We start from the raw sequence: 64630 nt of genomic DNA, 5'->3' as shown, positions 1-64630 counted from the left end.
GATAATCACCTGGTGACTGGCTGACAAACTCCACCAGCTCCAAAGAATAGTGGGTTATTTTTTTGTAGACCAGGTATGATAATGTGCTTTGCTTTTTATTTTTAAAAAATTAATTAATTAATCCTGCTGTGCAGCTGGCAGGATTTTTGTTCCCCAACCAGGGATTGAATTATACATTGCTTTGAAAAAACTAAGACTATATGCAAAGAGATAAAAGCAAAGCTTGAAAACTTTGACAGGGATCAGGAAACTAAATAATATAATGTAGCCGATTTCTAAAAGAGCCAAATAGAAATTCTGGAACTAACAATGTAAATAAAATTAAGAGAACCAATGGATCAGTATAGCAGCAGGTTAGATACAGCTGGAGAAAGAACTCATGAACTCATAGGTCCAAAGTTTAGAATGTAAGATGACTGTAAACATCCTTAGCAATATGTATTGGCATCCAAGAAGTTGCAGTCAAACACTGAAGATGCAATTTGCAACATAAGTATGTCCACAACGCCAGTGGACTCTACCTGGGTGGTAGTAGGAGGGCAATGTGTTTATCTGCACAAAAGTGGTCATACATGTGCTATTTTCTTTCCAGGACTTCTAGTCTATGACTTCTCAAATTGTTCTATTTTCAGTTACATAGGGACACTGAAATAAAATGGTAGGATCTTTGGATTCTAAAAATATTTAGTAGATAGTATAAGGGATATAAGTATACTACTTGTTGAGATGTTCTTATATGTAATGTCTTCTTGCAGTTTAAAGGTAAAGGAAGTTTAATTCAAATTAGTTGTTCTTTTAAATTTTACTCTAAAGTGAAAAATTGTTGCAATTATTTGGTCTATATATTCATCTAAAATCTATTGGAACCTATTTCATGTTGAGTATATAATTACCTGTTTTAGTGTAACAAATGTGAAGTTTTAATTATATTAATAATTAAAAATTCTGTTTGTTTTTGCTTAGTCTCCTTGAGTTTCCTGAATGTGGCTTCTTACCTCTTTGATTAGATGTCTTTTGGTCTGGTCTGCCAATATTTTCGGCGAAGGCAATGGCACCCCACTCCAGTACTCTTGCTTGGAAAATCTCGTGGGCGGAGGAGCCTGGTAGGCTGCAGTCCATGGGGTCTCTAAGAGTCGGACACGACTGAGTGACTTCACTTTCACTTTTCACTTTGATGCATTGAAGGAAATGGCAACCCACTCCAGTGTTCTTGCCTGGAGAATCCCAGGGACGGGGGAGCCTGGTGGGCTACCATCTATGGGGTCACACAGAGTCAGACACAAGCGACTTAGCAGCAGCAGCAGCAGCCAGTATTTTACTAGCAGGATAGGGCTGCATTAAAAAAATAATTTTATTTTTTAAATTAGTTAATTTTTCGGCTGTGCTTGGTCTTTGTTGCTGCAAGGGCTAGTTGTAGTGAGTAGGGGCTACCCTCTAGTTCCGCGCATGCCTCTCGTTGCCAGCGCTTCTCTTGTGGAGCACAGGCTCCAGGGCATGCGTTCTTCAGTGATTGCGGCTTCAGGGCTCTAGAGCAGTGGCTCAAAAGTTGTGGCACAAGGGCTTAGTTGTTTCGCAGGCATGCATTTTTATGGCCCTTTTAGTATGACATTCTTCCCGGTCTGCAGAGGTTTTCCAACCCTAGGGATACTTGGCCAGTTGAAGGATTTATTGAATTTGGTTTCCTTCCTTCCGAGTCACTCCCGTGGTATTACAAGGCATCAATCCCTTATATATTTACTCACTGTCTGATTTTTCTTAAATTGTCCTTAGTCACCCTTCTTCCTGACTACTTGAGCTATTACTTGGATTTATGGATGGCCATCATATTTGAGACTTAATTTGTTTTTAGAACTACCTTCTCCCACGAAAGGGGCTGTTGCTGACTTTTCCTTAGCTCTGCTGCTGCTGCTGCTAAGTCGCTGCAGTCGTGTCTGACTCTGTGTGACCCCATAGACGACGGCAGCCCATCAGGCTCCCCCGTCCCTGGGATTCTCCAGGCAAGAACACTGGAGTGGGTTGCCATTTCCTTCTCCAATGCATGAAAGTGAAAAGTGAAAGTGAAGTCGCTGAGTCGTGCGACCCCATGGACTGCAGCCTACCAGGCTCCTCCATCCATGGGATTTTCCAGGCAAGGGTACTAGCTGGTTCATTACAGTTGTAGTTTTTCTTTCTCAGAGCCACTAGAGGGCGATATTTTCTATCTCAGTCATTTCTAGCAAACTGCCAATTTGCAAATATTGTGGGCTAATATTTTAAAATACTATCCAGTAATTTTGGAGATATATTTAAAAATTAATAGACTTAAAATATAAGGTTTAGGTTTACAGAAAAATTGAGCATAAAAGTACAGAAAGTTCCCTTTTATTCCCTTTTCTCTCCCCCACAATTAATTTTATTGTTAACAGCTTGTACTAGTGTGGTTTATTTGTTACAATTGATGATCCAATAATGAAACATTTTTGTTAACTAAATCTCATAGTTACATTAGGGTTTATCCTTTATGTTGTGTATAATATCGGTCTTGACAAATGATGATGTGTATCCACCCTCAGTTTCATACACAATAGTTTCATTGCCCTAAAAACCTCCCCTGCTTCATCTGCTCCTCCCTCCTTCCAAAAATGTGGCAGTCACTGATCATGTTATTGTCGCCACAGTTTTGCCTTTTCAGAAATGTCGTCCAGCTGGAATCGTACAGTGCATATCCTCTGCAGACTGGCTCCTTTTGCTTAGCAGTATGTGTTTAAGACTACTTCCTGACTTTCTATGACTTGATGGCAGAATATTAATTATTTTGTTGTATGTTGTACCACAGTTTGGTTATCCATTCATGTATTGAAGAACATCTTGTTTGCTTCCAACTTTGGTAATTACGAGTAAAACTGCTGTAGACACTTGTATGCAGATTCTTATGTGAATGTATACGTTTTCAACTCATTTGGGTAAATACTACGGAGTGCAACTGCCGGATCACATGGCTGAAGTATTTTAAGTTTTGTAAGAAACTGTCTTCCAAAGTGGATATGCCATTTTGCACTTCTACCAGCAATGGGTGAGAATTCCTGTTGCTCCACATTCTTAGCAGCGATTAGTTTTACCAATGTGCAGGTTTTAACCTTTCTAATAGGTGTTCAGCATTTCATTGTTTCTGAGTTTGCAATTTCATGCTGGCATAAGGGGTTGAGTATTTTTGCCCATATTCCAAATAACTGCCATCTTTATGCCTTTTTTTTTGGTGGGGGGAGGATGTCAGTTTAGATCTTCTGACTTATCAAAAAAAAAGGGTTATTTTCTTATTGTTGAATTTTATGAATTCTTTGTACATTTTGGAGACCAGTCCTTTATCAGATATACATTTTGCTGAGATTTTCTCCCAGTCTGTGTCTTGTCATTTTACTCTCTTAACTCTAGCTTTGATAGAGCAGAAAAATTTAATTTTAATGAAAGTCTATCTTACTGCTTTTTCTTTCAAGGAGAGTACTTTTGATATTATATTTAGTTATCACCAAATCTAAAGTCATCTAGGTGGTATTCTTTTGTATATTCTAGGAATCTTTACTTTTGCATTTTACATTTAGGTCTGTGAGCCATTTTGATTTAACTTTTGTGAAAAGTCAGTGTCTAGATTCTTTTCTCTCTCTTCATATGACCATGATTTTATATTATTATTTTATGATCTTATCTTTTCTGTAACACTTTTGATTAAATTTGATTTTTATTTTTGGTAATTTAGAAGGGTTTCTTTTAACTTTATAACTTGTAATGCAAACCCATGTTCCAATCTTATCTCCACCAAATGGTAGCTCCTAGGTGACATTGGAAATGTTACTTATACCAAGCTTTAGATTCTCTGTTTTTCAACAGCGGTGTTACTTTTAACTCTGTGCTTCTTCTTCCATTATATTTAGACCTGCACTGTTCGATATGGTAGCCACTAGCCAAATGTGGTTTTTAAGCACTTGAAAAGTGGCTAGTTAAAACTGAGATGCAAATGGAAATACATATCTAATCCCAAAGATTTAGTAACCAAAGAAAAAGCAAGATACATCATTAATTTTTTGATTGTATGTATGTTAGGCTATAATACATACATATTAGGTTAAATAAAATATATTATTAAAATTAACTTCACCTTCTTATTTTAATCTTTTTCATGCAGCTACCAGAAAATTTTAAATTACATATGTGAATCATGTTGTATTTCTATTGGAGGGCCCTTCTCTCTGGATTTTGGTATCCATTTACCTTACCATGAGTAAATTAGAGTTCAATTTTCCAAAAATATTTTGCACTTCTTACATAGAATGCTCAGTATATAATGTTTCCCTTTGCTTTGTACTCCAAGCAGAACTTGTCACCTAGAACAAGGGAGGTGATATTATGAACTTTTTGCTTTCTAGTAAGGACATAAATAGGATTATTGCAAAAAATAATACACAATATAGGGGAAGGAAGGGCAAACACAACTGAGAAAAGTAGTGAGGCAAAGACAGATTAATTATAAAGTTAATAAAATTTAAGTTTAAGCTACAGTGCCTTTCACTTGCAGGCTCCTTTCAGGGGCCTAAGAGGATGCTAGCAGTGTGTTCACAGGGCCTCATGTTTGTAGCTCTTGCAAATGTAACATATTTAAGCCATAACCAGTGAAGACATCTGTTTCTCTCCACGTTGACTTTTCTTTCGCCATACATATGTTGTGTCAGTGATGTTGGGATAATCACACGCATTTTTGAGATCTGCTTCAGAAAGGTTTAAATGTGGAGACACTGAATTTGGATTCAGTAGGGTACATGTATGTAGCTTGTGAAAAAGTTGCTTCGGTTGTTTCATTTGAAAAATGTCTTCGGGAATACTCCTGCCCACCACTGTCTCAATGTACCAAGTGTAGGGACACCAAAGTGAAAGGTGAAAGTTGGCATTGCTATATGAACGTGTCTTGTGCTTGGCAGCAGAAGTAGGAGTGATGAAAGAGGAAAAAGATCTGTAATGTTTGAAGCCAGAAGCTAGTCTGTGTAAAATTCTACCAACCAGATAGTAAAATCAGAAGCAGAGGTTTCAGTTTTCACCAATGCCTCCTTTAAAAAGGGAAGCTCTTTTCTGCTAGGAATATATTTGATATTATAGCACATAAAACTATACATGTATCATAGCTTTTTTCTATTTTGGTGGAAATTGAACAAAATTGATTTTTTTAGCAAAGTTATTATTTTTGTAGGGCACAAACTATCAGTAAAATAAGCAATGAGAATGTTTGTGTGTAAAGTCATCCACACATGGCACCATTTTCAATATGTAACCAGGGAGACGATTAAAACTATGAATGCAACATCATCCACAGTTATTCTCAGAATTTGGTGAGGATTCTCGGGGGTTCCTGAGATGGTTCTGACAGGTCAGTGAGGTAAAATTATTTTTATAATAATATAAAGATTTTATTTTCCTTTTTCATTCTCATCCTGTGAAGAGTATGTAGTAGAATTTTCCAGCAGCTATATATGTAATATTGTGACAGGTGAGGATTGAATGCAGAAGCAGGTAAGAGAATCTTAATATCTCTTATTAAGTCAGACATGAAAGAGAGTTCAAAGATAAAACCATTCTTCTCAGAGGGTGTGGAGAAAAGGGAACCCTCTTACACTGTTGGTGGGAATGCAAGCTAGTACAGCCACTATGGAGAACAGTGCGGAGATTCCTTAAAAACTGGAAATAGAACTGCCTTATGACCCAGCAATCCCACTGCTGGGCATATGCACCGAGGAAACCAAAATTGAAAGAGATGCGTGTACCCCAATGTTCATCGCAGCACTGTTTATAATAGCCAGGACATGGAAGCAACCTAGATGTCCATCAGCAGACAAATGGAGAAGAAAGCTGTGGTACATATACACAATGGAATAGTACTCAGATGTATTAGAAAGAATACATTTGAATCAGTTTTAATGAGGTGGATGAAACTGGAGCCTATTATACAGAGTGAAATAAGTCAGAAAGAAAAACACCAATACAGTATACTAATGCATATATATGGAATTTAGAAAGATGGTAACGATAACCCTGTATGCGAGACAGCAAAAGAGACACAGATGTATAAAACAGTCTTTTGGACTCTGTGGGAGAAAGTGAGGGTGGGATGATTTGAGAGAATAGCATTGAAACATGTAAAATATCATATGTGAAACAGATTTCCAGTCCAGGTTCAGTGCATGAGACAGGTGCTCAGGGCTGGTGCACTGGGATGACCCAAGGGATGGGATGGGGAGGGAGGTGGGAGGGGGGCTCATGATAGGGAACACATGTACACCCATGGCTGATTCACGTCAATGTATGGCAAAACCACTACAATACTGTAAAATAATTAGCCTCCAATTAAAATAAATAGAGAAAAAAAGAAGCTGATAAGAGAATCCTAATATTTCTTATTAAGTCAGACATGAGAGTTCAAAGATAAAACCATTCTTCTCACTAAATGTTGTTAATTAAATTGAGCATTCTCATCAAATTAAAAAGTTATTTTTAATTTAAAAAGGATGTTATTTGTATTAACACGTAATTTACATGTTAATGATATTTTAAAATGAATTAATAACTAAGCACTTAAACTTTTGTAGTTTTAATTTCTACCATCAAAAACATTTTCATGATCAAAGTCATGTCCCAATAGGTCCTTATTTAATTTTATTGAAAGCTAAGAATAGGAAACTACCTGAATTGTAAAAGGCCACTGTCATTCTCAGCACCAGCTCCAGTATTTGAAATTCTTTGTTTTGTGTCTTGGAGGTTTTCTATAACAGAGCAGTTTTCCACAGTGAGATCAGTGATAGATGAGACATGGGTTTTCTTCTGAAATGTGGAAAAGGAGTGACCATGAAAGGAGAGGAAGAAAAGAACATGTTCTCAGGCAGATCTGTTTTAGTCAAGTCCACACGTCGGAGGTCAAAGTGGAAACTGAGCCCTTAAGTTCATCTGTTTACCTATAGCCTTGGGAAGTTTTCAGGTTTCCCCAAGAGTAGCATGCCCAGAAGGACATCTGATCTTGATGGTTTAGCTGGCAATCATATACCTACACTAATAATTAAAGTACACTGAAGAAGAATAGGGAGAAGATGTGGGGCTGAAAGGACAGGTAATCTAATGGGTTTGAAGCATACTGAATGTAAACAAAATTAATTTCTACAGTAGTTTGGAGTTCACAGAGCACTTTTATGTACTTTAATCATCATATTAACATATTTTACTGATAGCAAAAATGAAGCTCAGAGAGAATTTTTCTTGACAGAGAATTATCTAGGAAATCTTTGATACACATTTTTAATTAGTACCATATGAGACTAATGACAAAATATTCACTTTCGGAAAGTTGAATCCTAATTTACTTTCATTTGGCTATGAAAACCATAACAATTCATAGTATATTATTCAGCTCTGCAAATCTGAAATGTTGTGGCTAATAAATCTTTAGCCACCATAAAATTTTAACCACTTGGAAAACATAACATGGAATATATTTTGTGGTTGTATATTTAGGTTTTTTTTTTCATACTGATGGGGCTGATGCAAATATAAGGAAAACTTTTGTTGAACCTATTCATAGCATTCCTATGTGGGGGCTCTACTGTGGTTCATATTAATCCTTCCTGCTCATCCCACTCTAAATGAACTGCAGTAATCTGGGTTATAAATTTAAATCTGATTAAATTTTGCCTTTTAGGTGTGTGGAGCAAAAGTTTAAAGAGTAAGTACTTTAAAGCTTTTTATTTTATTAATTAAAAAAATTGAAGTATAGTTAATTTACAGTGTTATATTAGTTTCATGTGTACAGCAAAGTGATTCAGCTATTTATATATATCCATATATTTTTATCTATAGATCCATACATTCTTTTTCAGATTCTTTTCCATTATAAGTTATTACAAGCTTTTGAGTATAGTTCCTTGTGCTATACAGTAGGTCCTTGTTTATCTATTTTATATACAGTAGTATATATATGTTAATCCAAAACTCCTAATTTGTTCCCCCTCATTATCCCCTTTAGTAACCATGTTTTTTTTTTTTAATGTGAGTCTATTTCTGTCTAGTAAATAAGTTCATTTGTATCTTAAAAATTTTTTTAATTTATTTTTTAATTGAAGGGTAATTGCTTTATGGAATTTTGTTGTTTTCTGTCAAACATTTGTATCATTTTTTAAAAAGGTTCCACATGTAAGTGATATCATATATTTGTCTTTCTGTCTGACTTCACTTAATATGATAATTTCTAGGTCTGTCCATGTTGTTGCAAATGGCATTATTTCATTCTTCTTATGGCTGAGTAGTATTCCATTATTTATATATACCACATCTCTTTTATCTGTTTATGGACATTTGAATTGCTCCCATGTCTTGCTATTGTAAATAGTGCTGCAGTGAGTACTGGGTGCATGCATCTTTTAGGATTATGGTCTTTTCCAGATATATGCCCAGGAATAGGATTGCCAGATGATATGGTAGTTCTAGTTTTAGTTTTTTAAGCAACCTCCATACTGTTCTCCATGGTGGCTGTACCAATTTGCATTCCCACCAACAACGTAAGAGGGTTCCCTTTTCTCCACATCCTTTCCAGCACTTTATTATTTGTAGACTTTTTGATGGATATTCTGACTGGTGTGAGGTGATACCTCATTGTAATTTTGATTTGCATTTATCTAATGATTAGCAATGCTGAGAATCTTTTCACATGCTGTTTGAACATCTGTATGTCTTTGGAGAAATGTCTACTTAGATCTTCTACCTGTTTTTTGATTGGGTAGCTTGTTTTTTGATACTGAGCTGTTTGTGTATTTTGGAGATTAATCTCTTTTTGGTTGCTTTGTTTGCAATATTTTCTCTCTTTTTGTGGAATGTCTTTTCATTTTTTTTATGAGTTCTTTTGCTTTGTAAAACTTTTTAATTTAATTAGGTTCCATTTGTTTATTTTTATTTTTATTTTCATTACTCTAGGAGGTGGATAAAAAAGATATGCTGCAATTTATGTCAAAGAGTATTCTGCCTATGTTTTCCTCTAAAAGTTTTATAGTATCTGGTTTTACACGTAGGTCTTTAATTCATTTTGAGTTTATATTTGTATATGGTGTTAGAGAATGTTCTAATTTCATTCTTCTACATGTAGCTGTCCAGTTTTTCCAGTACCGCTTGTTGAAGAGATGTTTCTTCATTGTATATTCCTGCCTCCTTTGTTTTAGATTAATTGACCATAAGTGTATGGGTTATTTCTGGCCTTTCTATCCATTCTATGGATCTATGTATCTGTTTTTGTGCCAATGTCATACTGCTTTTATTACTGTAGCCTTGTAGTATCATCTGAAGTCAGGAAGCATGATTCCTCCAGCTCTTTAGCAGATATGTTATCAGTGTCATTCCTCAATATCAGACATAACAAATTAAACATTAAATGCCATAATCACTAGCTCTGTATTCTAAGCAACTTGAGGACTGACAATATGACTTATAATTCTTGGCTTCCACTGCGTATTTTAGATGCACATGTAGTTTGCTTTGCTTTGTAATTAACTTGCTTATTGAAAATTAAATCTGTGGCTCCTATGGGAAAGAGTGGGTCATAAGGTGATTTTAAGATTAGAACTTGTCCTTACATGGCTTGGTGTCCACTCCCGTGACTGCTGCGTTTCCTGCTTCCAAAGACAGTCTATACCAAGAATATCATCTAAGTGTCCTGAGGTAATGCAGTTTCTGAAATAGTCTGACTTTCTTTCACTCCCACAAAGAAGACAAAGAGTCAGTTTAAAAGTATATTTTTAATATACATATCTTCCGGGTCCAAGGTGGCATAATATTATATTTGAAAGACAAATTTATGCATTTCATTAGTATTTTTTTCAGAAGTCAGTATTCTCCAGGAAGTATATATTTTCTGAAATTTCAAGAAAAAATTTTAAATAAGCTAAGAATTAATTTCTTCTGATACTGTCCAGTATGTCTTAATCTATTCAATAATATGACCAATGAAAAAGATTCTCATGTGTCACCACATCTGAGGTGGTTCAGTTGAAAAAAAATTGAGACAGCTTACTGAATTCCTGGAAGAAAAAAAACCTCTTTTTAAATGTAGTTATAAGCATGTTACACTTAAATATTTTTACTTGAGATGAAAATTTCTTGGGGTGAGAGTATCAGTAACAAATCATTCTTTTTTTCTCTTTGGCTATTTGGAACATTTGGGTCTGGACATCCTCACAGATTAAATGATTATCTGTTTGTTAATGCTACGAGAGCTTATTTCTTAAGTTTCGTCTGAGGGGAATGGCACATGAGTTCATCTATTGTGCTAAGAGCAGCTTGCCACCTTACGTTAGGAAGGTCCTGAGTCTCACCCGTGATGAGTGTGTGGGAAAGAGTATCTTGATTGATTAACTGTGTCCTGTGTGTGTTTGAGGGGGTGTATGGGGGATGGGAAAGGGAGCGCACCATCTGGTTTCAAATATTTTCAGCCCTGACCTGACATGGAAAGTATATTATGTCAGCAATTAAATGTTTTCTTTTGGGGTAGATTCAATAGGAAGCCCAAGAATAATGGAGTCGGTAGTCTATACCTTCTCCAATGTATCTTCCCAACCCAGGAATCGAACCAGGGTCTCCTGCATTGCAGGTGGATTCTTTATCAACTGAGCTATCAGGGAAGCCCCAGTAGGGATAGTAACCCTGGAAAAATAATCCCTTATTGCTGGAATCAAATGCGAGTGAGTAAAGGGGCTCCCTGATATTATTAGGATCTGTATTTGTCAAGGCAAGACAAAGAACCCTTCTCTCTCACTCCACAGATGACTCTCATGGCCCTGGGGTGTCTTCCTGGCTTGGAGAACCTACCTTTGGGTGACCCTGTGGGGGCTTCCTCTGTGGTTTGCCTGCCCCTCTGGATGCCAGCAGGTGTGGTTGCTGCAAAGTCATCATCTGTGCCACTAGGGGTTGAGAAGGGGTCCTCTGGGGTTCCCTGGGTGGCAGGATTTGCTCCTGCTTGTCCTGCAGGAAGGATTCCATTCTGGGCATCTGGATTAGCCTGACTGGTGGGCAGGATGGCTCCAGGGAACAAGGGATGGAAGATAAGACCTGTTAAGATTTGAGAGGTCCCTTGCTGGAATGAGAGAAGGAAATAGAAAAAAAAAGTCAAAAAAACACATTTTAAGGCTGGTCAACTAGCATTTTCTTCTTTGAGAGCAGCAAGTTTGAGTAGGATTCGCAGATGAAGAGGGTAGAGTCAGCAAAAACAGTAAAGATTGGGCATTCCTTAGAGAAAATGGCCCCCTAGCCTGAGCCAAGCCTGATGCTGATTTCATTACTAAGGATCCTTGCTGTGCTCCATTTTTCTCAGAACAGGAAAGCAAGAATCAAGTCAGTCACAGGAAAAGGAACAATGCATCACTTGTTCATATCAGTTGTATCTGGAAGTAGAACTAAGACAGAAACTCCATACAATTTCAGCAGGCTAGATTTCTGTTATTGACTTCAATCACAGTCTCTCCTTTGCTCAGAATTTTAAAAAAGTAAGAGATTCAAAATTAATGGAAAAATGAAGTCAAGTAGATTAATCAATTTTTATCTCATGACTTTTATGCTTTCTTTTGATATATATTTTTCAAGGGCATTGGAATATTCAGTCAAGAACATTTCTTTTGGCAACTCAGCCACTGGTGTATTCTTTGAGGTTACTCAATGGATCTCTTTTCTATTGGACTGTCAGTGATTTGCACACTGGTACTGAATGTTGTTGGTACTTAGACTTGTTGTTTTTCCCCTGGGAAAACATTACCATGAAAAATTCTTCCTAAGACAAAATACCTGGAAATCAGCTGGTTTTGGAGAGAGTTCAGGCAGAAACCAGTTTCTGGGACCTCCCAGTTCTGATAGCATTTGCATAGAATAAAAAGTGTTGAAAACTGATAATTAAGATACAGGTCTGTTTCTATGAGCATGGTTCTCAATTGTTAGTATACATAAATACCACCTGGAAGGCAGAAATATGCATTTTTAACCAGCACTCCAAATTGTCGTGGTTTGATGGTCCGGGACTGACATTTGGAAAACACTGTCTTAGATTTATGAGGTACTGAAACCAGAATTAGGCTTATGCTGGATGAGAGACAGGAGTAGAGTACAGAAGTTTTCAAACTGGGGGTTGTGGCATCCATGCGTTTGAAATAAAGAAGATGGTGCATCATTAAAAAACAAGGCAAAAATAGTAGGCTATAAATTACCGTGTACTCTCTATAATAAGGGTAAATATTGTTTCATAAAATGTGTATATTTTAGCAACATGAAAAATATAACTGTTACTGTGCATTCACTAAAACAACTTGAAAACCATTGGAATAGTGGATAGAAAAATGCTTTTTAATCTAGATGTACTGTTTTATTGACCTTGGCTCCTATGTTGCTTAAGTTTTTCTAGCCTCTGTGTCTTTTTCTGTTAAAATGTGCTAAAAATCTCTAATTTGTAATCTGGTGAGTATTAAAGTCAATATATGTAAAAAGAAAAATCCACCGAGGTGCTTGTTTTATAGGATCAGGTCCATAACTGGTAGAAATGGGTGTTCATGTCTCAGTGTTGGCAAAACAGCCCCATTATTTGATTTTATTTATGAAAAATTAAGTAAATCTCTACCTTCCTTATAATATAAAAATTTAAAAACTATCTTCCCAGATATTTCCGCAACTCTTCACTTTAGTGTCAAGTTTAGATACCGTTAATTCAAATTATTTTTCTCTGAAAATGACTCTGGAGAAATGCGTAGAAGTGCCTAGGCATAGTACTATGAGTTTTGGGGTTTAGCCCTTTAGTTATTCATATGTCTAGAGCAGATTTCATTTATCATCATAAGATGCTAGAATAAAAATATATTTTTCTACAAGCATTAAACATTTAAGTGAAAAAAGAATCTTTCCTGAGATAGAGATCAATATGTATATGATTCTAAATCTACATGTACTTCAATAACTTATAACACTAGATTTTAATCATCTTTAAATAAAATTTAAAAATATGCAATATCTTTCTGGATAGACCTGAATCTGACATCAATATGTGGAAAACAAAAGCTAAGTCAAATCAGTGGAGAAGTAGCTGGAGAAGGATGATGGAATCCCTAGCTGGAGAAAAAATAACCTAATGAGAAGGCCTACAAAAGTGTTCAGTGTATGATAGCATGTACCAGGTTTAGGGGCTGAGGTCAAAAGTTATATGAGGACAGAAAACAGCATTGTGGGAGCAGTGAAAAGAACTTGAAATACTAGGAATTAATTTTTTTTGTTTACCAGTTCCTCTGAGCTTAGGATAGTACCCTAAAAGGAAAATAATAGCACATATTATTAGACAGATTTTAATATATTTGAGGCAATATATATATATCATAATTTAAAAGCTTATGGTTTTAAAAAGATATATATATTTTAATTTTCAGCAATAATTTAAACTGGCTTTGAGACTTTTATTACAAAACTCAAGTCAGCACATGGTATTGGACTGCTAACATTTTTTATCTGAGTGATGGGAGGTTTTATGCATTTCAAAAATTACCTATTTTCTATTATTAGGTAATATATACACATTAGAGGAAACTTGGAAAATGCAGACAGCCATAAAGAAAAAAAATATAACCCCATCATGCAGAGTTGATGTATTTTCTTCCAGATGTTTTTCAAACATTTCTTTTTTACATACTAGAAGTCACATCATTTACACAATTTGTGTCTTACCTTTTCTTTTAATACTACACAGCAATTCTTTAACCATGTTGCCAACAAATTTTAATAAATGTACTTTTGAATGGTCACAAGTATTTGCTTTTATGCTGTATAGTTTACATAATGATTTTCCTTCTGTTTAAATTTAAGTTGCACCTAATATACTTCTCTGGGGGCTTCCCAAATGTGCAATGGTAAAAAGTCTGCCTGCCAAAGCAGGAGACCCTAGAGATGTGGGTTCTTTCCCTGGGTCAGGAAGACCACCTGGAGTAAGAAACGGCAACCCACTCCAGTATTCTTGCCTGGAAAATTCCATGAATAGAGGAGCCTGGCGGGCTATAATCCATGGGGTTGCGAAGAGTTGGAAGCAACTGAGTGACGGACTGCACACACAATATTCGTCTTTACTATAAAAATATTTTGATGAATATATTTGTAAGTAAACCTTTGCTGTTCCTTGGAATGTGTTCCTTAATGTGGAATTAAGAGTTAGTGTGAATTTTATATTTGATTCTGCTTTTAGAAGTAAAAACTCAAGCTATATGTAAACTTATAGCTGATTCACGCTGTTGTACAGCAGAAACCAACATAGCATTGTAAAGCAATTATCCTCCAATTAAAAGGAAGAAGTAAAACCTGCCATCTGATGCTCATACTTGATCTTAGCTTTTGGTAATTGTATGAGTGATCTCAAGAATTACCTTTCATAAAGGAAAAATAGAGAGGAAAGCTTATCATTTTTAGGGAAAAGACATATAGTTAATAAATACATTTGAGATTAAAAAAATCCCCCACATCATCAATTTTTAGATCACCTAATTAATTAATTCATTCATTTTTTTGCTTGACAGTGTGGTTTAAAGGATTGACTGGTTGCTTCATCTGTGATGTTTACTGTGTGATATAACTGAACAACTAACTGTAAGTGTCGCTAGTTACTCGTCTTCAAATTGGAAATAAAACGTTGACTACAGAAGATTATTTGAAGCTTAGATGAAATAGTACATAATAAACAAAAAGTGTTTAGGACAGTGCCTGGCACATAGTGAGTGCCCAGTAAGTGTTCTTGTTATTATCCTATTTGTAGTGTTCATACAGTGCAAAGTAAATAGGAAGCTTGGCAGCTATCTGGTGAATTGATACAGAATTAAATATTTCACACTAAGATGATCTAAAATAAAATCATATTGTAAAATAATCTTACCTGGGCTCCAAAGTGTGCTACAATAACTGGTAACATCTGAAAAAAGAGTGAAAAATTTAGTAAAAATATACTAAAAGTTAAATTCTGGCAAATGATGTAAATATTGAGACTTTCAAAATAAGTACACAATATTTATTAAATAGATATTCCATTTAATGTATCATCTAAAATCATAGATATTGACTCATGAGAAGGATGGCAACTGGAACTGATTCAGTTCGTGAAAAGAAGATTAGGCCCAGAGAGATTTAGAAACCAGCTTAAGGCAGTACATTTAAAAGGCAGAAGTTAGTAAATTGGATGAAAATAATTTTGTTCTCAGTTCAGTTCAGTTCAGTTCAGTCACTTAGTCGTGTCTGACCCTTTGTGACCCCATGAATTGCAGGACGCCCGGCCTCCCTGTTATCACCATCTCCTGGAGTTCACCCAAACTCATGTCCATCGAGTCGGTGATGCCATCCAGCCATCTCATCCTCTGTCATTCCCTTTTCCTCCTGCCCACAATCCCTCCCAGCATCAGAGTCTTTTCCAATGAGTCAACTCTTCACATGAGGTGGCCAAAGTATTGTAGTTTCAGCTTTAGCATCATTCTTTCCAAAGAACACCCAGGACTGAACTCCTTTAGAATGGACGGTATCTGCAAACTTAAAATTATTCCAAGTAATCATGATGATAAAATGCATGTTTCTTTTCCATGGGATGTCAGAAGATACATGAAATCATGTAGTGGATATTTTAAAATAGTCTCACAATGGTTGCCTGGATATTTTGCTATTAAGAGAGGCACAAGTAGGAAATTATGGATGATATTGTTCAACATCCCTGGTCCTAACAGTTCTTAGCGCTAAGTGAGAAACACTCTACTGGTCACTGATGACTATGTGAATGGAATGAATTTGTAGTTGGAAAGATCTGGGTGAGGTGTTGGTGTGCTCTAGCACTCTAAGAACTAACTTTAGGATTTGTTAGAAAGAATTAGGATTTTAAGGTTTATTTTTATTTCTATAGAAATCCAGTGTCATAAAAGTTATCAAAATGGGACTTTTAATGCAACCCAACCTAAAAGATTTGAAAGTCTTATAAAAAGACCTTTATTATTTCTCAAGAAGTTTGTACAGTAATACCCATAATGCTCAAAGATTAAAAATACACACATTTAGGAAAAAGCCTTACTCTCAGTTAGATCCTTGGCTACTGACCATAAAACAAATAGTCTTCAGGGTGGCAATGAAGAAATGGATCAAAGGAAAGGAACAAAGGATTTTTGAGAAAACAAAATGGAAAGTTCTTCTTTAAAGGCAAATTAGAAAGAACAAAAAGATACAAAGAGGAAACCACAGATGTCTAAGTAAAAACTATAATGAAAGATACTTAACTAATGTAATACCGATGTAACAGTAAGGAGAGAAGTTGTTAGTTTTTCATAGAGAATTTGTTTGAAATAATAGCTAAATGTATTGAATGATTACCATGTGATAGGTACTGTTCTAAGTGTTTTATGTAGATTTACTCCCTTAATCCTTCTAACAGCTCTAGTGGTAAGGTTCTAATTAATTCCTATTTTAAATGATGAAGAAAGTGAGTCACAGAGGGTTAAGTAACTTAACCACATAGGTAGTAAGTGGAGAGCCAGGATTTGGCCAGAAGTTGTGTGGTTCTAGAGTTCATTCTTAGCTGCACTGGACTTGCTTCGCTAATGAGAACTGTGGACATGTGCCCGGGTTTCCTGCAGGGGGTATAAGGTACTCTGCGTAGGGAGAGACAAGGTCAGAGCAGCTGCGCCTGCACAGGAGAAGGCATGTATGAGGACCCTTGGTGGTGGTATAGCCTAGAGACACTGAAGAAGCCCCAGAGAATGAGGATTGATTTATATTATTGGTTGATGGGGCCATGCATGTCAAACGTCTCTACCGAATCTTTAATGCCATCTACAGTGCCCACTACTGCCTTGGACTCCAGTGAATCTACTCTTTGGGGAATATGAAGATGTACTAAGTCTGACTTTGAGGTTAGAACAGGGCAGCAATTGAAACTGAACCTGGGGGCAGTTGGCAGGTGGACTCTGCCAAGGTCATGCAATAAACAACTCTCTCTAGTCTTTTTCAGAGGATCACCCTTATTATTAAGACATAAATAAAAGAAAATACTTGGAGTGAAGGCTCTAATGTATCTGTAAGAAATAATATACATCAGTATTAAAAAAGAAATGTAAAAGTTAGTTACATAGTCTTTTGTGTTGTTATCTTGGACAAAAGAAGGTACAGGGAAAAGTATTGGTTGAATACGATGTAGAATTTAAATTGAGCAGCTTAAAATAATTTTGTCAATTAAACTCAGCTTTGATTGTAATTACTAATTAATGCAAGCTTGCTACTATAAGTTGGGTATCATAGTGGTAGGAAGATAGGATATAGTTATGCTTCATTTTTTGGGAATGTGTATTAAAAGTCTTACATTTTTTAATATCTTTGGACTCACAAATTCTATTCCGGGTCTTAAGGAAATAATCACCAATATGGTCAAAGTCTTAGTTAAAGGATGTTCTGCTGCTGCTGCTATTGCTGCCAAGTCACTTCAGTCGTTCACTGTGGTATTATTTATGGAAGTAAAAATTTTGGAAAAAACACAAACTTTTCCAGTATGGTGGAATACTAAGCAATCATTGAAAACAATATTATGCTATTCACAATACTATAAGTGAATATTCAAAATATAGGAAAGTATTTTCAAAATGTATTATGTGAAAAAGTTATAGAACATTAGGTATAGTAAGAACATATTTTCTTTAGAAAACATACTTATATGCATAGCAAAAAGACTGAAAGGTCATACTCTAGAATGCTGACAGTGTTTAATTCTGACTGATAGGCTTATGAGTGAATTTTAGTTTTTCCTTTGCTCTTGAGAGTCCCTTGGACTACAAGGAGATCCAACCAGTCCATTCTAAAGGAGATCAGCCCTGGGTGTTCTTTTGGAAGGACTGATGCTAAAGCTGAAACTCCAATACTTTGGCCACCTCATGTGAAGAGTTGACTCATTGGAAAAGACCCTGATGCTGGGAGGGATTGAGGGCAGGAGGAGAAGGGAACGATAGAGGATGAGATGGCTGGATGGCATCACCGACTCGATGGACATGAGTTTGGGTGAACTCCGGGAGGTGGTGATGGACAGGGAGGCCTGGGGTGCTGCGATTCATGGGGTCGCAAAGGGTCAGACACGACTGAGCGACTGAACTGAACTATCTTTTTTTCTAAATTCTCTATAATTAACATATAGCATATATGTAATAATCAAGAAAGCTTCTACAAAAAATCAGATTATGTGGGAATGATAGGGACTGAGCTTATGTGTTAGGGAGAATAAGTTAACGATAACCAATTAGTCATAAAGGATCCCTCTATTTTTCTCCAGAGTCATTTAACAATTTAGAGAAATTCCAAGAGGAAAAGTTTGGGCTTGGCAGTTAAAATGCAAGCATTTCTAAAAAGAGGTGGTGTTCTAAGTATGTCATTATATCTTTGTGTGAGAAAGTTTTGGGTTTTTTTTTTTTTTTCGTAAAAGCAAATAATTATGGGAGGAGAAAAAGAACTAGAGGATTCTCAGGAGCTTGAAAGGAGGCATGGCAAAAGGGCACGAAAAGGAGATTAGATTTGCTGGAAATAAGCTTTGTCCATCCCTTATCTTTTCTTTGGAATGATTCTGGTCACTCAGAAGTCTTTCACAGAAACAGAGCAAGCTGGAGAAGAATCCTGATGCCTCTCAATCCCCAGCTTTATTCTTTACTTCTCAATTTTCTCTAGCTCTTCATGTTTCCTGTTACCTGTTACAAGTGTACTCTTGAGAGGCAATGGGGCAGCATGCTCAGTTTTCTGGGTGTGTTTTCATGGAGTTTCAGCAAGAACCAAATTGCCAAAGATGGTCATAAGTTTAATAGGACATCCCTCTGCAAAGTGTCTGGGTAAAACTTTCAAGAACCTTGAAAATATTTTTTCCTCTCCTTAGGCTTTCACCTGAGGGAAAACGCCAGCGTTAAACTGAGTAGGGCTTTGAACTTACTTGTGGTTGCAGCTGCTGCTGTACCTTCAGTCCCCCCAGGGCCAGTGGGAGGGTCTGTGTACCAGACGGCATCCCTGCAGCAGGATTTAGCTGTAGGGCAATGAGGAAGATTGTGTTGTTTCAATTTGAACATCCAGGATATGAAACTGTATTTACTACATGTAAAAGGGAGGATTTGCTTTGCAAATCTATAGTAGATGACATTGCATTTGGAATTAGGTATACAAACGAAGCTTAGAGACCTGTTTAGTCTGCTGGTACAACCATGAAGTCCAGGACTAACTTTCACACTCAATTTTCCTTTGGCATTTAACCCATTCTCCTGAGGATTACTTAGGTGATCTCATACTTGCCTTCCCCTTTTGGCTATGACAGCAATGGTTCCAGGAATTTTCCTGATACTTTCTTATGAAGAAAATGAGTTCCTTCATAGGTATCCCCATGAAAATTGTGAGGGTCCAGATAAAGTAGCTTGAATATGATCTAGTACTACATTTAAATCTGACTGCTGGGGGAAAAACCCATGTTAAGCAGGGAAGAAACTTATTAATTATTTTATCCCCCAGACAGATTAAACTATGCAGACATTCTATGAGAAGAATGTCGATTTTCCTATCCGTTCTCATTTGCTCTTGTTGTTGGGGTGATAATAGCAGTCATAGTGTTTGTATGTCGTATAGGCTGTGAGGAAGATGTGAAAAAGTGAAAGTGTGAGTCGCTCAGTTGTGTCTGACTGTTTGAGATCCCATGGACTGTGGCCTGCCAGGCACCTCTGTCCATGGGATTCTCCAGACAAGAATACTGCAGTGGGTAGCCATTCCCTTCTCCAGAGGATCTTCCTCAGGAATCAAACCCAGGTCTCCTGCATTGCAGGCAGATTCTGTCTGAGCCACCAGGAAAGCCCCATGAGGAAGATATGTTGGAGGAATGAGAAGGGGAGCTCAGAGAGGAGGTAAGAACTAAAGAAGTAACGACTTGAGAATTAGATTAATTCCTTTAGAGATAATCTTAAAGATAAGAAAATTTTTAATGTATTGAATAGTATTCAGCTCTCTTTGACTTTTCTCTGTCACCTCTCTTTCCGTTTATCTCATGTGAAATGTATGTACGTGTATATGGGTGGATACCCACCCCATATATACACTCAACATGAGGTGTTATTTTTATTTAACAATGAACATTAAAATGATATAAAAGGTACTTACCAGTTGCAAGTCTGACCCCAGTGTGAGCATATGTGTCAAAGGAATTAGACTTAAAGAAGAGAAGACCTGCAGGGCATTGAAATTAACATGTGAGACAAAAAGTTGTCTGGTTTTACAATTCAGTGGTTTATATTCTCAAGTAACATATACTTCTATCACAGGTGGATTTACCATGAAGCTAAAGCTTCAGGGCCTCTCACTAGCATTGCCCCTTCTATGGCCCTTGGAGGTACCCAAGCAATGTGTCAAGTTTAAAGTATTTATCAGCTTAAAAGTGTGTAATTTACTCATTTCTTATCTCACCGTGAATTTTTCACTTTAGTAAAATTTTGCATATCTAATTTTGTATTCTTTTTTAAGGAAAGTCCTCTAAGCTTCAAGTTCCTTAAGGCAGAAGGTTGGCTAGTGTCTTGAGTATTGTGTAATATCCATAGATCAAAATGAAAACTTTATTCTGGTGTTACTGTACCATTTTCACAAAGTCTAGATGTAGGTAAGGTGAGGTCTTTTTGAACAGAGGGAGGATGGGAAGAAGGGGGAGAGTAGCTAGGAGACCATTCAGTTTTCAAAAGTATTTAAATATGCTTCAATGACAGATTTTACAGTAACACATCAGTTCATCAACAATAAATGTTAAAATCACTAGTAAATCTGCAACTATTTTTATGGATTACCTCTTAATCCCTGTAGGTTCTGGCAATTACTGTATTTGCTTAAGTCGCAGTTTTTCAAAAGCATAGATGATCAAGCTTTTTCAATAGGTGTAACTATTGCTTTTCAGAGTTGACTAGATTTGGTTGCTGAACCAAATTATTACTCAGACAAAAGGAATAGGAATGAATATGTGTTGAAATAATAAGAATGAAATAAGAAATATGAATTAAAAAAGTATGTTTCTTGTTTTCATTTCCCCCCCAAATAAGGCTTTTCTCTCTCTTGCTCAGTCATGAAACTTTGGGCGAATCTTGACTTTAAATCCACTAGCTTTAGCATGTTCGCTTTGATGGTCTCCAGATTTTCAGCATTGTAGGACTCTTACCTGACTTGGCTGCTGTGGATTTAGCAGTGTTGCCTGATCTGGAACAAGCTTAGTAGGAGGAAGCACCAGGGCAGGGTTGAGCTGCATCTGTGATAACAAATATTTGAAGAAGCAGCATCTACCATTTCTCATGTGTGTTCGCAAGCCTTTTTGAGTTGGCCTTGAGTCTGAACTTAAAGAAAGCTAGCAGAATACCAAGTGAAGGGACCTTATATACACACACTGGAGCTGTCATGACCAGCTCTCCCTCCCCAACATTGACTAGGAACAAGACAAAGAATTATTAAGCTATTTGGCAGGATGAAGTTATCCAGTAGGGAGCATTCTTCCAGCTCAGGCTTGAGACACCAGACCTCAGAGTAAAGAAACTTATGTCAAAGTGAAAGGAAAGTGAAGTCACTCAGTCGTGTCCAACTCTGCGACCCCGTGGACTGTAGCCCGCCAGACTCCTCTGTCCATGGGATTCTCCAGGCAAGAATACTGGAGTGGGTTGCCATTTCCTTCTCCAGGGGATCTTCCCGACCCAGGGATCTTCCTGACCCAGGGATCAAACCCAGGTCTCCCGCATTGCAGGCAGACACTTTAACCTCTGAGCCACCTGGGAAACCCCCTAACTTATGTCAGGTGATCTGTAAAAACGGAAAGAAGACTAAGGTTTAGAAAGAGAATGAACAAGGAGACTTTTAAAATTCTCTTCTCCTGGATGACCTGTTTTAAGACAGAAACAATATAACTTCCAGCTTTACCCATTCCTGATGGAAAGTCATGCCAATGTTGCATCTTAAAAGAAAACTAAATTTAAACCTCTTATAGAATATTTCACCCCCACCTAGGGGTAGGAGCAAGGAAAAAGCAAATTTAATGAATATTGTAGAGGTATAATTTCAAACTTAAAAATGGTTTGAGTTCTTGTATCCATTTATTTCCAGGAGGTAATAAGTTTAGCCAAAATGCAAAAATGTCTGCCTTTAGCCCATGTGTGTTTTGGAGGTTTTAACTCCCTGGAATATTTTGTGCATGACAGGAGATGCAACTGTAGAAAGGGAAAGTGCCAGACCAGGAAGGGTGCTGTGGGGAGGGACAGAGGGTGAGTAGGGCACGTGGTTTTCTGGTGGTAGTCATTTCTTTTCCTCCTCTGGATATAAAACATATAGTCCACACCTCAGCTCTGTACACATTTGCTTTTTCCTAATGCCTGAAGATAAATTGCCATGATTTCTACTGCATTTTCATGAAGCTGTCAGCCTTGAGCCTGACAAGTCACTCCTGTAATAGAAATTCAGTCCCCTGCTTGGTCAGAGTATTTTCTTAGTGTATTAGGAATAACTGAATTTTAGGGGTAAAAGTCTTTTTGAGTCCATATGACCTAGTTGTATTATTCTAGTTTATCAGTGAAACTGAGAAGCACTGTGACCTGCCCATGGTGATTTTATGAGTTGTAGAGCCTGTACTAGGAATTCCTGCAAGGACTTTTAGTCCTTGAAGAAATGAGTCCTTCTATTTGTTTCTCTTAGCCTTCCAGCTGCATTGAGGTGGAAGCTTCCTGTCCAGGCTGACTCTAGTTGGCCTTTGCTCCTCGCTGTGTCCCCAAGGATAGTGTCCTGTGGCTCCCCCAGCACTGCACTGACTCTTGGGCCACTCGGATATATCCTGGAGCTGACAATGCCTCTTGACTTCACTTTGGTCTTTTCTCTCAGTCATAAGAGAGAAAATTGGCACTATCTGCCCTTAGGGGTCCCTTTAAGCCTTAAGATTATGTAAGTACAAATCCTGCAAAGGTGTTTTCATCTCCAGTGATTCATTGTCAGCATGGTAATCACAGGGATCCTTTGAAAACTGCAGTCTGGTCTGTTCATGTCTTTGTTCAACCCCTGCCTTAACCTCTGTTTTCACTCAGAGTAAAAGTCAGGGACACTACAATGGCCCAAAAGGTCCTCAAACCCTGGCCCCCCAGCACCTCTCCGAACTCCCACTCTACCTCATTTCTTCTCATTCACTCCATTACTGCTATTTAGGTTCCTTGCTGTCTCTGGGACACCGGGGGCCCATTCTTAGCTCAGAACCTCACCGCCACCTGCAGAGGGAATGCTCTTTTCCCAGATGTTGGCTCACTCCCTCACCTGCTTGAGTTCACCTTCTTTTTGAGGCTTACCTTGACCACTCTCCCAAACATCCAAGTGTCCCAGTTCCAATGTACACCCATATTCCCAAACTTTTGATCTACTGAAACAATTGCTAGGCTACATTAAGTGTTCACATTTGCAAATCTATTCATTTCATATACCTTTATGATTATTCAACAAATTCATTTACAAGTAATTAAAAAAAACCTTGCCCATGTGTTCCGAGTTTTTATTTGATAAATCCTACTATGATACCTAATAGATATTTTAATGTTGCTTCTCACACTTCCTACACCACTGATTCTTGCTGCTCTCCCAGTCTGCATGCATCTGTACACGACTCCTTGGTCCACCTTGAATAATAGCTATGCTTCTAGAAAGTTTTGTCTTGAGTTTTCACAAACTATATGGTAATTTAAATTCACAAGAGATACCCAACTTAGAACAACCTTTTGGCAAATTTATTCAGTGAAGTGCAAAAATCCACATTAAAAAATTAACTTCCTAATTTACCTTGTTTAAAGATTAAATTTTTACAGGAGACTTCTTTAAAGAATGACGAATGTGTGTTTGGAATGAAATAAGAAGGAGGTTGGTTTTTCATGTTTGTTTCATCCCTTCCACGAAGATCACCCAGTTCATCTCCTTCATAGAACTAATCATGGTTGCAATTTATAATTTATCATTAAAAATAGTCCTCATAAACACCATGAAGGATTATGTCTTTTTTTTCTCTCACCATTCTATCTTTATCAACTAGCATATTATTTGGTATATAGAGAGTTTTCAATAAATATTTGTTGATTGTATGGATGAATAAGCAAGTGTTAAGTGAGCTTGAAGCCTAATTGAGAATGTTATTTTTGTTCTGCTAATTCATAGTAAATATCTTTATTTTTTTTCTCATTGTCTTCACTGAAGCATCTCAAACAACGGGAAATTTACTTAGAGATACAAACCACTCATGTCCATAAAATATTGGAGGATAGTTGGAATACATGTTTGAATACTAGGCTCTTTTTTTGTTAAACCTGTTATATATGAACTTATTTTGTGATGAAATATTCTAAGTAAAAAATATTATTTGCTTCTAATATCCTCTTGTTATTGCACAATTTGGTAGACTTTTTAGAGTTTTTATAATTTAGATGTTTTGTGTTTCCAATTAGAAAACTCAGAAAATGTAGTTTACATCTTTAATAATGAAAAAATAATTAGTTGGCAAGAAAATCTTAACTTCTTTTTGGAAGTAAAATAATTATCCACTTTGAGCAGACATAATCCACAGCATCCCTTTTTCTCTTAATTTCTGCCCTATTGCTCTGTCAAAAATAATCAAAATTCTACCATGATAAAGTGGATACAATGTAAGTACATTGGAATATACACTAATACTTCATTAACTTATCATCTTTCAGCTTGGGAAATAAAAACAGGAAACTAAGGGAATGGGTCACAAACAGAAGTTTTGGCAGAGAGGGAGAGAGAGGTCTACCGTTAGAGATGCAGTTAAGGCTGGGTTACATAAAATAAACATGCTGTACTTACCGGTAATGACAGAGTTGATCCTAGAAGACAAAACAGTAGAATCGCAGCCTTCATGTTCAAATTGCTACCTGGAACAACAAAGCAATGTTATTCTTTCACTCTATTTTTTGAGACAAAGTGGTACGTGAAAAAAATGAGTGGTCTCTTGGAAACGGGATCAGTTCTGTTACCTTTCTCTTCACTAGGCAAAATGTACAGGTGAGGTGATTTCTCTAGTCTGTATGCTGAAAATTTTTACCCTTAGGTGAGCTATGAGTGGGTAGAAGGAATTTAAATTTGACTCCAGGAGGCTGGCAACTGAGGGGCCAATCAGGACTTAGCTGTCTGTGAAGTCATTTGGTTTCTTTCATTTCCCAACACTTCATTAGCTGCGTTATTAGCTGCAGACATCATATTACCCAATGTCTACCATTTGAATAGAGGGTATTTCAGGAAGACATGCCTTGTATAATTAAAAGTGCAGACAATAAAAAGTTACAATCTTTCTTCACCTCCATCTCCTTCCCAAATGACTTCCCAGAGTACCTGTTTTATCATGCGTACATGGGCGCATAAATCAAACATCAAAATATAGCTGCCTATGTTAAAAAATGAGAACTATTATATATATTTCTCTGTAATTTACTTTGTTTTACTTTATAAATAATCAGCAACCTATTTGTCAGTAGGTATAGATTTATTTCATTTATTTAACGGCTGCATTATATTTCATTTCCTTTTGGTGGACAGTTAGTTAATCCATTTTCATTTTAGTTTGTAATTATAAAAGTGGCACAGTGAACATCCTTATACATATTTTTCACACAAGTGGGAGTATTTTTGTAAATATTTTTCTTAAAAGTACTGTACTAAAGGATATGTATGTTTAAAATTTCAATAATGGGGGAAATGGCCAGATTGCCTCCAGAAGTGTTGAATGGTACACTTTATTTTAAATGGGGGAAAACTACAGTAATCTAAGAAATGCAGGGGTCCACTGAGGTTTCTTTCACAAACAGAACAATGAAGTGCTCACCATAGGCTTTCAGGGCCCTGGGCTTTACTGGGAGTTTTCTTATGTATAAGGAGGGAGGTATGCAAATTCTCAGTCCAAATCAAAGGTACATCTGTGTCATGCTAGGATTTCACTTGGAAGGCCATCTTAGAGTTGGCTAGTTTTAGGGTATAGAATGGGCTTCCCAGGTGGCACTAGTGGTAAAGTGGTAACGCACATTGGTAAAGTGTTTGCCAGTGCAGGAGACATAAGAGATGTGGGTTCAATCCCTGGGTTGGGAAGATCCCTTGGAGGAGGGTATGCGACCGATTCCAATATTGCCTGCAGAATCCCATGGACAGAGGAGCCTGGCAGGCCTCAGACCATCGGGTCGCAGAGTTGGATATGACTGAAGCGACTTAGCACACATGCTCACAAACTATAGAATGTCTGAGACAATGAGTTGTTCTCCAAAGCTTTTCTATAACTATCCATTGCACAGTCAACTTTCATTACAGTCAGGTAAGAATAGGGGACACACAAAGGTTAACCAGTATACCCTTGGTAAGTGTAATAATGTATGTGTGTGTGCTCACTTGTGTCTGAGACTCTTTGTGACCCCATGGACTGTAGCCCACCAGGTTTCTCTTTCCATGGAATTTTTCAAATATGAATACTAGAATGGGTTGTCATTTCTTACTGCAAGGGATCTTCCCAACCAAGGGATCAAACTTGCATTTCTTGGGTCTCTGGGCATTGGCAGATGGATTCTTTACCACTGCACCACCTGAGAAGCAGTAAGTGTAATCCTAGGAGTATTCACAGGTATGGAGGGGAGCTTGGTTAATTTTGTTGGGTCCAGGAGGGCAGAGAGGGCTTATTAGAGGAGGTGACCTCTGAGCTGGTTTTGAAGAGTAAAAAGGATTCATTCATTATGAATGCAAGAAGAGCATCCAGGCAGAACAAGTTTTTATAGATGGAGGCAAGATGTTATTGCTCCTTATCACAGGAACAAAATGAGGTGAGGGCAGCGGTGAAAGACAGGGTTGGAGAGATACCTAATTTTAATCACCTGTAGTATTTTTGTTTGTCTGTTTCTCTTAATATTACTTCTTTTGGCTCTCCATTGACACTATCTCCTTCATCTCAATCAGATAGAGCTCCTTCCTTATCTCCTGATTGTATGTTTCTCTTGAGCTAGATGGAAAGTTCCGGAGCCATGTCTTGTGATTATTCAGTGTCTTCTATGTTAATGTCTTTGCAGAGCACCGTATGGGTCACTGCATGTTGACAGATAAATTGCAGAGGTATATACTGTAGGGCGCTGGAATGAGGTAGAGTTCAGAGAAGAGATGGGGCTTTAAGTGGATTTGAAGGATAGATATGATTGATGGGACAGTGAAGAGCATGGTCAGTGGGGTGATCTTAAGAGGGGCAATGACACACAAGGGCTGAAGGATGTACAAGGGAAGCAACTATGTGTTCTCACAGGCTTTCATAGGCACATTCATTCATTCTTTTATTCTGTCAGTTTGTTCTTCTAACTCGTCAGCTAGCATGTGTTCTGCTCAAATTGTTTCAGTTTCTGGGAATAAAACAGTGGTAAAAATCCCTGCCTTAAGGAGCTTACCTTTTGTTGCTGCTGCTGCTGCTGCGTCGCTTCAGGCGTGTCCGACTCTGTGCGACGCCAGAGAAGGCAGCCCACCAGGCTCCCCTGGGATTCTCCAGGCAAGAACACTGGAGTGGGTTGCCATTTCCTTCTCCAATGCAGGAAAGTGAAAGTGAAAGTGAAGTCGCTCAGTTGTGTCCGACTCTTAGCGACCCCATGGACTGCAGCCTACTAGGCTCTTCCGTCCATGGGATTTTCTAGGTGGGGGGACATTAAATATTTGAGCCTCAATGAGTGGGAGGGAGGCTGTGACACTGTGGAATCCACTCTTTCCTGAGCATTATTTTCAATGAATGTGTAGGGGGAGGGGCTTCCTTAATTGTTTTTTCTTTTTGGAAGAAGTAGAGTTGAATTTTATGCCACTGTTGTTCCTGGGATTAGGTGAGGAGACTTGGGTTCTGTTGCCAGCCTAGAGTTTGGTGCCAGTGGTTAGCTGATTCAGTTGAATCACTGTGTGACTGTCTGGACATCAGGTGATTCAGGGAACTGACAGTGCATCAAATGCCTGATGTGGACGTCTCCAACCCCAAGCTATAATGGGACATGCCCTAGCTCGGAAACTGAGCAGTACATAGGTTTTGGCCAAAATAAATGTGGGAAACAAAGAAAGTGGAGTACTTTCTTAGACAAGGAATTTTAGCTTTGAAAGCTGATAACTTGCAATAATATAATTATGGAGGTGGGAGTCAAGAAATATGTAATATAAAAGGGGAAAATTACTAATCTTTTGAAAACTGAGAGACATCAGCAAAAACAGAGGTAAACCGAGCAGTCCATAGGTTTTGACCAAAATAAACGTGGGAAATAAAGAAAGCAAAGTACTTTCTTAGACAAGGAATTTTAACTTTGAAAGCTGATAACTTGCAGAGGCGGAGGCCGGCGCGGGGCTTTTGATCAGCAGGCCCGCCTGGCTGTCGGCCCCAGGCCTCTCTGCCTAGGACTCTGCGCCTGCGCTCGCCCGGCCGCTGCCTGCTCCCCCGGCGCGGTCGCGGTCCAGGCTGCACCACCCTGCCTGGGTACCTGGGCGATCCATGGGCTGCAGCGAGGGCCGCGATGAGAGATTATGGCGAGGAGCGGCGCAACGAGCTGGAGGCTCTGGAGGCCATCTACCCTGACTCCTTCACAGTATTATCAGAAAATCCACCCCACTTCACCATTACTGTGACATCTGAGGCTGGAGAAAATGATGAAACTGTCCAGACAACCCTCAAGTTTACATACAGTGAAAAATACCCAGATGAAGCTCCCCTTTATGAAATATTCACCCAGTTAAATCTGGAAGATAATAATGTAGCCGATATTTTAAAATTATTAGCATTACAGGCAGAAGAAAACCTTGGTATGGTAATGATCTTCACCTTAGTGACAGCTGTGCAAGAAAAATTAAATGAAATAGTAGATCAAATAAAAACTAGATGAGAAGAAGAAAAGAAACAAAAAGAAAAAGAAGCAGAAGAAGCCGAAAAGCAATTATTCCATGGTACTCCTGTTATAATTGAGAATTTCTTAAATTGGAAGGCCAAGTTTGATGCAGAACTCTTGGAAATTAAAAAGAAATGGATGAATGAAGAAGAGCAAGCAGGAAAAAGTAAATTAAGTGGGTAACTATTTGAAACAGATCGTAATCTCGACACATCTAATATCCAGTTCTTGGAAGATGCTGGAAACAACGTGGAGGTAGATGAGTCTTTGTTTCAGGAAATGGATGACTTGGAGCTGGAGGACAATGACGATGATCCAGACTACAATCCTGCTGACCGGGAGAGGGACTTGACCGACTGATGGACTATTCCCGTCTGCAGAGAGGCTTGACTGCCGCTATGCTGAGAGGGTGTTGATTTTCCTTTCTTTTTTCTAAGAAAAAAAAAAAATTCAGGAGAATATTCTTCTGATGGCTTTCATCATTGAACTTAATAAATTCATCTTAAAAATTTCAAAAAAAAAGAAAGCTGATAACTTGCAATAATATAATTATGGAGGTAGGAGTCAAGAAATAGGTAATAAAAAAGGGGAAAATTCCTAAATCTTTTGAAAACCGAGAGACATCAGCAAAAACAGAGAGGTAATTTATTTTTCTTAAATGACTTAGGCTATCAGGATTCATTACAGTATTTTGTGAACTACAGGCAACACCTAGCCCTGTAGGTCTAGACATTTCTTAGTATTTCTTATTGGCTTTAGTTTAAGTTTCTTTGATTTATGGACACTGTCTCCTCAGGAAAAATGCATATATGCCCATGAACACAATGTGTACCCACCAACCTCAGGGGTTTCATGGATCTCCTGAGAGCCCCACTGTGCACAACCACCCTTTTGTTGTGTTCAGTCGCTCAGTTGTGTCTGGCTCTTTGTAACCCCATGGACTGTAGCCCACCCAGCTCCCATCTGTCCATGGGATTTCCTAGGCAAGAAAACTGGAGTGGGTTGCCATTTCCTTCTCCAGGGGATCTTTCCAATCCAGGAATCAAACCTGCATCTCCTATATTGACCAGGGTTGGGGGGCTGGTGGTGGTTCTTCACCACTGAGCCACCTGGGAAGCATCCATTCTATCGTGGTAGAATTTCAATTATTTTTGGCAGAACAACAGGGCAGAAATTAAGAGAAAAAGAGATGCCTTCGATTATGTCTGTTCAAAGTGGGTAATTAGTTTACTTCCAAAAAGAAGTTAAGATTTTCTTGCCAACTTTATCACCTGTGACCAATGGCCAAATCATTCTGCCAAGAATTCTGGACATATTTTCCCAATACCCAATCTGAAAAAACTTCACGAGATTAGTAATAAACCTATATAGTTTTTTTTTTCCTATCTAATAGAATTCTTTGTGTTTAGTTGCTCACTCATGGATTGTAGCCCACCAGGCTCCTCTGCCCATGGAATTTTCCAGGCAAGAATACTGGAGTGGGTTGCCTTTTCTTACTCCAGGGGATCTTCCCAACCCAGGGATCAAACTCACTTCTCTTGCATCTCCTGCAATGGCAGGAGATGTTCTTTACCACTAGTGCTACCTGGGAAGTAGAATTTTAGACACACTTAATTCATTGGCTGTCCTTCTGGCATTCATTCATCAAACCACTCCAAAGAAAAGTGGCTCTACAGAAGGTATTTGAGCATATATCCTAATTTTCTGTGGGTAGTACAGGTTTGTGTTTGAGGGTGAGAGCTTGAAAATGAAAATGTTAGATCTGGATGTGGGTTTTGGTAGAGGAGCAGGTGAGGAGATATTTCATTTTGATAAGATTGAGTTTGTCCAGGTCTTTTGTTGATTTGTGGACTTGGGTAAAATTTGGTGTGATCAGCTTTTTTTTTTTTTTTTTTTTTGGTATAATCAGTTTTGAGGTGGTTTTCAGCAAGGTTAATGTTTTAAAGTGTTTCATGAATACCAGATTTTAGAAAATACTTTGATAGGTCAGAGTTTGATTGACTATAGAGTTTTATATGAATTTTTGGAGAGCAAGTGCCTGACTGAATAGCTTTTTTAGGAAGTGCTTTGGTCAGGACAATTCTTTGCCTAACAAACCACTCTTGGATGACTGTATGGTAAGATAACACCTAATTAAACAGCCATTTTGGGGTGCATTTTAGATGGGTTGGTTCCTTGCTTATTAGTTATTCTTGAATAGTGTTTTTTGTACATACAGGTCTTAGCTGATCACTGTTTTCCAACCAGCTGTGGAAAGGGAAACGCTTTTTTGATGTTTTTTATAGTTTTTGGAGAGTTTGTTTAGAGGCAGCTGTTTTGGATGAGTACTGATTTGTTTTGGGTGAGTCTGTTTGGGGTAGCTCCTTGCTGAACAGCTTCTTTGGATAAAAGAATTCTCTGCAGATCAGCTTGTCTTGGGTAAATTTGTGTAGAACCAGGTCCTCGCTAAACAGCTGCCTTTTGATGAGCTTTGGATGAGGAAGTGCTTTTCTGATAAGTTGATTTCATAAAACTTGAATAAACATTTGGGGATGAGTTTGTGAACGGTAAACTTTGTTGATTAGCTGATCTCCGGTGAATTTGTTTAGAGCCAACTCTTGGCTGACTGGTTATTTCTGGATGAGTTTAGATTGGGACTATTTTTTTTTAAAACTCATCAGCTGGTTTTAGAATAAGTTGAATTTGATCAGAGTTTTATTGAGATGAAGCTGGCCTGAAAGCAGGAGAATCAGACTGTGCTGTTTTCTTGGTTCTACTTTTCCTTTGCTGACTTACGAGATTGATCAGTTCAGTTCAGTTCAGTCGCTCAGTCATGTCCGACTCTGCGACTCCATGAACTGCAGCACGCCAGGCCTCCCTGTCCATTACCAGCTCCCAGAGTTTATCCAAACTCATGTCCATAGAGTTGGTGATGCCATCCAACCATTTCATCCTCTGTCGTCCCCTTCTCCTCCTGCCCTCAATCTTTCCCAGCATCAGGGTCTTTTCAAATGAGTCAGCTCTTTGCATCAGACAGGTAAACAAAAAAAAAACTATCACTGTATCTTAGAAGAGAAATAAGCAAGTAAATTGGTGGTAGTGTCTTTATTTGACACTCATTTTACTGGGTGTTCGAATATAGCTTTTATTTGGCTGTATAGTTAAGCTGTACGATTTTCTCGATTGTAGACCCCAGGCTAAATACTCCAGACAACCTCCTGATCATATTTTAAAATCACCAGATGTCAACGATATCCTTAAGTGTCTATTGTTGGACAATTGTTATCAATCAGTCTAGGTAATTTATGTTAACTATTAGGAGAGACTGTTGATTGGGGTGGGGAGGAATTTCTTGTCTTGGGGCTCACTTTAGTGTCTAGTTTCACCTTGTGTCCTCTTCCCCTTACCCTAAACCCAACTGAGTTCTGGTCTTATAACTAATTCAAACACATAGCTGTTGGATATTTACTATTTTTCATACAGTGGTGATGAGCTGGAAGGTTGCCAATTTGTTATCTCTGATGTAAAATAAGAATAGACAACGCCAAATACACAGTCATGCCCAAGGCCAACATCTTGAAGTTTGGATGGAGGTGGAGAAGTCTGTACAAGAGACAGCAAAGGAGCAGCTCCACAGGAGTAAAACTTGGAGGGGACACTTTTAGACAGGGCAAAGTAAGAGAATTTTTGAAGAATGACAAAGTGTGGGGAGTTGATAAGAGATCAAGTGTAATAGCTACTGAAATAAGTCCATTTAAATTAGCAGCAAGTAAATCGTTGGTGAGGGCTTCTTTGGTGGCTCAGTGGTAAAGAATCTTCCCGCCAATTCAGAAGATGTGGGTTCAGTCCCTGGGTGCGGAAGACCCCCTAGAGGAGGCAGTGGCAACCCACTCCAGTATTCTTGCCTGGGAAATCCCATGAACAGAGGAGCCTGGTGGGCTGCAGCCCAGGGGTTCACAAAGAGTCGGACACGACTGAGCTACTGAACAACAGCAACGAAGTCATTGGTGAACTGAGGAATTGAAATCCTGGAATGAAAGCTGAATCAGAGGACATTGAGAGGTGAGTGAAAGGTAAAGATGTGAACACAGGATGATAGGATATCTGTAGACAACTTGGCCTTTTGAAGACTTTAGCTGTGACTTGGTGGAGAAATAAAGGAATAAAGGTGCTGGGAAGGCAGGGTGTTTTGTATCTAGAGCACAAATAGAGGGTTTGATCTTGGGCTGAGCCACTGTAACAGGAATAAAGACAAGTAGGATGGAAACAATTGCAGGCAGATTTGTAGATGTGGTGGCAATACATGGAGGGAATTGTTAAATGTTAGGTAAGTTCATTTACTAAGAGCTGAGGGAGAAGGGAAAGAGACTGAGATTTTAGGCTGAAGAATATATAACACAATCCTTTTAAAACCCAACTGGGCCCTGTGGAGTTCCCCCAGGGTCAGAAGTCTTTCTGTGTCTCTCATTTCTTGTTTATACAAAAAGGCTTTAATCTCCTAGACCTTCCCTGAGTTCCAAAGAGCAGATTCAAAGTTACTACCTGGGAAAGTGAGAGAATGCAAAACAAGGGAAAGCAAGCCCAACATAATCTCTTCCATGACTGCTAGCTTAAACCAATGCCTTGATTTATGACCCGACGCTGTTGAGATAATGTCCTGTGGCTTCAACCAGCTGGCCCCAAACGGACTTAAAACTGATGACACAGGGAGGGCCAATTAAGAACTGAAACGCCCGAACCATCACCAAGGCTCCAAGTAAATGTAAAATGCCACAACCATCACCTTTTTCTCTCTCCTGGAAAGAAGTTAAGGGATCACAAGACCATGATTTAATGGTCTGCTTTACAGAAATACATAGTTCAATCACAATCACCACAGTGACATATCAAGCGAAAAAAAGCAGCTCCAGGAAGTCTGCGTCTGTATCTTATCAGGAAGCTGAAATCATGAAGAATCCTGCCCACCCACCTCTATCTTTTTTGGCTTTATAAACCTTGCAACCCGGCCAGGAAACAGGGTGTTTTTGAGACAGTCGACATCTCCCATCTTCTGGGTTGGTGCCTCCTTGACTACTACGCCTTTCTTTGCTCCAGACTTTGATGTTTTTGCTTGTTTGGATTCACTGTCCATACAGCACATGACTTGGGTTTGACAACAACACTTTGCAGTGTGAGTGAGCATGCCTGACTAGAGACTCGTGGTCTGGGGCAAGCTTGTCTAGTAATTCCAGTTGTTCTGCTGTGAGATCAGTTCCAATAATCCTCAACGACTTGGTTAAGTGGTGTGGGTTCAGATAGCTGTGTTTTCAGTGAGAAGTCTTTATTATTATGGTCACTTAGCCATGGTGCTGAGGATAGTCAAAACTTCAGGTCAAGGATGGATCTAACCAAGGATCCTCACTTGGGATTATCCCTCTTCAAATCTCTTCCTCCTCCCTACTCTTTCCAGCCGTTCACTTCTCCTTCTTTAACTGAAACAACATGGAAAAAATAAAAGCCATTATAGGGAAACTCTCTTATCTTCTCAACCTACCTGCATGTGGGCTTATCTTTCTTACTACAGTGGCAGAAGTATCCTTACTCCTACTGATGGACAACTCCTCTGCTCAGGTGGCAAAGAATCCACCTGCAATGCAGGAGACCTGGGTTTGATTCCTGGGTCAGGAAGAACCCCCTGGAGAAGGAAATGGCAACTTTTCCATAAGGAAATTGCCTGGAGAATCCCATGGACAGAGGAGCCTGATGAGCTACAGTCCATGGGGTTGCAAAGAGTCAGACAACTCAGTGACTAACGCTTTCATTTACTTTCTACTTTTGTTCTGGATCCCATTCTTTTCTACTTTCTTAAGAACTTCACCTTTTCAGTTCCCTTCCCATCTCATTTTCCTTGGATCATTTCTATCAGCAATCTCCACATTAAGAAATACAAAACCAAACTCACTTGACCCTACAGTCTGCCTTATTTTTGACTCCAATTCCCAAAATAGGAATTGTTTGCATTTTCTCTCTCTGTTTCTTCACCTCCCTCATTTCACAGAAGCTTCCATTCCCACGACTCCATTAAAAACACCCTGGTGGCTCAGTGGTAAAGAATCCACTTGCCAATGCAAGAGACTTGAGTTCGATCCCTGGGTCAGGAAGATCCCCTGGAGGAGGAAATGCCAGCTCATTTCAGTATTCTTGTCTGGGAAATCCCATGGATAGAGGGCTACAGTCCTTGGGGTTGCAAAAGAGTCAGACATGACTTAGCAACTTGAGCAGCAATGATCTCCAAGATGCCAGAGCTAAGGGATGCTATTTGGTTTCCATTCTATTCAGCCTTTTGGTGGCATTTGTACCATAAACCACTGCCTCCTTCTTGAAATACTTTTCTTTCCCCTCCTAGATTCCATGATACCACTCTCCTGGTTTTGCTGTTACTTCCCTGATTGTTCCTTATAGTTTTCTGAACTGTCTAGAAAAGTGAGAGTGCCTCAGGTGTAAACCTGAGCTTTCTTCCCTTGCCTTCTCGTTCATTCTCTTCCCTTCCCTTTTCAGCTCCTTTCCCACCTATCTCCCTATATGATCTCATTCAATTCCATGTCTTTAAGTAAAATTTCAAATGCTTATAACTCTCATATTTATATTTTTTGCCCAGAGTTTTCCTATAGAGTTCAACCTCTATATTTATTAAACTGCTTGGGGTCTCAGTCTGAATAATAGTCATTTTGAACACAGTGTACTTCAGACTGAATACTTGATTAAACTCTCAATCTCATTTTTCCTCTGGTCTTCATTATCTTGGTAACTGGCACCTTTGCCCTCCCACTTATACAGATCAAACATTGAGACTTTATACTTTATTTAACACTTTTTGATGCATCCTGTCTGTACTTACTAAAATATATCTCAAACTTCTCTTTCTCCAATTTTGGTATTTTCCCCCAATTTTGTGGGTCTTTTGGCCTTGGTACCATTGACATTATGGACCAGATGTCTGTTTTTTTCAGTGAGACAATCTTCTGTATTGTAGCATGTCTAGCAGCATCCTTGGTCTCTGCCCACTAGATGTCAGTATTGTCTCTCCAGTTTTGGAAAAAAAAAAAAAAAAAAAAGTCTCCAGATGTTGCTAGTCTCCGGATAGACCCAGTTTTGTACCCAGTGAAGAACCACCGACCTAGTCTAGGACAGGATGATCTCTAGCATGAATTGCTGCAGTAAACTCCAAACTAATCTCTTGCCTCTTACCCTCTGGTTCCTGGTACCATGGTTCTTGGTTCCTTGGTTCTTACCCTCTGGGTACCATGACATCGATGGCTGTGATGGCTTTTTCATTAATCCCCTGCTTCCATGCTGATTCTCCTTCAGCTCGTTTTCTAGATCATTTTCTATGTTATTCAGATGATGTCCTGCTCTATTTAGCATCCTTACTGGCTTTTCACTGAATCTTGAGTAAAATACAAGCTTATTACCATGGTTTACAAAATGTTTTAAAAAACTTGTTACATTTTAAATTTGAAAAAACCTTAAAATAATTTGGTTTCTGTTCACCTCATCTGGTACCACCAGTTCCTTCACTGTGTTCCTGCACTTTGGATTCCTTCCTATTCTCCTCAAACATGTCAGAGGCTTTGTTTTTGCTTTTCCATTCATCTGAAATCCTTGGTCCCTAGATGTTTGCCTCAGTGGTTTCTTTTTCATCTTTAAGACTTGACTTAAATGTTTTATTTTCAGAGAGAACTTTTCTGGAATACTCTAGTGCCAAGGAAGTGCTTTCCATCACTTCAGAACATCACACTGCATGCTTTCCTCACAGTTCTAACTGCCACCTTGTTTATGTACTATTAGTGACCTTGTTAATGTGCTATTTACTTGCATGTTGTATGTTCTCCTGTCTAGAAAATGTTTCATGGAAGTGAGGACATTGTCTTTTCTATAGAGATCTTGCAGCAGGTACATAATAAACACTTGATAAATATTTATTAAACAAATGAATGACCCAATTTGTAATAGTGGAAAGAGCAGTGGCATGTTAAAATCAGACTTGTCTGCGTCTGAATAGTGTCTTTGTTTCTTGAGGTAGGGCTGTATTGCTATAAACTTCCCTCTTAGAACTACTTTGCTGCATCCCATAGGTTTTGCATTGTTGTGTTTTCCTTGTCATTTGTTTCTAGAAATTTTTTGATTTTCCTTTTGATTTCTTCAGTAACCTGTTGGTTCCTTAGAAATGTATTGTTTAATCTCCAAGTGTTTGTGTTTCTTACAGTTTTTTTTCCTTGTAATTGATATCTAGTATCATAGTGTTGTGTTTGGAGAAGACGCTTGATACAATGTTCAATTTTCTTAAATTTACTGAGATTTGATTTGTGACCCAAGATGTGGTCTATCCTGGAGAATGTTCCGTGTACACTTTAGAAGAAGGTGTATTCTTCTGCATCTGGTTGGAATGTCCTGAAGATATCAATGAGATCCATCTCATCTAATGTATCATTTAAGACTTGTGTTTCCTTATTCATTTTCTGTTTTGATGATCTGTCCATTGGTGTGAGTGGGGTGTTAAAGTCTCCCACTACTATTGTGTTACTGGTAATTTCTCCTTTTATGTCTGTTAGTGTTTGTCTTATGTATTGAGGGGCTCCTATGTTGGGTGCATCAGTCAGTCAGTTCAGTTGCTCAGTTGTGTCCAGCTCTTTGCGACCCCATGAATCGCAGCACGTCAGCCCTCCCTATCCATCACCAACTCCTGGAGTTCACTCAGACTCACATCCATCACATCAGTGATGCCATCCAGTCATCTCATCCTCTGTCATCCCCTTCTCCTCCTGCCCCCAATCCCTCCCAGCATCACAGTCTTTTCCAATGAGTCAACTCTTCGCATGAGGTGGCCAAAGTACTGGAGTTTCAGCTTTAGCATCATTCCTTCCAAAGAAATCCCAGGGTTGATCTCCTTCAGAATGGACTGGTTGGATCTCCTTGCAGTCCAAGGGACTCTCAAGAGTCTTCTCCAACACCACAGTTCAAAAGCATCAATTCTTCAGCACTCAACTTTCTTCACCGTCCAACTCTCACATCCATACATGACCACTGGAAAAACCAGAGCCTTGCCTAGATGGACCTCTGTTGGCAAAGTAATATCTCTGCTCTACAATATGCTATCTAGGTTGGTCATAACTTTTCTTCCAAGGAGTAAATGTCTTTTAATTTCATGGCTACAGTCACCATCCGCAGTGATTTTGGAGCCCAAAACAGTAAAGTCTGACACTGTTTCCACTGTTTCCCCATCTATTTCCCATGAAGTGATGGGAACAGATGCCATGATCTTCGTTTTCTGAAAGTTGAGCTTTAAGCCAACTTTTTCACTCTCCTCTTTCACTTTCATCAAGAGGCTTTTTAGCTCCTCTTCACTTTCTGCCATAAGGGTGGTACCATTGCATATCTGAGGTTATTGATATTTCTCCCAGCAATCTTGATTCCAGCTTGTGCTTCTTCCAGCCCAGTGTTTCTCATGATGTACTCTGCATATAAATTAAATAAGCAGGGTGACAATATACAGCCTTGATGTACTCCCTTCCTTTTCTTATTTGGAACCAGTCTGTTGTTCCATGTCCATTTCTAACTGTTGCTTCCTGACCTGCCTATAGGTTTCTCAAGAGGCAGATCAGGTGGTCTGATGTTCCCATCTCTTTCAGAATTTTCCACAGTTTATTGTGATCCACACAGTCAAAGGCTTTGGCATAGTCAAAAAAGCAGAAATAGATGTTTTTCTGGAACTCTCTTGCTTTTTTGATGATCCAGCGGATGTTGGCAATTTGATCTCTAGGTATCCTTAGGCAAATTAAATAATATTGCTAATCTTTAAACCTTCATTTATAAAATAGGAGTTTTTGTCCTCGCCTTATAGAATTGAAGGTTTGTGTGGCTATGAACATCAAGCAGTATGCTGGGTAGTAGATACTTATATTTATTTTCATTTGGAATCTGAGAGCCAAGATTTAAATTGACAGCAGATTGGTGATGATGGGAAGGATGTGTTGTTGAGTCCTTTTGCTTCTGGCTTTGAGCAATAATAGATGACCTCTTCATAAAAGGTGAAAGGCTTCTCTCTCTCCACCATCACTGCTGGTTCCCTCCTTGATAAGATGTGTGTGTTTTCTAAGCACATGTGGGATATGGACTGTCAGTATCACTGGGGATCAGTTTTTCTGAGGATGCTCTTGTTGCCTGAGGCTCAGATATTCACTTCCTAGGTGGTACTAGCAGTAAAGAACTTTGCCAGTGCAGGAGACCTAAAAGACAGGGTTTGATCCTTGGGTTGGGAAGATCCTATAAAGAAGGAAATGGCAACCCACTCCCATATTCTTGTCTGGAGAATCCCATGGACAGAGGAGTCTGGTGGCTATAGTCCATGGGGGTTGCAACGAGTCAGACACAACTCAGCAACAAACACACACACAGATGTTCACTAGAGACCATTCACTGATTAGAAGAGTTACAGGGAGCAGTTTAAATAACCTGATTCTAAGATCTTACCCTCTGTCACTTTCCGACTACTAGCAGAATATTCTCATGCTTCTGACATATTAATATTCAGAGCTATTTTGTCCTTTCTTTGCTTACATCCATCTGTGTGTGTGTTCAGTCATGTCTGACTCTGTGACCCCATGGACTATAGCCCACTAGACACCTCTGTCCCTGGGATTATCCCAGCAAGAATACTGGAGTCGGTTGCCATTTACTCCTTCAGGGGATCTTTCTGACCCAGGGATTGAACCCATGTCCTGCGGCTTCTGCAGGCGGATTCTTTACCACTGAGCCACCTGGAAAGCCCACATTCCACTCTTGTAGCCCTTAATTCTATCTTTGCAAATTCAAAAGACAGTTAAAAGGAGGAACAGTTTTATCTCTAAAAGGAATGCTACTTCCTCTAAGACTCAAACTGCAGCCGGTTCTAAAAGTAACATATCTTTCCCCTTCTACATTTGCAACTCAGTGGAGAAATAAAGTTACCCAACACTGACATAGAGTGGAGAAAACAAGAAGGAACCCAGTAAAATATCCAAGTGTTCTTTGAGGACTATTTTAGAAATATCTGACAGAGCTCCAAATTATTCTGACTACGTGAGAATGCTTCTTGCTGTCCTTGCTCAGAGCAGTGAGGTAAAGGACCATATACCTCTAGGTGGCTTCTAGGCAGATCTGCTCATTTTGGAAGACAGTGTTCTGCAACCCACTGGTTTCACTTTAGAGAAGAGAACCTTGCTTCTAAGGTAGTTGGTCTTCAGAAACCAAGTCCGCATAATGTGTCTTTGCTGAAACCTCTTGCTGATGATTTCCACACTTTTAAAAAGTATATCCACATTCCTATATTCTTTGTATATGCTGCTGAGTATAAGTAATATAGTTAACAAATTAAAGACTGAGATTAAATTACATCCTGCATTCAGTTCAGTTCAGTTCAGTTCAGTTGCTCAGTCGTGTCCGACTCTTTGCGACCCCATGAATCGCAGCACGCCAGGCCTCCCTGTCCATCACCAACTCCCGGAGTTTACCCAAACTCATGTCCATTGAGTCAGTGGTGCCATCCAGCCAACTCATCCTCTGTTGTCCCCTTCTCCTCCTGCCCTCAATCTTTCCCAGCATTGGGATCTTTTCAAATGAGTCAGTTCTTCGCATCAGGTGGCCAAAGTATTGGAATTTTAGCTTCAACATCAGTCCTTCTAATGAACATCCAGGACTGATTTCCTTTAGGATGGACTGGCTGGATCTCCTTGCAGTCCAAAGGACTCTCAAGAGTCTTCTCCGGCACCACAGTTCAAAAGCATCAATTCTTCAGCGCTCAACTTTCTTCACAGTTCAACTCTCAGATCCATACATGACTAACATCCTGCATTACAGTTACTTAAAACATGATGCAGTATGCCATTTACTGTCACTTTTTAACTTCCAGATTTTTAGACTGTACCTTTTAAAGAAGCCTAGTCATCCCCTACAGAAACAAGTAAACAAAGTCAGTGAGCAAACAAGCAAGCAAACAAAACCCAGCACTGACACTGGAACCTGTACTTGAGGAAAGCTGCTACCCGAGAGTGCAGCTGTTAAGGCCAGGATGTGAGATTTATGAGAACAGTTTTTCTAAAGACACAAACACCTGTTCCCTTCCTGTCAATAGTCAGAATTAAAATTCATTTAAAAAAGTGAAAGGACAACATACTTATAAATAGAAATGATGCTGAAGAGCAATAGCTTTTAAAGATATACTTTGGTCATTTAAAAACCAGTATTCTGTAATATTTCTGACTCCAAATTAAAATTCCTAGAATCTCTTGATTAGAAATTTACTTTATTATTTTAAATGCATCATTCTACTATTTTCAGTCCCAGTAGTGGACAACTATAGCCCTAAAAGCCTAAACTAGACAACTTACTTAAAAATTATGAGAATGGGTTACTCAGGTGGTCCCGACTATGAAGAATCTGCCTGCAATGCAGGAGACCTAGGTTTGATCCCTGGGTCAGGAAGATCCTCTGGAAAATGAATGGCAACCCACTCCAGTATTCTTGCTTGGGGAATTCCATGGACAGAGAAGCCTGATGGGCTACTATCCATGGGGTTGCAAAGAGTTGGAAAGGACTGAGCAACTAACACTTACTCAGACACATCTTAGGATTCTTGGTTTTAGAGATTTTCAACTATTGCTTACTCTTTGCTTTGAAAGCTTGAAAGTCTTGTATTTTTAATGAATCACATTTAAAAAATTTTAAGCTCATAACTCTTTTACATGTATTTATACCATCTGGAGCCTCATAACTGGAGCAAAATGTGCAGAAGATTGTATATTGGTGAGTGAGAATCATATCAACCTTTGGAAGCTTAATCCTATCTCTCTAGATCTGGATTTATGTCCATATTCATAATATTAAACTCATCCTTCATGTAGCCAGCATAGATAAGTGTTGGGGTCCATCTTACCCAGACCAAGTACAGACCATCTTACTCTGCATTATATAGTACTCAATATGGCTGCTAAAACATGACACATAGATCCCCAGTAATAAGGGAACTTTTCATCCATTCATTCATCATCCTCCTCAGAACTCTACAGCCTGGTCCAAGTATATATTTCAAGTTGCTTGCTATTGAACCAAAACAAGGGTTAATCTCCAGATGTATCCAGAAGTTGCAGACAAAAAGTCCATTGAATAAGGAGCTTACCCAGCAAAAGAGTGAAATGGTAAAAATGGTAATATTTATAGCTATTTCCTGATTTTAATCATCATCATTTTCCTCACCATTTTCCTTATTACCATCCATATACATACTGACAATTCATAGCACATAGAAATTGCTTCATGCACAGGACAGACAAAAAATATAAGAGAACCTAGAGCTTCTAGGACTGTGGTTCAAGGATGTGTGTGTGTGTGTGTGTGTGCGTGCACTAAGTTGCTTCAGTCGTGTCCAACTATTTGCAACCCTGTTGGCTGTAGCCTGCCAGGCTCCTCTGTTGCTGGGATTCTGCAGACAAGAATACTGGAGTGCATTGCTTTGCCCTCCTCCAGTGGATCTCTCCAACCCAGAGATTGAACCCACCTCTCTTAGGTCTCCTGAACTGGCAGGTGGGTTCTTTACCACTGGAGCCATGTGAGAAGCCCCACTTCAAGGACAGAAGCATTCATTTTATCTGCTTTTCCTACCATAAAAATTCCAGATCAGAGAAATTAAGTAATTTGTCCAGAGCAATTAAACAACGAGTGGCAATTTCAACCTATAGAATCAAAAAGACCTTAATTTACTGTTACATATTTCAAAGTGGTTTGAAATATGTTGGGCTGGTTAAAATGTAAAGACAAGTACTAGAAAGAAGTAACCATCAAAAGTACAAGCAACTTATTATAATTGTGGTTTGTTTAAACAGTCACTTAATGATAGTCATGATCTACTCAAAGCTGTTTAAAGTTCTGTTAGAGAGTCTATTATTTTGTGAAACCCTATCATGTTGCTCCCTAGGGTTTAAGTGGACTATCAGTGGGGAGAGGTACACAGCTGAGGCCAGGGTCCACCATACATGTTCATTAAATGGATTTCATTTCTAACACACTTCTTCCACCCAGTTAAAGTGCTCAGAATTGAAGGAAAGCTTCCTCACTAGATATAGGAGTTTTTAAATTTAACAGCTCCTTTAAGAATTTTTGAACTTTTCTACTTGAAGACATATTTTAAATAGCTTAATTAAGAAGTTTAAGAATGTGTGCTGGCAATCCCTATGCAAGAAAGATTTATGGTGACTAATCTGATAGGATGACAAAGTAATTTGATGTCCCCTTAGTGTACCTTGGACTTCCCTGTGGCTCAGATGGTAAAGCATCAGGCTACTATGCAGGAGACCCAGGTTCGATCCCTGGGTTGGGAAGATCTGCTGGAGAAGGAAATGGCAACCCACTTGGTTCCTGTACAATTCCATGGACGGAGGAACCTGGTAGGCTAGAGTCCATGGGATCGCAGGAGTCGGACACGACTGAGTGACTTCACTCACTAGTGCATCTTAACTATTTAATAGAGAGAACCTTCCAAATTGTAATGGAAATTGAAAGCTAAAAAGATATATACAGATACTAGCTTCCATGATGTGTAAAGCAAGACCGATCCTTATCTTCAATAAAGCAGGGCTAGTGGAGTGACTAAACAATGCTAGCATTTTTAGTTTGTGAGATCGTTAATAAAAGGTTAGACAAGCACCCCATACTTTATATTAAATGGATCATTTATGATTTTCAATCTTTTCAGTCTGTTAACCTTTCAACTGACACTAGTCTGCTTTAGTGTCAGGAAGGAGACAGAAGTTTTATTTGCCCATGGCAGATTTCTTTGGGATAAGGTGGTGAAGGTCAAAGACAAAGTGCTCTTGATTTAAACCTTTAAGTGCATCATTTCCTTCTTGCTTTTACAACAGTGTCTTAATTGTAAAGTGGTTTCTAATATCACATAGGCTATTAGAGTCAACAACAAATTGGGGTCATCTTAAATATGTATGTTCTATTATCCTGGAATGCTGTGATGCTATGAAATCCATTGATCTAAGGTCACATAGGAAGTTCGTTAACATGAGGCTCTGGGCTTTTTGTCTTACTTATTTCTGGTGGGCCTGTTACTTTGGAACTGTATCCAAACCGGACAGGGTTCCAGGTGTCTGGGTTGAGGATAGAACTGTGGAGAGGATAGAGCAGCTGAAGAAGAGAGAGATTGGGCTTTTGGCAGGGAAATGTAGTATTTGGGGAAATAATCGAAGAGGATGGTGACTCCGAGAGTAGGGGAATAAAGGAGTCACTGTGCACATCATTTTTTCCTAGTTGGTGCCCAGGGTATCCTATTTCAGTGTTTTCTCATGAGAGGAAGGGATGGTAGGATTAGGTATTATTTGCTTGATAGCTGATTTTTCGTTGCAAAATTTAAACCTTAAATGTGTGTGTGTGTTTTTTTTTTTTTTGGAAATGGTTGCCCACAGAATTCATTTTGCTCATTTACCTATCAGTGTATCAAGTCATCCACCAACCCTTCCATCCATCCACAGAAATTTGTTGAAATTCTGATCTGATTCAGGCTCTTCATATAGTCACTGGTGGGGGGTGGGGGGGGGTGGGTATTTCTAAAGAGCAAAATAATCATGTTTCCTGTCCTCTTGGAAATCATAGACAGGTGGAGGAGACAGACATGAACAAATAAAGATAACAAGAAAATTTAAAACTACATTTGTATTCTATTAAGAAAGTTTATAATAATGACAAATACTGGTAGAGAAATAACAAGTACTATGAGATAGTACTTGAAAAAAGAAATAATTTCTGTTTTGCTCTGTAAATAATATTCAAGAAGTTAACTTATCCTCATGATTTGGTAAACTTTACACATATCAAATCTCCATTTTCATTTCTAAAATCTTAACTCTTTTCCCAAATTCAGTTCTCCAACTTCCTGTGAACATTTTTGTGTGGATATACTGTCAATACTAAAAGTATTTTTGTAAACTCTCCTATGTGTAAGCACTTGTATCAGTCAAGGAACTACCATGTATTTGGTTAACTCAAAGTTGTAGGTTTCTTTTTTCCCTCCTCTCTATCCTTAATTTTGACTTCAGATTTGCTCATTTCCTCTGATATTTCTCTTGTTCTCAACTTTGTTTTGTGCTTTGATTCTCCTGACTTTTGCTTCACTTTTGATCTTATTTGGTTACTATTTTAATCTCTTTGCATCCTAAGTATAGAATGTACTCAGAAGGCACAATTATTAATCCCAAGCTCTATTTTCTTCACCTCAGTTCAGTTCAGTTCAGTCGCTCAGTCGTGTCCGACTCTTTGCAGTCCCATGAATCGCAGCACACCAGGCCTCCCTGTCCATCACCAACTCCTGGAGTTCATTCAGACTCACGTCCATCAAGTCAGTGATGCCATCCAGCCATCTCATTCTCTGTCGTCCCCTTCTCCTCCTGCCCCCAATCCCTCCCAGCATCACAGTCTTTTCCAATGAGTCAACGCTTCGCATGAGGTGGCCAGAGTACTGGAGTTTCAGCTTCATCATCATTCCTTCCAAAGAAATCCCAGGGCTGATCTCCTTCAGAAAGGACTGGTTGGATCTCCTTGCAGTCCAAGGGACTCTCAAGAGTCTTCTCCAACACCAGAGCTCAAAAGCATCAATTCTTCGACACTCAGCTTTCTTCACAGTCCAACTCTCACGTCCATATATGACCACTGGAAAAACCATAGCCTTGACTAGACGGAACTTTGTTGGCAAACCGATGTCTCTGCTTTTGAATATGCTATCTAGGTTGGTCATAACTTTTCTTCCAAGGAGTAAGCATCTTTTAATTTCACTATTGCAAGGTAATAATAGGCTATAAAAATGAAAATTAAAGAAGTAATAAAGAACTTAAAAATAAAAAATTAAAAAATGATAATAGTAAAAATATATCTAGGATTTTCTCTGGAGCTATTGAGGGCAGTGTGGGGTCAGTTCAGTTTCCGATGGTTCCTTGTTCCAGCTTATACTTCTCAAGTTCTGTAGGCCCCTTCCAATGATTAGTCAATGATAACTACAGGGTTTTAATCTGTTGCACCTGTCACTTCCAGAACCATTCCCTCTTCTTTGTTTATTTTGGCTTCCTCTGTTTGCAAGTCTCTTCAGTGTATCAATAGTTTTGACCTATGGTTCCCTTTCATTATACCTCACTTCCTCTATCCCATTCCATTTCACCTAATCTTTTTAAGAAGTACTTTCAAAAATTGTGTGTATGTGTATGTGTTTTACTGAAAGCAACCTTAAAGTTACCAATTTTGTCTGAGAATCAGGAAATTTGCTGAATGATCCCCCCAAAATTTGTTTTAACAAAATCACTGGATTTAATTGTTGTATTAATAGATAGTAAAGAAATTTTCACCTGTGAATATTAGCTCTGTTCAGTTGTAAGAGAGTTAGTGTAATTGGATCAGCAAAAGATATAGGAGAGGGTCTGTGGTCCTCTCTACTGTTGGTGATATTGTTAAGAGCATGGATATAGGTGAATATGGATTGTATGTAAGTATGGTGAGCTAGGTGGTGACTGTGGCAGGTGAGAGAGGGTACAGTTTGTTTAAGGAGATGAGATACTATCGATAGCCAAGTAAAGGCTGTCCTGTAGGAATGTTGCTCCAGTGTTGTCAGATCTTATCATGAAGCCAGAGATCTGAATGTTTATATATTATTATGTCAGATCTTATCATGAGGCCAGAAATCTGAATGTTTATATATTATTATGAATGAAATATTCACTATGAATGAAATATAATGATATTTATACTGTTTAAATGTTGACTACCAATTGAAAATCCAATTTAAAATACTGTGTAGGCTGAGGCACATGAAAAGATGATCAATATTGTTAATTATTAGAGAAATGACAATTAAATCTGCAATGAGGTATCATTTCACATCAATCAGAATACCAGCATTAGAAAGTCCACAAATAGTAAATGCTAGAAAGGGTGTGAAGAAAAAGGAGCCCTCCTACACCTTGGTGGAAATGTGAATTGGTACAGCCACAATGGAAAACAGTATGGCGGTTCTTTAAAAAACTAAAAATAGAGTTTTCATAGAAAATTATATTTTGAAAAGATACATGCATTCCAATGTTCTTAGTAGCACTGTTTACAATAGCCAAGACATGAAAGCAACCTAAAGCCCATCAACAGATGAACAGATAAAGAAAATGTGGTATATGTACACAACTGAGTGTTACTGAGCCATGAGAAGAATGAAATAATGCCATTTTCAGCAACATGGGTGAATCTAGTGATTATCATATTAAGCGAAGTAAGTCAGAGAGAGATAAACATATGATATCACTTACATGTGGAATCTAAAAAAAATGATGCAAATGAATTTATTTACAAGACAGAAATAGATTCACAGACGTATAAAAGAAACTTATGGTGACCAAAGTGAACATAGAATTATCCACTTTGTATTTTTTATGATGATACATTTTCTCTTGTTTATATCATATAAACAGAGTCATCTGTGATCGTACTTAGCAGAGACCCCATATGGATTTAATATATACTTAAAAACTTGAAAATCACAATTCAAAAATGATTTTTAATGAGCTGTGTCTTTTTCAAGTTTTCTCTTTCCCTATATCGACCTCAAAAGACAATCTAATTATTTTACGAAAAATATATAGAAGCAATGGAATAGATTAGTGTGTGAGGAGTTCGATTTGCCGATAAGGGGATTTCACGGATATTCTCCTCTGAGTTATGGGAGGTATGGAGAATATAAAAATGCTTTAAAAATTCTTAATTAGTAAGGTTCTTCTGGACTAAGAAAAATATTTTTGAGAAAGCCTAAACAAATTTTTTAAAAAGTTCTTATATTACCCTAAAAAGAGGGTAATGATTTTCTTCTATTCATGTATAAGTTCCTAGGAAAGACTGTGATTTAAGTGCATTATCTAAGAAATAAAAAATTTCTAATCACAAATTTACTAAACTTCTTATTATATTTTTCAAAGAAATGATGCCAGTAACTATTTGTACAGTGGCTTTGTTACTTTCTTTTTTAAAAAATATTCCATTTCTCTATATAATAGTCCTGAACATTTCCTCATCATCACTATTCAGAAGGCTAGTGTCTTGAATATTACACATAAAAATGTAAACTACACATTAATTCAATTAAATAACTTGAGTCTAGTCAATGTACCCATAAATGTGGCTAAGAGGGGGACCATCTGACCATTTTCAGGGCATAGCAGAAAAGGATGAAAACACTATCCCTGATTTTGGGGCTTTGGGTGCTGACTGCCAGCTTCTTGATAAGTCCCATCAATTGAAATCTTCATCCATTTAATTTTATTCAGACCATCTTTGCAAATCCATGGTGATAATTCTGAACCTTGTTTATATTCTCTTAGTTTTCCAAATGCTAGAATTTTTGGTAGCACACTTAACAAAATTGAATTATATCCACCCATTGGACCATTCATTTGTCACTCTTCAGTGTTGTTGTTTGGGTAAAATTTCTATATACCTGACCACTCTCTTTCTACAATAAGCAAGGATATTAATGTTCAAGAAAAAAATGTCATCTTACTTTGATGCCAGTCTGACACTATGCCATGTCTCCTGTCTTACTGGAATCAAACTGCATCCAGTTCTATATGATACAGTGTGACAAAAATGTCAGGTTGTTCATAGTTCTCTCGAATGTTTATATTATGCCAAAGTGCCTCTAGCAAAGAACTGCTAACCTACAGTCTGAATCTTCTTTGAAATAAAATAATTTGGCTGGAGTTTTTATTTTCTTTGCTCCTCTTTGCTTAAGTATTTGATTCAATAATTTGAGTATAAGCTTTTTTTCTGGTTTTCAAGTCTGAAAAGTCCTCTCTGTAAAGATTCATGAACAATTTGTGTTGATTTGTATGGAATCTAAAAAAAGTTTCCACCATTTATAATACTGAATGGGTTAGTGACATCATGTCCTTTGCATCTCAATGTCTAGTCCTTGTGGTGGGTGTGTTGTCATAAATTCATAAAGTTATCTTGTATCATTTGATTTTGGAAAGCTTTCTTTTTCTACCAAACAACCACCTGAGAAGTCAGCTTTCCATATCTGCAAGGGGCTAATGTTTTAGTGTTTTAGTTAAGCTGTCACTAGTATATTATACTAACATATTAATAAATGTTATCCAGTTTCATAAAAAAATAACATTTTTAGAGTTTAAGGAGGGAACTAAAACAAAATAATTGACCTCTTCATCTTTATGACATAAAAAGTCTCCAATCTTTGGATGAGGCCAAGAGGATCAGGAAAAGTTCTAACTGTTTTAAATAGAGAAATCTAGGCTTGTGAATTCTGTAAATTAACCAACCAAAGCTCTCTTCTAGAACAAAGAAGTCCTACACTTAAGAGAAATTGTTGGGAGTAGTACCAAAATTAAGCAGAAAGGAGACAAGCAGTGAATGTTCTGATGAAAAGAGGGGAGGAGAGCAAAGAAAGTAGAGTTCAAAAATTTTAAGACCATAATTTGTTAACATTTCATGATAATGCTAGACAGGGAAATCCTAGAACCAATGGGAAATGAATAATTTTTTACATTCTTCTTTATAGAACAAGAGAGTCTATCCTGCCCCAAAGTTAGTTATAAAAAACGATTATGGCAGGACCTACTCAAAATAATTTTAATAGAGATAAAAAGAACAATGATCAGAATAATGATCCTATGGGTAAGGAAGCCATGTCAGAAACTCATGCCCAAAAAGAAATGGAATATTTGTTCCTATTCATCAAAACAAAATTTAAAATTTGGAGGAAAAAAGAAGCTATGAAAGAACTGCATTAAGACTCAGCCATACATATACATGTATTCATTCTCCTTCAAATCCTCCTCTCATCCAGGCTGGCACGTAACATTGAATAGAGTTCCATGTGCTATACAGTAGGTCCTTGTTGGTTATTCATTTTGAATCTAGCAGTGTGTATACAACCTTCCCAAAATGATACAAATGAATTTACAAAACTGGAAGAGATTCACAGATATCGAAAATGAACTTATGATATGCATCTTTACCATGACATGGACTATGATTCCAAGACCTAAGGCTGGTGGAGTCATAGTCATATACAATTTTTTAAATAGCCATTTTGTATTGAAGCCTAGTTTTTAACTATCTTTTTTTAATTATAGTTAATTCACAATGTTGTGTTAGTTTCAGGTGTATAGCAAAGTGACACAGTTATGCAATATATATTCTTTTCTAGATTCTTTTCCATTATAGGTCATTACAAAATACTGACTATAGTTTCCTGTGCTGTAGCTGTAGCAGGTCTTTCTAACTGAAGTGGACATTCTGAGAGGATCTGTTACTTGAGTCGGTAGAGTGTGGTTTCTCATGGCAGCACTGGAGGACAATCTATTCCCCAGGGTGGGAGTCACATGAGGATTAAACTGTTTCCTTATTTGTAGGAGGGAAAAATGACACCTTTCTCATGGTCTTAGCACAGGAGTCAAGGATCTAATAATGTGGAAATATTTTGAGAGGTGTAAGTGACGTAAAGTTGTATGGTGCTTATATGATTATGATCACTGCAGATAGCTCAAGTCCCAAATACTCAGTTTCTTAGACTATTTTAGAGACTTTTGTTATGTGACTCCTCTATGCCAGTCTCTGTGCTAGGCACAGTTGGGGATGCAGAAATATCTAAGGCAAGTTTTCTGTAGTGAGAAGCTCCGTGTCTAAAATAGGAGTCAAGTGTAAGATTATCTGTGGTGAAAACAGAAGGAAATATGCTTATCACGGAGGTGTAACAGAGGTATGTTTATCACTGTCCTGTCTTAGGGCAGCCTCAATTCTTTCCATCTGCTGAGGCTTTCCTGTTCAGGCAACCCTGCTAAGGGACTAGGTCCTTCCTTAACCCCTTCAGTTTTCAGGTCTCCTTCTCAGAATTCTTTGTATCCCTGCAAAGACAAAGCACTTTAATGTCAATGCTCTTTATAAAAATTGAAAACCAGGTTTCTGTTTCAAGTCTTTTTCTTGAGGATAAAGCTTCCAGTTTTTTTTTTTAATAAATGACACACTATAATGCTTCAGGATTTGTATGCAAAGGATCTGGGTAAAAGATCTGGCTAAAAGATACTGGATCAAAGATGTGGGTCAAAGACACTGGGTCAAAGATACTGGGTCAAAGATCTGGGTAAAACGATCTGGGAACTCAAAAGATACAAATTCAGAGTTCTCAGTATCTACCTGATGCTCATAACCTAGCCAGATGCTTCTCAACGATGGGTCAAAATTGAAATTTTATGGTAGCCAATTACCATCTTATGGCTTTCTCAGGATAGACCGCAGCTGAATCAAGTGAGAGAGCTTTTTCATGGATATACTACTTTTCATAACCTTCGGTATTTATTGGAGATAGGAGAAACTTTGGTTGAAAGGGAAAATTACTTCTTGATTGATAAATTTTTTCACATAGAGAAATGGTGGTTGTGATGTTTGGCAACAGATCTTTTCGTAAGTCTATTCGTTACTGAGAAACACTATTTTTCTTTGAGTCACATTCTGCAGTAAATTTTGTATCCTGGGCTTAAGCTTTGTAAATGTTTTGAGTCATTGTATTTTCATTGCTATTAGTATTAAATACTCAGTTGTTTATGGTAGCTTTGTACCCATGAGATTTAGTTTACCTTCCAGACAATCAGGGACTCTGGCAAATATTTACTAAAGCTTTTAAAAGCACACAGAATTGTCCCATGTGCTGTCCTATTGCACAGAAAAGGCATGAAAGACATTGCCTAGAAGATTATCAAACTCATTTTTATTTTTAAATTTTAATATTCTTTATTTTTTTGCTGCATGAAGTATGGAAGCTTAGGGTCCCAGATCAGGGATTGAACCTGGGCCCCTGCAATGAAAATGCTGAATCCTAACTCCTGAATCTCCAGGGAATTCAATTTTCATTTCTAGAAACACAACTAAATGTAGTTTTTCTCATCATACATGTATCTAGGGGCCTTGCATCTAGTTCTGGTCAGTGGAACACAAGCAGAAGAAATGTATGTCACTTCTAAGCTTGAACACTAAAATATGCCATAATTTCTTTTTCATTGTTTTCATGTAAAATATGAAGGAAGGGAAGGATTCAACTATGCAGTATATGGGTAGGGGAGTTCCAGGCAAAGAGAACAGTTGTGCATACACCCTGAAGTTAGAGAACAACAGGAGACCACTATGGTAGATGTTTCCTTCTTTTTTTGTTTTAATTAATTTTTCTTGGAGTAACTAATGTTATGTTAGTTTCTGCTGTACAGCAAAGTGAATCAGTTACACATATCCTTGTATCCACTCTTTTTTAGATTTTTTTTCCCGTATGGGCTATTATGGGAATATTGAGTACACAGTATTGAGTACAGTTCCCTGTGCTATACAGTAAGTTCTTAGTGGTTATCTACTTTATATATAATAGGATGTATGTGTCAGTCCAAGTTTCCCAATTTATCCCTCTCTCCCTGCCTTTCCTCTTTGGTAATCATGTTTATTTTCTACATCTGTGACTCTATTTCTGGAAACCTTCCTTCCTGTCTTTGTTCAAATGTCATTTTTCTCAGTGAGGCTTGTCTTCACACTCTATTTAAAATTGCAACATCTCTCTCTAGTATTTATTCAGTTCTCCTTGCTCTTTTTTTGTATACACTCACTCCCCGTGACAAACATGGTAGGTAGGCAGAACAATGGCCTCTAAAGAGGTCCTTATTCTGATCTCTGGAAACCATAGTGCTATGTTACATAGCAGAGAGGGAATTAAAGTTGCAGATATAATTAAGGTTATTTTCAAATAGGGATATTTTCCTCGATTACCTGATAGGTCCAATGTAATCACAAAGGTCCTTAAAATGAGATTAAAACTGTAAAAAATGAAGGTGGAAGAGGAAGACAGGAGAGAATCAGAGAGAGTTATGAGTGGTAAAAAGGCAGGGATAGAAAGTGCACCATTGCTGGCTCTGAAGATGGAGAAAGGGGCCCTCGTGAGGACAGATGAGGCAAGGAAATGATTCTTCCCTGGAGCCTCCAGAAAGGAGAGGACCTTAATCCTGCCAACACCTTGACTTTAGCCCAGTGAGACCCATGTCTGACTTCTAACCTAAAGAATAAATTTGCATTACTTTGGCCACTAAGTTGGTGATAAATTTTTATACCAGAAATAGAGAACTATTACAATATGTTATATAACATACCGTATAATTAATGTTTATTTTATTATTTACCTTCAGTTTTTCCAATTAAAATTTATTTTTAAAACAAATAACATTTGCATAGTTCAAAATATAAAACTATTCACAGAAGTGTAAACACAGAGGCCTAGTTTCCATAAAAGAAAATTTATATATTTATTTTTTTCCCTCTCTCTTATATGAAATATACTGCTGCTGCTGCTACTGCTGCTAAGTCACTTCAGTTGTGTCTGACTCTGTGCGACCCCATAGACAGCAGCCCACCTGGCTCCCCCGTCCCTGGGATTCTCCAGGCAAGAACACTGGAATGGGTTGCTATTTCCTTCTCCAATGCATGAAAGTGAAAAGTGAAAGTGAAGTCGTTCAGTCATGTCCGACTGTTGGCGACCCCATGGACTGCAGCCTGCCAGACTCCCCCGTCCATGGGATTTTCCAGGCAAGAGTACTGGAGTGAGGTGCCATTGCCTTCTCCAGTGAAATATGCTATACTATATATATTATTTCACAAGTTGGTTTTTTAAAATTTAATGATGTATCTTGAATATCTTCATGTGAAACATACAGGATTTCCTTGTTCATTTTTTTTTTCAGTTTTATTAAGGTATAGAGGTCAAATAAAATTGTGAGGTATTTGAAGTGTACAATGTGATGATTATATATATATATATATATATATACACACAAATTATACATAGCAGGCTACAGTCCATGGGATCACAAAGAGTTGGACACGACTGTGCGACTAGCATGTTAATAAGTATGATTAAGTAAAGATTAACTAAATGAGCTACTTTATTTGAAGGATGAAAAAAACTGATATTCAGAGAAATAGAGTGCTGGACCCAGATCACTAGCTAATTAGTGGCAGAGCTGACCACAGTGCAAAACTTCATTTAGGCCTAACTTTTCACCTATCCTGGTATCTAAGAGAAACAAAAGGCTTCCAAATCCACATACAATGAAAACAGATTGCTTTGTGCAGTATTTATTAGTTGGCAAGAAATCTGAATACAATCACCAAAATTCTTAGCAGTTGTGACAGAAAACAAAAACACCTTCACATTCGAGATTAACATCATCTCTGTATGTTAAGTAGAAAGTTTTAAATTCTTCTATGAGTAGAATCAGAGTTTATTTTCAAAGACAATTTTGCAAACTTGACATCAGGACAGTAGTTTGACATGATTTGCTTTAAAACACTTTCAAATATATGGATAAAAGTTTTAGAAACTAGTCACTGTTGAATACATTTCACACTGAATTAATATGAATTAATCAAATTAGTAATAACTGAATTAATAGTAAAATACTCTGAGCACCATGTGAACATACAAAAAAGCGTTCTTGTGGTTCATAGAGGCAGGCATCAAGCACATTGGATCTGAACTTAAGATGTAATACAATATATGTCAATCCTGAAATCTAAACATTTACATGCTCTCAAAAATGTAAAGCTCGAGTCCTTGTTGTGAGTGACTGCGAGATTTCATTTTCAGTCACTGCAGATCTTCACTTGATAATCAGCTTCCCTCTTTTTTGGCTCACATTTTGTAGGATGGAATTTCATTAAAGTTATAAGGTGATTTAAATAGTCTTTGTCTATAATCATCAATACAGGGCTAGGTCTATCTATAGATATTTATGTAGTTTTGTTTATTTGGATAAACCTATTTATCTATTCATGGGGTTGAAAAGAGTCGGACACGACTGAGCGACTGAACTGAACTGAACTGAACTGAATTTACCCCTTTATATTTGTGGGATTATGTAATTCAGGTGGGTTTTGAATTGGGAGTACAATGTAATGACTTTATAGTTTCTAACATTTAAAGGGAAAAGTAAATGTTTGCTTGTTCAATTTTCTCTCTTTATCTAATGGTTTTCTGTCCCTCAGTGGGCTATCTCTGTAGGTTCCTCAAAGTGATCTTAAATCATGTTCAGGCACCTGATTTGTGGGATAGAGAAGAATTTTATTGTTAATAGGTCATATGGGGTGACTAATTAGACTCAAAGATTAGTGACAGTGCTTTAAATTTGAGTAATATGATTTCCCTTTAAGCTTGGTGATAAAAGTAAAGGCGTAGTTCTGTACTCATAAGTCATATCTAATGACAGAATACTTCACAATGTATGAGGACCTAGTACCTCTTTATAATATTCCAAATTTGCTCCCGCAGCTGATTGATACTTAAGAAGAACTGAAGAAGAGTTTTTTCTATAGAAGGTGAAGTTGTTTTTTCAACAGTAGTACTTTGAGCACTGGTACTAGTACTAGTTTGGGTTGTGGGTGCAGCTGTAGTTTTGGGAGTTTCAGGGGTAACAGTGGTTGGAGAAGGAGCAGGTGTGGTATTTGGGGCAGCTGTGGGCTCTGGAGCTGAGGAGGGGAGTGGTACTGATGTGGCTGGGGAAGTTGTAGGTATGGCAGCTGCGGTCCGCAGTGGAGTTGTAGAGGGTTGTGCTGATGTTGCAGGAGAGCCTGTGGTGCCACTGTTTGCTGTTGCAGATGTGGTGGTAGCCTTAGGAGCAAGAGTAGTCATAGTTGGAGGGATACTAGTACTGGTGGAGATAGATGTGGGAGTCACAGATGGGATCTGCGTGGTAGCCTCCAAGGTATTTTTATCAACAGTGTTATGTTTAACTGGACAGTTTGGTGGGCTGGAAGGTTTCGGCCTTGGGAAAATTCTTCTCCTTGGATTTGGAATTTTATGGTGTCTTGGGTGATCAAAAGGGTATGGCTTTTGAATGAATGGATTCCGGTTAGGTGGTAATTTGGGATAAGACAGTGATCCTACATATGGTCGAAGATCATTCTGTCTGTCCTGTGTTTCCTGTTGCTTTTTGTGGCCTTCGCTGAGCTGTAGAAAAGAAAGTACAAGAACTGAAAACATCCATTTATTTATCAACTAGGGTATTATTGCTGAATACAGGATGAGCAGTATTTGTAACTTTTTGGGATTGGAAGCCAGACTGTAGTGACTTGAGTGATTATCCTTGCGATTTCATTAAATATCAGTAATGACTTGCTATTAGAAAATTTGTCAAATGTATATTTCCCATACAACTAGGATGTTTATTCCTGTGGGCTCAAGCCTGGAAGATTAGCTAGATCTGCCCTTTTGTGCTTGCAGTTTCTCTCTTCTTCCTTTGGTAAAACATGGTCAAGTACTGCCCAAGGCTTGAGCAAAAAGGCTACTGGGTTGCTGAACTCTATGTGAAACTTCAGTCAAAGACATTCAACTGAGATCAAGGAGTCCTATATGAATCACAACCCTCAAATCTGTCATCCTCAAAATATAAAACAAAACAAACGTCAGCAAAAACCCAAACAACCAACATAACCGACCAATGCCCACCTCAGTTTCATATCACTGATATCATAGAAAGCCTAGTTTCTAGCCTTTTTAAATTGAAGAAAGGACTTTGGCTGTTACCTTTTAACTTTATCATTAAACAAATTAAAATTACAGAAACTCAAGGGGTTCATGAATCCTATGATGTAGAAAAATTTTGCATTTTGTCTGGATAGAGGACCTGTACCCTTCACGATGTATTAAAGGTGTTCACATCTGAAAAGAACACTGATTTAGTCCAGTTGTACATCTGACACTTAATATTTTTCCAAATACACCTCATGAATGACTTTTCAGCCACTTTCCAGCCTGACAACCTCTTCTGCTTGGGAACACATTATCTTGTCTCCCAAGATGGTAGAGAGTTCTTCCTGATACATAATGACATTTCTTGGAGTTTCTATTCTTAACTAAAAAGAGATTTATTTCTTCAGATTTACATTTTCATCCTAATTCTATGCTTTGGCAGTACATACCTTGGCCACCTGATGTGAAGAGCTGACTCATTGCAAAAGACCCTGATGTTGGGAAAGATTGAGGGCAGGAGGAGAAGGGGGCAACAGAAGATAACAGAGGATGAGATGGTTGGATGGCATCACTGAATCAACAGACTTGGGTCTGAGCAAACTCTGGGAGATGGTGATGAACTGGGGAGCCTGGCCTGCTGCAGTCCATGGGGCTGCAAAGAGTTGGGCACAACTGAGCGACTGAACAACAACAGAAGATCCTGGACTCCTTCAAAATTGGAAAATATCTATCCTGCTTTCTGGGTCTTATATTCTGCAAGATTAATATCCTTAGTTCTTTTAGCCATTGTTGACATTATTTAAATTAGAATGCCATCACTGTTTCAGTTTCTTATCTCTAAATATACTGCAATTTATCTATATTCCTCTTTTTTCTACATCCCTATATCTCTATCTTACACTAGAATTTTAAACTGTCAATCATGTTAATTTAAATTGGAGGTAAGGACTATTGTAAGCACAGAGGGGTTTCAGCCTAGAGATCCAACCAAATTATGCTACATTTTTCCTCTTTATAATTTCCACATCAACCCTGTTTAGACCACCAAATAGATAAATCATTCTAGTCCCACATGGCAAAGCTGTCTTCAGAGTGAGAGCCAGTAAAGTGACAACTTCTGAGAGATTTAACAGAGTTGTTCAGCTATGATAACTTCCTCGAGACTGATTTACCGAGCCTCAAAAATAACTTTGTGCTTGATTGCTCAGTCGTGGGTGACTCTTTGTGACCCCGTGGACCATACCTTGCCAGGCTCCTCTGCCCATGGAATTTTCCAGGCAAGAATACTAGAGTGGGGTGCCATTTCCTTTCTTCAGGGGATCCTCCTGACCCAGGGATCGAATTCACATCTCCTGCATTGGCAGGCAGATTCTTTACTGCTGAGCCACCTGGGAAGCCCCTCAAAATAACTTTGGAAAGCCATTAATTGTTTTAAAAAATTATCCAGGGCATTTCAATTCTGAGACTATCCGTAAGTTAAAATAATGACTTCTGATCCACATAACTTGGATATTTTTGCATAGATCTTTCTCAGAAGGCCACAGAATTCCAGAATCTTTAACTGTAAACCCAGGATGTACCTCCAATCAATGAAATCTCTCAGGAGGTCCATTAGAGGGCAGTGGTTTTCTAATATAAAATAAGCAGGCCATATTGTTTGAGCAACTCTTTTGCTGGAGATTCAATATGCAAGCCAGATAATCACAGTGCTCTGCTTGAAGCAGGATTAGGGGCCTCTCATCCCACTAGCTCATTCTTCCTCTTTTCAGATGGACATTCAGCTTGCTGTGAAGAATTCCGAGATCTTGGAGGAACATGTTTGAAATACACAACACCAGACCATCAGTGGAAGTTTGCATCTGTCTAGTGTCCACCATTAAATAACTGAATGACTTCAGGAAAATCACTTACTTTTCCTGGATCTTAGTTTACTCACTTATGAAGTGATTCAGATTAAATACCAGATCCAAAGTCTAATTTTATGACATCTACTTTGGCCACCTCATGCGAAGAGTTGACTCATTAGAAAAGACTCTGATGCTGGGAGGGATTGGGGGCAGGAGGAGAAGGGGACAACAAAGGATGAGATGGCTGGATGGCATCACTGACTCAATGGACGTGAGTCTGAGTGAACTCCGGGAGTTGGTGATGACAGGGAGGTCTGGCGTGCTGTGATTCATGGGGTTGCAAAGAGTCGGACGACTGAGCAACTGAACTGAACTGATGCTTTGAAATAATTATACTATTTATTTTCTTTATTAGATGACAAACTTTGTGAGGACAAAGATTTTTTTTGTTATTGTTAATTTTTGTATGCCTGATACCTACAACTACACTTGTCACATAGCAGGCACCCATTAGACATTTATTGAATGAACAAATGTATGGAATTGATAATAAAGGAACAAATTTCTCATTGAATGAAATCTTAACATTAGAAAGTATTTATTAGGGCTTCCCAGGTGCCGCTACTTGTAAAGAATCCATCTTCCAGTGCAGGAGATATAACAGAAGAAAGTTTGATCCCTAGGTTGGGAAACATCCCCTGGAGGAGGAAATGGTAATCCACTCCAGTATTCTCGCCTGGAAAATTCCATGGACAGAGGACAGTTCATGGGATTGCAAAGAGTCGGACATGACTGGGCGTCTGAGCACAGTACGCAGGGTGTCAATAAGTTTTAATTTAGGTGACCAAAATAATTTCTATGACATTTTCATATGAAGTCAAATTAATTTAAGCCTATTAATTTCAATGTTAGTTTAACATAGTGTGGCACGCTACAATATGGAGTAAAGGACCAGTTTGACTAGTTTACTTAAAATGTATTGACAAATTATGACTGGCAGTTATAGAACCTGTTGATTGGAACTGGACTCAGGGACGCTTGAGACTGGGAGGAGATGAATGCCTCTAAGGGTTTGAGCCTCATGACTGAAGTATGGAAATGTGTGTAATAAATATAGAAAAGCCAAGAAAGCCAATTAAAGACAGCCTCATTTGGCTGTTCATGTCTATTATTTACATTTGAAAAAAAAATCCTATAGCACTTATTTTGTATCAGGCCCTATTCTAAGTGGTTTAAACCTATACATTTATTAATTCCTTGGTAACACCATAGTGAAAGTGTTAGTCACTCAGTTGTGTCAGACTCTTTGCAATCCCATGGACTGTAGCCCTCCAGGCTCCCCTGTTCATGGGATTCTCCAGACAAGAATACTGGAGTGAATAGCCATCCCCTTCTCCAGGGGATCGTCCCAACCCAGGGATTGAACTTGGGTCTCCTGTAGGCAGATTCTTTACCATCTGAGCCACTAGGGAAGCCCCATAAGGTGGGTACTATTATTATCCTCCTTATAAAGATGAAAAACTGAGTCCCAGAGAGATTAAGTAACTTCAGAGAGTATGTCTCCATATGGAAACCACATATGAGAGGAGAAGAGAGGGAGTGAGCAGTAAAGAGAGAGCAGGCTGAGAGAGGGAGGAGGGAGTAGATGGGAATCAGGGAAAGGGGGAGGGGAGAGGGGAGTGGAGTCAGGGAGGGGGGAGGAGACAGGGGGTGGAGGCAGGGAAGGGGGAGGGGAGAGGGGAGTGGAGGCAGGGAAGGGGGAGGGGAGAGGGGAGTGGAATGGGTGAGTGTGGGGCGAGGATGAAGTCAGGGAAGGTGAAGTCCAGAGAGGCACCAGACACCTGGAACAAGAAAGGAGGGGTTGGAAGAAGCAGAGGATTCCTAAAATAACTAGAGGAAAGCCAGATTTTGAGAGTAGGAACAGGAGGAAAGAACAGGCCGTGAAAGAAATAGAGAACTAGAAAGGAAGAAGGCTAGAAGAGTGAAGGTCAAAATGGCTTTTTTTTGGAAATTGGGATGCATGCTGAATGTCTTTATTTTTGGTTACTAGCCTGAAAACCTATAAATCATTTTCCAAAGAGGAAAGAAATAGTATATTTAAATAATGTTTATTTAACAGAGCTAATCATCTGGCTCCTGAATACATCCCCTTAATCTTTTCAGGGAACATCTGAAAGATAGAGGCCAGACTATCTGCTCCCAGAAATTGCTCTGCAAAAGCAGAGTAGGTTGTTTCCAGGACTCCAGGGCTGGTCTTTTCTGACTCTGGGTTGGTGCCGTAGTCTGGAATTTTCCATAATGTCTAAGGCCCAGGTCGAGAATTCCTATGCTACTTTGTCATATTCAGGTTCTTTGGAAGTTCTTCTTCTGACTAAGAGCATTTTGAGAATTGGGTAGTTAAACGGGTTTTCATTTATCCTGAACAGGTGGAAGAGATGATCCTTTAGGTGCCTGGATTTGTAGGAAGTACCACTAAGGGCTTCCTCAAAATAACAGCACAGCTTTAATCACACCACAACTACACAATGAAGATGGCAGGTCATTTCTTTCCATCTAGAGGTATTTGGTAACCAGGGTTTTTTTGTTACAATTTATCTGACTAAAAATTTAATATCGCCATGAATATTCAGACCTTATATCCTTATCAAGTAGTTTGTAAAATGAAATTATAACAATCTTACAGTTATGAGTTTTACATCTATACTATGCTTTACAATTTATAAATACATGTGTTCTTATTTATTCTTCAATGGCCTTGTGAGGTATATACCATTATTACTATCTTCACATGGGAAAATTGGGACCCTGTAGGTAGACCGTAGCTCAAGATTCATCTGGATGTTCAGATGATGAGTTAAGCCCACATCAGTTCAGTTCAGTTCAGTTACTCAGTCGTGTCCCAACTCTTTGCGACCCCGTGAATTGTAGCAAAGCAGGCCTCCCTGTCCATCACTAACTTCCAGAGTCCACCCAAACCCATGTCCGTTGAGTCAGTGATGCCATCCAACTATCTCATCCTCTGTTATCCCCTTCTCCCACCCTCAATTTTTCCGAGCATCAGGGTCTTTTCAAATGAGTCAGCTCTTCTCATTAGGTGGGCAAAATATTGGAGTTTCAGCTTTTCAGCATCAGTCCTTCCAATGAACACCCAGGACTGATCTCCTTTAGGATGGACTGGTTGGATCTCCTTGCTGTCCAAGGGACTCTCAAGAGTCTTCTCCAATACCACAGTTCAAAAGCATCAATTCTTTGGTACTCAGCTTTCTTTATAGTCCAACTCTCGTATCCATACATGACCACTGGAAAAACCATAGCCTTGACTAGACGGACCTTTGTTGACAAAGTAATGTCTCTGCTTTTTAATATGCTGTTTAGGTTGGTCATAACTTTCCTTCCAAGGACAAATATAGCTTTTTTTTTTGCATCATGTATCACCTTGAATCATTAATTTTTAAATTCTTTTCCAAGCAGTCTCTAAATATCTTAAAGATAAAGTCTATTTTGTCTTTTTTCTGTTGGTTTTGGAAACCATACTTCCTGTCCTTCTTTGTGGTCCCTCTATTTTCACTATTCTGTGTTCAAACTTCTTACATTTTCTCTCCAAGTGATCTTATGGCTTCAAATACATTCTAAATACATATGTTGCACCTTGAATTCTTTCTGAACCCAAGACAATGTATATCCACTTGCCTCTTGACATCTTGTTGTAGAAATTTAATAACCATCTCAGATTTAACATGTCTAAAACAGAACATTTTTGTTTATTTCCTTCTTTTACCACATACCTAATCCAGCAGAAGTTACAGTGGACCTAATCACCAAAATGTATCTTAAATTCACCCTTATGTTTTTTTTTTTTTTAATTGCTGACATTTAATGCAAGTCACCATTATCTTTTATCTGGACCACTGCTATAGCTTCTTGAGTGTATTCTTTACCTCAGCTTTTTGTCCCCTGTAATCTGTTTTCTCCCTGGAACCGAGAGTCATTTCACTCCCCTGTGGACAGTCAGATGGTTCTGAGACTTCCTGATATTCTGAGAATGGAATCCATATTCTATACCAATGAGGCCCTAGGTGATTTCTACCTGTTCTCATCACACCCATGATAAAGTTAATGCTATACAAGTATCAGTTAGATGAACCAAACCATTTCTTGTGTTTTAACTATGTGTTGTCTTATGTTTTACAGAAAACAATAGATGCCAAGCTTCTTGAAACTAGAAGTCTTTCTGTTGTTGTACTTTTGATTTCTCAGTTAGATATACATCCCAAATGTTACTGATACATATGAATAAAAATTACTTGGAGGGATACTTACTGAGAAGCAAGCACTTAGTGCACAGATGCACACCAGCAGTGGCAAAGTTTTCATTTTTTCCTGTTGGCTTCTAGGAAAAGCAGAAAAGTGGCTCTCTAGTTATGATATTGTGGGAGAGGGATACCTTTTGGTTAATGATTTATTTTTCTGAGCATACAGTGTGAAAGAGACCAGTGGTTTCTGAAATTATGTATATATTTTCACTCCATAGTGGTAAGGCAAAATTGCTTTAAGGTAAAACACATTCTTTCAAAGAGAAAGCAATGGAAGAGGGTCAATAATTATTCTTATTATAAGTAATTTGTAGCATAAGCATTCCTCACAGATACTAAAGACTGCCTGGGAAGGGCAGGGTCTTAGGAAGTTTAGCAATAAGGGAAGGATATAATTTCCCTCTTATTTCTGTTCTAACTCTAGAAGCTTCCTTATTTAATGAACCATTATACAAGCTACCTGATATTTACTGAACATGATTTTGTAAATGTTTTATAAGGTTCTTTTAAGATAGCTCAGTTGGTAAAGATTCTGCCTGCAATGCAGGAGACCCCAGTTTGTTTCCTGGGTTGGGAAGATCTGCTGGAGAAGGGATAGGCTACCCACTCCAGGATTCTTGGGCTTCCCTTGTGGCTCAGCTGGCAAAGAATCCACCTGCAATGTGGGAGACCTGGCTTCATCCCTGGGTTAATAAGATCCTTGGTGAAGGGAACAGCTACCCACTCCAGTATTCTGGCCTGGAGAATTCCATGGACTTTATAGTCCATGGGGTTACAAAGAGTTGGACACAACTGAGTGACTTTTACTTTCACTTTAAGCAAAGAAGATATTCCTTGTTTCTTTGTTACAAGGCTGTTACTTAGAAAAATTATCCTATCTAATGGCCTCTTCTTGAAATTTTATTTGACTGAAGATTTTACCATGCAATCCCCTTTCCCTAAGTCCCTAAAGGACAGGAGTTATGTTTTATTCTCTTTATATCATCATGCTTAGCACATAGTGCATATTTAATCAATTAAAAAATGGAGGAAAGACAACCATACATTTGGCTATAGGTAGTAAGATGGGAGGGTAACGGAGGGACATGACCTTTTACTTTTCTTATTTTGGTCATACATATATTCTACAATCAGCTTGATTTTAGAAAACAAAATAAAAGTTAAACCTCTATGTAGACAAAGCAGATATTAGGGCAAATAAATGAATGCATGTGCACACATCAGTGTGCTGTGCTATCAGATCATATTCACTTCACAATATAGTCCTGTGGTTTATCAAACTAGAGAGTATTAGAATCAATCATGTTTAGTTTAAATGCCAACTCTTATCACTTTCTGTGTGACTTTGATTGAGTTGCAGTCTTACACGTTAAGGTTGTCCTCAGGATGGCCTGGAATAATATATGTTACAAATTGTACTGGGGACAATGTTTGGTGGTAAAGAACCTGCCTATCAATGCAGGAGACTTAAGGGACATGGGTTAGATCCCTGGGTCAGGGAGATCTTCTGGAGGAGGAAATGGCAACCCACTTGAATATTCTTTCCTGGAGAATCCCATGAACAGAGGAGCCTGGTGGACTACAGTCCACAGGGTTGCAAAGAGTTGGACGTAACTGAAGCAACTTAGCACAAAGGCTCAGTGGTAGTTGTTATTATAGTACTAGTCATACTAAGAACAAAACCATCAGGCCCCATTGGAGAAAGATATTTTTATTATTTTATCAGTTTCCTAAGCCTATCAGAATTTTCTTTTTATTTTCAAGATTAAAAAAATAAATTAAAGATAATAAACATAAATAAAAGATCAATATTCCCCATTAATCATATATTCTTCTAGTAACGTATGAGTGGAAACTTTTGTCGGATAGTTTAGCAGTTTATAAGAACAGAGGAAAATAACTATT

General features: G+C 38.3%; 2 protein-coding genes and 1 pseudogene across 2 annotated transcripts in view; 1 reads left to right on the top strand and 2 right to left on the bottom strand.

Annotated features, from left to right (window-relative positions):
- Window positions 1-9772: 9772 nt before the first annotated feature.
- On the bottom strand, window positions 9773-25152 carry AMTN (amelotin). The gene is made up of 9 exons (XM_012180107.4): window positions 25077-25152; window positions 24907-24974; window positions 21236-21322; window positions 20197-20262; window positions 18992-19081; window positions 14936-14971; window positions 13303-13329; window positions 10861-11125; window positions 9773-10073 (listed from the first exon to the last, which is right to left on the bottom strand). The coding sequence occupies exons 2-9, from the start codon at window positions 24958-24960 to the stop codon at window positions 10063-10065; spliced, it is 636 nt and encodes a 211-aa protein (XP_012035497.2). The 5' UTR covers window positions 24961-24974; window positions 25077-25152; the 3' UTR covers window positions 9773-10062.
- Window positions 25153-28549: 3397 nt separating this feature from the next.
- Window positions 28550-29923, top strand: LOC105615512 (RWD domain-containing protein 1-like; annotated as a pseudogene).
- Window positions 29924-54157: 24234 nt separating this feature from the next.
- Window positions 54158-64630, bottom strand: part of MUC7 (mucin 7, secreted) — a 10804-nt gene continuing 331 nt past the window's right edge. Inside the window, exons 2-3 of the mRNA XM_027970752.3 lie at window positions 62733-62802; window positions 54158-56043 (exon numbers count right to left, since the gene is read on the bottom strand). Of these exons, the coding sequence (XP_027826553.2) occupies window positions 55327-56043; window positions 62733-62786 (771 nt within the window). The 5' untranslated portion in view covers window positions 62787-62802 and the 3' untranslated portion in view covers window positions 54158-55326. The remainder of the gene's footprint in view (window positions 56044-62732; window positions 62803-64630) is intronic.

This window comes from Ovis aries, chromosome 6, assembly GCF_016772045.2.
Source record: "Ovis aries strain OAR_USU_Benz2616 breed Rambouillet chromosome 6, ARS-UI_Ramb_v3.0, whole genome shotgun sequence".
Taxonomy (NCBI): domain Eukaryota; kingdom Metazoa; phylum Chordata; class Mammalia; order Artiodactyla; family Bovidae; genus Ovis; species Ovis aries.
This window is presented reverse-complemented; position numbering and strand designations above follow the sequence as displayed.

Coding starts and splice junctions, on each gene's coding strand:
- AMTN (XM_012180107.4), bottom strand. CDS start 24,960: ATGAAGGCTGCGATTCTACTGTTTTGTCTTCTAGGATCAACTCTGTCA. Junction 21,323..24,906: donor GATCAACTCTGTCATTACCG/GTAAGTACAGCA, acceptor TTGTTATCACAG/ATGCAGCTCAACCCTGCCCT. Junction 11,126..13,302: donor TCCTAAGCTCAGAGGAACTG/GTAAACAAAAAA, acceptor CTCTCATTCCAG/CAAGGGACCTCTCAAATCTT.